This window comes from Bufo gargarizans, chromosome 3 (assembly GCF_014858855.1).
Source record: "Bufo gargarizans isolate SCDJY-AF-19 chromosome 3, ASM1485885v1, whole genome shotgun sequence".
Taxonomy (NCBI): Eukaryota; Metazoa; Chordata; class Amphibia; order Anura; family Bufonidae; genus Bufo; species Bufo gargarizans.
This window is the reverse complement of record NC_058082.1, coordinates 400,236,781-400,308,869: the sequence shown is the minus strand read 5'-3', so window position 1 is coordinate 400,308,869 and position 72,089 is coordinate 400,236,781. Positions and strand designations below refer to the sequence as shown.

The 72,089-nt window shown below is 44.9% G+C and overlaps 1 protein-coding gene across 1 annotated transcript; it reads left to right on the top strand.

The window, feature by feature from the left end:
• The first annotated feature begins 21,718 nt into the window (after positions 1-21,718).
• On the top strand, positions 21,719-68,139 carry LOC122933354 (glutathione S-transferase Mu 4-like). Its single transcript, XM_044288306.1, has 8 exons — positions 21,719-21,844; positions 21,927-22,002; positions 35,178-35,242; positions 45,609-45,690; positions 50,613-50,713; positions 52,134-52,229; positions 57,190-57,300; positions 67,903-68,139. The coding sequence occupies exons 1-8, from the start codon at positions 21,812-21,814 to the stop codon at positions 67,990-67,992; spliced, it is 654 nt and encodes a 217-aa protein (XP_044144241.1). The 5' UTR covers positions 21,719-21,811; the 3' UTR covers positions 67,993-68,139.
• Positions 68,140-72,089: the final 3,950 nt, after the last annotated feature.

Here is a 72,089-nt window from a genome sequence, read left to right as displayed (position 1 = left end):
CAATCAGCACCCTGGACAGCGGCGTTCAGCACCGGGGCCAGCACCGCCTCCTCAAATCCTCGGACTGCGATTGGTGGTGTAAAATTACGCCACCGATCGCAGTCTTTTTCCGGTTCATCGGGTCACAGGACACCCGAATGGACCGGAAACGCAGAAAACCGCAGGTCTGAATTGACCTGCGGTTTTCTGCGATCGCCGATACGGGGGGGTCCAATGACCCCCCCCTGCGTTGTTACGGGATGCCGGCTGAATGATTTCAGCCGAAATCCCGTTTCGATTAACCCCCGCGGCGCCGGAATTCAGATTTTAAGTCAGGACGTACCGGTACGTCCTCGGTCCTTATGGACTCGGGAAATAGGGCGTACCGGTACGTCCTCGGTCCTTAAGGGGTTAAATGACTTAGTGGCCTTAAAAATGGGAGAATCACCATATAACCCTCTAAAAGAACAGTTACTGGCTGAAAGGGTAAAAACTGACCAGTCCTCATGGTCTGACTAGGAAAAAACTGAAACAGCGGGCATAGAATATTGCATAATTTTTGGTAGATGTGCCAAGACAAAGGAAGATGACAGTGCCATAGTTTAAAAGACGTAATACAGAAGACTAAAGAAGACGTAGTGGCATTTGAGTCTGGACTACGGAGAGTGTGGACAGACATGGGTTGGGATACCACTGGACCTATGGGACAGAAGTTACTGACATCTGCTTTCATGGAGGGACTGAGATCTGCCCTCCAGACAAAACTGAAGGCATGTAAGCCTGAATGGAGGGTGACAGCACTACCTCAGTTAGTTGCTGCTGCTAAGGGTTTGGAACTAGACATGTCTACTACCAAATCCTCAAAAATCAATATGGTTCAGGAACAACCAAGACCATGGTCTGGTCAACAATGACAGACCAGACATCGGAGGGGTGACTTCAGATGCTACAATTGTGGCAAACCTGGTCACATACGCAGAAATTGCCGGTTAGCCCCTCAAGGACAACAGATGAACTCACAGAACCAGGGTTCAGTGCACACCCCCGGTCCGGTAACCTCAGAATAGGAAACCGGCAATCCTGTGTCCTTATCTGCCATGACTGCAGGAGCCGTGGGCTGCTAAATTGAGATATCAGTCCAGGTAGGCAACCAACAGGTTCCTTTCTTAATAGACACGGGGGCAGCCAAGACAATGATCAATCCTGATTATTTTAAGCCATGGCAGATAAGCACACAATGTGTCCCCGCATCAGGGTTCACAGGGGAAGTAGTCTTCATCCCAGAGACCATACCTTTGAAGTAAAAAATCAAAGACAGTTCAGTGGTGACTCAGTTGTTAGTAAAAGAAAATATCTCATTCAATTTGCTGGGTACTGACGTCCTGCAGGCACTGGGGGCTAATATTCACTTTAATGAGGATGGTACCACACATGTATATATTGACACCCCTGATGATGTTTTAACCCGGGTTCTAGCTTTACACCTGGAGCCGGACCAAACATCCTGTGTGGTACAATTGGAGCAGGACCTGCAGCCAGTCCCCGACAAATTGTGGGCAAAGGGTAAAACTGATATTGGCAGATTGGATGTCACCTCCTTTCATGGTACATTTAAAACCAGGATGTACACCACCCAGAGTCCGTCAGTATCCCTTGAGTCATGCACAAGAACAATCTGTGGTCACTCAGATTGACCAGTATGTTCAAATGGGGGTCCTGGTGGTGACTAATTCTCCCACAAACACCCCCCTGTTTCCGGTCAAAAAGAAAGCAGTAAAAGGCTAGCCTGTGACTTATAGGATGGTGCATGACTTACGGGAAGTCAATAAGGTTACGGTCCTGCAGACTCCAATTGTCCCGAACCCACACACCTTGTCGTCACAGGTCCCTCCGAGGGCATAGTGTTATACTATGATTGACCTTGCAAATGCATCTTTCAGTGTCCCGATGCATGTGACATGTCAATATCTTTTTGCCTTTACATTTAAGGGTAAACAGTATACATGGACGGTATTGCCGCAGGGACTTTAAAACTCACCCACCATGTATACTCAAGCTCTTCAATCAGTCCTGACAGGTTGGCAGGTTCCTGATGAGGTTGTTTTGTTACAATATGTTGATGATCTATTGTTATGTGCTCCTGACTATGACACTTGTACAAATGCATCTCTGTCACAGTTGATTTTTCTGGCAGAAAATGGGTGTAAGTCTTCCAAAGACAAGCTGCAGTTTTTGCCAATCCTGTGTTACTTTCCTCGGTCACTGTTTGTCAGACGGTGCCCGACACCTCACTGAGGAAAGAAAACAGGCTGTGAAGGACATCCTACTCCCTCAGGGGCCGAAGCCCCTTAGAATGTTTTTGGGACTGGTGTCCTATTGCAGACCTTGGATCTGGAATGCATCCATGTTGATGCAACCCCTTTATGACTGCTTGGCCTCTGACCCTTTTTCAATCAGCGGCCCTGCAGAGGATTTTTTTTACTCACTCAAATTAGCAAACCTGTCAGCACCGGCACTGGGCATACCAGACTATGACCAGCCTTTTAACCTGTTCTGTGCAGAACTGAGTGGCCATAGTACCTCAGTCCTGACCCAGAAACATGGGGACAGGCAAAGGCCGATTGCCTATTTTTCTGCCAGATTAGATCCAGTCTCACACGGCGCCCCCTTCTGCGTCAGGGCGGTCGCGGCAGTGCAGCTGATAGTGGAAAAAGCTTCTTGACTATCCCCTTGTAGTACAGACCCTTCATTACATCCAAGGTATCCTTAGTCAGGTGCAACCAAAGCACATATCCATGGCTTGCCAACTACGGTTGCAAAGTTCTTTACTCATGCCTGAGTCCATTACTTTCAAGAGATGTACTACTCTGAACCCTGCAACTCTCCTACCGATTTTGGATTCAGAAATGGTGGAAGGGGGTACAGGCCCTCTTTTACAAGAATTACACGATACTGATTAACATGATTGTGTCCAATTAATGTGACAAGAAACTTCTGGCTTTTCACATGTACATGATCAACCCATTCCTAATCCTGATTTTGAGTTTTTTGTAGATGGCAGCAGATACATGGGTGAGGATGGCCAATTTCATACTGGATATGTAGTGGTCACGCAACATGAGGTAGTAGTGGCTGAACCACTCCCTCAGCACAGAAGGCTAGGTTGAAGGCAATTTCTGAAGCATGTAAAATGGCACAAGGTAAGCAAGCAAATATTTTTACAGACTCCAGGTGCGGGTTTGGTATTGCACATGATTATGGCCTTATTTGGAGAGCCAGAGACTTCCTTACCTCTGCAGGTCAACCTATAAAGAACAAAGACTCAGTGTTTGAACTAATGCAGAAGTAGCCATGGTCAAGGTTAAGGCACATACCAGACAACAAACCCGTGAGGCTAGGGGCAACAACAGGGCAGATTGGGCTGCAAAAGAGGCAGCAGTGAAACCTTGGAAACCCAAAGTAATCCCTGTCGGAGTCCTGGAGCCTCACCACATGTCTGAAGACGTTTTAATTAAACTGTCTGCACAGGCAGATGAAGGAGAAAAGACCTCCTAGACTCAGAGATGAGCAGTGCCGAATGGGCAGGGACTCTGGGAAGTGTCAGGAAAAATATGCCTACCCAGAGCCCTCTATCCTATGATGGCACAGGAGGCCCACGGGCCCACACACTAAGCAAAGGGTCCTATGGTGAGCACGGTACTGAAGAAATGGGTCGCACCTGGTTCCTCCACTATTGCCAATAGATTTGTAAAAGGCGTTATGATCTGTGCTCTAAACAACCCCAGACAGGTAGTTAAGACACCTAAGAAACATACACCTAGGCCATTTTACCCATTCCAGAGACTGCAAATAGACTATATACAGTTACCAAAGGTAGGAACATACGAATATGTGCTTGTGTGCGTTGATCTCTTTTCAGGATGGCCGGAGGCTTACCCTGTATCTACTGCAAAGAAACTGGTCAGTGAACTTGTGTGCAGGTATGGAGTTGCTGAAGTGATAGAATCAGACAGAGGAAGCCATATCACAGGGGAGGTGATGGGAGCATTGGGGGTCACTCAGGCCTTTACACGGTCTATCACCCACAGTCCAGTGGCCGTGTGGCGAGACTGATTGGCACTATTAAATGAAAAATCCAGAAGGCTAGGAAGGAGACCGGAAAGACCTGGACTGAGTGCCTCCCCCTTGCCCTATATTCCATCCGCACCACCCCAGGAAAAAAGTCTGGTCTATCCCCATTTGAGATCTTGTTTGGTTCTGTACCCAAACTGGGGCTGTATTTTCCTCAAGAGTTGCAGCTCCAGACTGAAAACATGGTCAGTTACATGAAGGCCCTCACCTGCAGGTTGGAGCACAATCATAAACAAGTGTATGCTTCTATTCCAGATCCAGACTCAGTGGAAGGGGTGCACCCCCTGGTGCCTGGCGATTGGGTTGTCATAAAAAGGCACGTGAGAAAGACATTTTAGATTTGATGGTCCCTTCCAAGTTTTGTTAAAGACTGAGACTGATGTAAAAGTTGAAGGAAAACCCAACTGGATACACGCTTCTCATTGCAAGAAAGTCTTGGAACCACAGGATGAGGGTCCTTCTGTTGACAGTCTGACCTTAAGCGTGTCAGCAGGGTTTCATCCACTGAATGATGAATAGGACAATGCTTTGATACAGCACCATCAGTTGTGGTTTGAGGGGCTCATCGACACTGAAAAATTGAGAGACTGTTGGATCTGTACTCACAGTCCTGTGAGTTAAGCCAGTATGGCCTATTTCGCCGTGCCCCTCAGTTTTTCTGAATTAACTGAACTTGCCAACTCTACTATCTTTTTCACAGGCATGAAGCAGGTTAAGTCCAAAACTAAAAACAAGGAGGTACTCTTACCCATTTCAGGATGTGCCGAGCCCCCCTGGCTCATGGTAAACAGATCAGGGCCACCAATTGATTATAGCTCTACCCCCTGGAATGAGAACATGTGGTGCAATGTGTCATGTTTTCCAAGTTGGTTAGACCGTCATTGCTTGCAAATACAGTCGAAAGGTATGTCTTTTAGTCCTTCATGACAAATTCGTCTGCAATGACTGTAACCCGAACAGCCTGATGTGTTGGTATAGATCCTGTAAAGGCTAAGAATCTGGCCTGCAACAACCGTACTTTAGTTGATTTAATTGCTGGAATGACCTCTAGCTCCTCAGAAAGTCAGGAAAAGGGACAAAAACTGACAGAAGGTGTCCAGCTGGCCAAATTGATAACTCAGTTGTTTAATAGTACGGTAGTTGCAGTCCCAGAAAGTATATACCTAGTCTGTGGGCATAAGGCATACAAGTGGTAGCCCAGAAATGTCACTGGTTTATGCCCAACTTACCCCTGCAACCTTTATAGTACCCCATTCCGACATAGATATAACACTGTACCGAAACATACTGTAGTCTGTATCGAAGGGCTGAGGACGAGATACCCAGACCAAATGGTAAACACCATGTAGTAGAGATGAGCCTCACCAATAAGATTTTCAGTACCTTGTTCTTGTACCCCAGGGTAATGCAGATGTGGGACAAGCTAGTGGTGGCAACTGATTATTTGGATGATCAGATATGGGAGGTGTTAAAACTCCTGAACGCCTCTTAAATTGTACAGAATCTGATAATAATTGTCAACAATCAGCACACCTTGGTTTTAGACTATCTGACAGCAAAGGAAGGAGGTATTTGTCAAGTTGTGGGACCTGCTTGTTGCCATTATATACAAACTGGATTCCAAAAAAGTTGGGACACTATACAAATCGTGAATAAAAACTGAATGCAATGATGTGGAGGTGCCAACTTCTAATATTTTATTCAGAATAGAACATAAATCACAGAACAAAAGTTTAAACTGAGAAAATGTACCATTTTAAGGGAAAAATATGTTGAATCAGAATTTCATGGTGTCAACAAATCCCCAAAAAGTTGGGACAAGGCCATTTTCACCACTGTGTGGCATCTCCCCTTCTTCTTACAACACTCAACCAACGTCTGGGGACCGAGGAGACCAGTTTCTCAAGTTTAGAAATAGGAATGCTCTCCCATTCTTGTCTAATACAGGCCTCTAACTGTTCAATCGCCTTGGGCCTTCTTTGTTGCACCTTCCTCTTTATGATGCGCCAAATGTTCTCTATAGGTGAAAGATCTGGACTGCAGACTGGCAATTTCAGTACCCGGATCCTTCTCCTACGCAGCCATGATGTTGTGATTGATGCACAATGTGGTCTGGCATTATCTTGCTGAAAAATGCAGGGTCTTCCCTGAAAGAGATGACGTCTGGATGGGAGCATATGTTGTTCTAGAACCTGAATACATTTTTCTGCATTGATGGTGAAAAGACATGCAAGCTGCCCATGCCACACGCACTCATGCAACCCCATACCATCAGAGATGCAGGCTTCTGAACTGAGCGTTGATAACAACTTGGGTTGTCCTTGTCCTCTTTGGTCCGGATGACATGGCGTCCCAGATTTCCAAAAAGAACTTTGAATCGTGACTCGTCTGACCACAGAACAGTCTTCCATTTTGCCACACTCCATTTTAAATGATCCCTGGCCCAGTGAAAACGCCTGAGCTTGTGGATCTTGCTTAGAAATGGCTTCTTCTTTGCACTGTAGAGTTTCAGCTGGCAACGGTGGATGGCACGGTGGATTGTGTTCACTGACAATGGTTTCTGGAAGTATTCCTAAGCCCATTCTGTGATTTCCTTTACAGTAGCATTCCTGTTTGTGGTGCAGTGTCGTTTAAGGGCCTGGAGATCACGGGCATCCAGTATGGTTTTACGGCCTTGACCCTTACGCACAGAGATTGTTCCGGATTCTCTGAATCTTCGGATGATGTTATGCACAGTTGATGATGATAGATGCAAAGTCTTTGCAATTTTTTGCTGGGTAACAACTTTCTGATATTGCTCCACTATCTTTCTGCACAACATTGTGAGAATTGGTGATCCTCTACCCATCTTGGGTTCTGAGAGACACTGCCACTCTGAGAAGCTCTTTTTATACCCAATCATGTTGCCAATTTACCTAATTAGTGTTAATTGGTCTTCCAGCTCTTCGTTATGCTCAAATTTACCTTTTCCAGCCTCTTATTGCTACTTGTCCCAACTTTTTTGGAATTTGTTGACACCGTGAAAATTTGAATCAACGTATTTTTCCTTTAAAATGATACATTTACTTGGATTAAACGTTTGATCTGTCATCTACATTCTATTACAAATAAAATATTGACATTTGCCATCTCCACATCATTGCATTCAGTTTTTATTCACAATTTGCTTAGTGTCCCAACTTTTTGGGAATCCGGTTTGTAGATCCCCAAGGTAATCTTCAGGTAAAAATTGGATTAGAAAATATGAAAATCATGAGAGACAAATGGTTACAGGAAAATAGTGCAGACAAAGACTCATGGTGGGGAGACACCTTTTCCCTTCTCAATCCTGCCAACTTTTTCAAAGGGCTGGGTGGCTGGCTAATGGGGGTTATTCAAACAGTGGTACAAGTAGTGCTAATTATACTAGTCATTTACATTATAATCAAGCTTATGCTTATGTGTAAAGTTTATAAAAAGAAGAAGAAACAATATTGAGATTATTGAGAGTATCTGTGGTACTGTTCCCCACCCTAGAAGGGATCCCAAAGGACAGAATAGGATTAGCTTGTTCTGAAGTACTTCTGGGCGGTAACAGTCCACAGATGTCTCAAAGATGGAGGATCCATCTTGAATATCTGTATCACTGCTTGTTGTTCTAAAATTGCTATTAGACTGCAGGCAGAAGTAACTTTTTACCAATTCAGTAGTGACACAATGGATGAGCTTGGAACCCTGGTTCAACTGACCTTTGCACGGTTGCCAGCAGATGTACATTTCATCCATTTCCGGCCAGATCCTATGGGCTCACTGTGGCGAAACCAACCTCGCCACTGGGTTTTCGAGAGGCCTGTTTACCAGCCTCTTGCCTCAAGATTATGGGCCATACTAACTTTTAAACCCCTGAACCTATTCAAGTGAATTTTGGATAGGTTTGTCCCCAAGTTATACTGTTTAAATTGATGTAATTTATATGTATGGACAATGTAAACTCACAAAGTTGTAACAATTTATAATAAGTGTAACTTGTCAGCTTGGGAGATAGTTGAGTGGATAGACAGGAGGAATATGCTGGGTGTGTTTCTATTGTCCCATTGTTCTATTGTCCCATTGTGTGTTTAAATGGGGATGTCTGTCCTGTTGTCCCCACATGTGTATAAGGAGGTTAGCTGTCTCCCCCTGAGGCGACCAGAGGAACCCAAAGTAGGGGTCCTCATAGACTGGTCCTGTGAGGAACCACAACAGGCAGGTGGAGACGGGACCAAGGGCTCTCCACCGGGATGCTGGGCAGCTGGCCCAGACCCTCAGCAGCAGCCGGAGTTGCCAGGTGTGGACGCAGGTGGTCCTTACTCGCAAATGTTGAGGGACCTCACAGACTGGTCCTGGGAGGACCCACAGATGGCAGGTGGAGATGGGACCGAGGTCTATCTACCGGCCCTACAAGGATGCTGGGCCGCCTGCCCAGATCTCCAACGGCAGTGCATATCACAGGGAGAGGAGACGACCGGTCTCTCTCCCCAGCGGCAACCTGAGTTCCAGTTGGCCTCTGCCCTCCCCTATCCTCTTGTCCAGAGGTTGACTCCCCACAGGCTACCCCAGCAGAAGAGCTGGCATCAGGGCAGAGCGCAGTCGGCCTCTGCCCTCCTCTATCCTCTTGTCCAGAGACTGACTTCCCACAGGCATCCCCAGCGGAAGAGCTGGCATCTGGGCAGAGCGCAGTCGGCCTCTGCCCACCAAGTACCTACAGCTCCAAGCTGGAGAACCACAAGGAAGCAAGTAGTAGCAGATGCCCACTCAACAGCTGGGGACATACAGAACAGAGCCAGGCCCCAAGATTCAACAGGTCCAGTATTGGGTTGTGGTTGGACTGCCAGACTAACTCAGGTACTGACCGTGAGGTCAGGTATCCGGTTAGTCTTCCCTGGGAGGGGGAGATGTGTGGCGAAACCAACCTCGCCACTGGGTTTTGGAGAGGCCTGTTTACCAGCCTCTTGCCTCAGGATTATGGCCCATACTAACTTTTAAACCCCTGAACCTATTCAAGTGAATTTTGGATGGGTTTGTCCCCAAGTTATACTGGTTAAATTGATGTAAGTTATATGTATGGACAATGTAAACTCACAAAGTTGTAACAATTTATAATAAGTGTAACTTGTCAGCTTGGGAGATAGTTGAGTGGATAGACAGGAGGAATATGCTGGGTGTGTTTCTATTGTCCCATTGTTCTATTGTCCCATTGTGTGTTTAAATGGGGATGTCTGTCCTGCTGTCCCCACATGTGTATTGGCGATTTCCCTTTGTCCTGAGAGATAATTGGATTGCTCCTCGGTTGTCTCCAAGGCAGAGAGGAGAAAACCACGATGCATTGTGGGGATGTGTTGTGTCTGTATCCTGAATTGCTACATATCTGTCCTGAGTCGCAGTCTCCCTTCTGAGCCCCTAGGGGCGTGAACGATTGGTTGCTGTACTTACATTGTATGTGTTGTAATATATTGATTTGTTGTATTTCAAAACCCTGTGGGCAATACTATGTTTGTGGTTTGGGAATAAAAGAGGCTGTACGTGAAGTACAGTCAGTTCCTGTTTTAACCCTCAAGGTGAAGTGTCGTCTCATTCTTGGGGGAGGATTTATGGTATGCTGTTCCAGTTTGACTGCTAGGAGCGTAAACCTATTCGTATGGTTTCCTATTCAACTGTCTACAGCATTCATATGCTTGAGAGGATTTATATGCTTCTTCGGTTCGGTGATGGTGGTGTCTGCCAGAGTGCTTGGAGACCTCAGGAAACGCTAGGAGCATCCAGCAACAGAGGTACCCGGTCGGGGTGCTAGGCGTTCCGTTACACTCACCATGGTCTCAAATGGGTGAGATGTGAGGGATGCGACTCCATCTTGGTGTCTGCAGCAGCCATTTTACATCGTATGACCTTTTTGAAGTTAATAAATCAGGGACTTTATGCATGTCAAAGTTTCTGCAGGAAGTAACTTAGCCCCCACCTTTGCTATTTTCAATAGCTGTAAACTGCTAGCTGTAACAACTATTTCCTGTATTCTGAATTGAATGTGTCTGCGGTTAATTGACATTTATATTTTCTGTTTCTGTAAGCACATATATGTACAAATATGGTAATGACCTTCATGAGACGTGTGTGGGTGGCTTTTCCACCCCTTCCTCGCCAAGACAGTATAATATTATATGCATTTTGTTTGAATAAACAGAGACTTCAAATGTATTGCTCAATTAATGCTCCATGAGTACTAATTTATGGGCAATAATTATTTGGAATTCAGCATAAATTAGAGTAAGGGGTCTTTGCCCCACAAAGGGGCCAAAGTTTGGTGTGCCCTCAAAATAACTCAACACACAGCCATTGATGTCTAAACTGCTTGCAACAAATGTGAGTACACCCTTAAGTGAAAATGGCCAAATGGTGCCCAATTAGCCATTTTCCCTTCCCGGTGTAATGTGACTTGTTAGTGTTACAAGATCTCAGGTGTGAATGGGGTGCAGGTGTGTTACATTTGGTGTTATTTCTCTCACACTCTTTCATACTGGTCATTGGAAGTTCAACATGGCACTTCATGGCAAAGAATTCTCTGAGGATCTGAAAAAATGAATTTATGCTCTACATAAAGATGGCCTAGGCTTTTAAGGGACACTGACAGGCAAAATCAGCATATTTAGTTATATATATGACATTACAGGTCTTATACAGTCTATTAAAAGCATCTAAGTATCCCCCCTGTCCACCTTCTAAATACCGAAAAATAAAGTTTTATAACCTGCCTGTCTAGTCACCAATCTGCCCAAGGGGTGGCGTTTCATCTCAAAATGCGCCCAGCCAGCCGCTCCCAACTGCCGTTCTGAAGCCCCACCCAGCTCATCAATATTCACTTCGCTGGGCGGCGGCTACAACTCTCCCAAGTCACGATCCTGCGCATGGGCAATTGAATCCTCCTGGCATCGTTCACGACTAATCTTCTGCGCTTGCGCCCGGCCGTGGTTACATCGGTTTTACATGGGTCTGTACGCAGGCGCGATGTAACCACGGCCGGGCGCAAGCGCAGAAGATTAGACGTGAATGATGCCAGGAGGATTCAATTGCCCATGCGCAGGATCGTGACTGGGGAGAGTTGTAGCCGCCGCCCAGCAAAGTGAATATTGATGAGCTGGGCGGGGCTTCAGAACGGCAGTTGGGAGCGGCTGGCTGGGCGCATTTTGAGATGAAACGCCGCCCCTTGGGCAGATTGGTGACGAGACAGGCAGGTTATAAAACTTTATTTTTCGGTATTTAGAAGGTGGACAGGGGGGATACTTAGATGCTTTTAACCACCTCCGGACCGCCTAACGCAGATGTGCGGTCCGGAGGTGGCAGCCCTGCGCAGAGTCACGCATATATGCGTCATCTCGCGAGGGCCGGGATTTCCTGTGAACGCGCGCACACAGGCGCGCGCGCTCACAGGAACGGAAGGTAAGCGAGTGGATCTCCAGCCTGCCAGCGGCGATCGCTCGCTGGCAGGCTGAAGATCCGAATTTTTTAACCCCTAACAGGTATATTAGACGCTGTTTTGATAACAGCGTCTAATATACCTCCTACCTGGTCCTCTGGTGGTCCCTTTTGTTAGGATCGACCACCAGAGGACACAGGTGGGTCAGTAAAGTCGCACCAAACACTACACTACACTACACACCCCCCCCGTCACTTATTAACCCTTTATGAACCCCTGATCACCCATGATCACCCCATATAAACTCCCTGATCACCCCCCTGTCATTGATCACCCCCCTGTCATTGATCACCCCCCTGTCAGGCTCCGTTCAGACGTCCGTATGATTTTTACGGATCCACGGATACATGGATCGGATCCGCAAAACACATGCGGACGTCTGAATGGAGCCTTACAGGGGGGTGATCAATGACAGGCGGGTGATCACCCATATACACTCCCTGATCACCCCCTGTCATTGATCACCCCCCTGTCATTGATCACCCCCCTGTAAGGCTCCATTCAGACGTCCGCATGATTTTTACGGATCCATGGATACATGGATCGGATCCGCAAAACACATGCGGACGTCTGAATGGAGCCTTACAGGGGGGTGATCAATGACAGGCGGGTGATCACCCATATACACTCCCTGATCACCCCCTGTCATTGATCACCCCCCTGTCATTGATCACCCCCCTGTAAGGCTCCATTCAGACGTCCGCATGATTTTTACGGATCCATGGATACATGGATCGGATCCGCAAAACACATGCGGACATCTGAATGGAGCCTTACAGGGGGTGATCAATGACAGGCGGGTGATCACCCATATACACTCCCTGATCACCCCCTGTCATTGATCATCCCCCTGTAAGGCTCCATTCAGACGTCTGCATGTGTTTTGTGGATCCGATCCATGTATCCATGGATCCGTAAAAATCATGCGGACATCTGAATGCAGCCTTACAGGGGGGGTGATCAGTGACAGGGGGGTGATCACCCTGATCACCCCCTGTCATTGATAACCCCCCTGTAAGGCTCCATTCAGACGTCCGCATGTGTTTTGCGGATCCGATCCATGTATCCATGGATCCGTAAAAATCATACGGACGTCTGAATGGAGCCTTACAGGGGGGGTGATCAGTGACAGGGGGGTGATCACCCTGATCACCCCCTGTCATTGATCACCCCCCTGTAAGGCTCCATTCAGACGTCCGCATGTGTTTTGTGGATCCGATCCATGTATCCATGGATCCGTAAAAATCATGCGGACGTCTGAATGGAGCCTTACAGGGGGGGTGATCAGTGACAGGGGGGTGATCACCCTGATCACCCCCTGTCATTGATAACCCCCCTGTAAGGCTCCATTCAGACGTCCGCATGTGTTTTGCGGATCCGATCCATGTATCCATGGATCCGTAAAAATCATACGGACGTCTGAATGGAGCCTTACAGGGGGGTGATCAATGACAGGGGAGTGATCAGGGAGTCTATATGGGTGATCACCCCCCTGTCATTGATCACCCCCCTGTCATTGATCACCCCCCTGTAAGGCTCCATTCAGACGTCCGCATGTGTTTTGCGGATCCGATCCATGGATCCGTAAAAATTATACGGACGTCTGAATGGAGCCTTACCAGGGGGGTGATCAATGACAGGGGGGTGATCAGGGAGTATATGGGCGATCACCCCCCTGTCATTGATCACCCCCCTGTCATTGATCATCCCCCTGTCATTGATCACCCCCCTGGTAAGGCTCCATTCAGACATTTTTTTTTGGCACAAGTTAGCGGAAATTTTTTGTTTGTTTTTGTTTTTTCTTACTAAGTCTCATATTCCACTAACTTGTGTCAAAAAATAAAATCTCACATGATCTCACCATACCCCTCACGGAATCCAAATGCGTAAACATTTTTAGACATTTATATTCCAGACTTCTTCTCACGCTTTAGGGCCCCTAAAAAGCCAGGGCAGTATAAATACCCCACATGTGACCCCATTTCGGAAAGAAGACACCCCAAGGTATTCCGTGAGGGGCATATTGAGTCCATGAAAGATAGAAATTTTTGTCCTAAGTTAGCGGAAAGTGAGACTTTGTGAGAAAAAAACAAAAAAAATCAATATCCGCTAACTTATGCAAAAAATATAAAATTTCTAGGAACTCGCCAGGCCCCTCATTGAATACCTTGGGGTGTCTTCTTTCCAAAGTGGGGTCACATGTGGGGTATTTATACTGCCCTGGCTTTTTAGGGGCCCGAAAGTGTGAGAAGAAGTCTGGGATCCAAATGTCTAAAAATGCCCTCTTAAAAGGAATTTGGGCCCCTTTGCGCATCTAGGCTGCAAAAAAGTGTCACACATGTGGTATCGCCGTACTCAGGAGAAGTTGGGCAATGTGTTTTGGGGTGTCATTTTACATATACCCATGCTCGGTGAGAAAAATATCTTGGTCAAATGCCAACTTTGTATAAAAAAATGGGAAAAGTTGTCTTTTGCCAAGATATTTCTCCCACCCAGCATGGTTATATGTAAAATGGCACCCCAAAACACATTCCCCAACTTCTCCTGAGTACGGCGATACCAGATGTGTGACACTTTTTTGCAGCCAAGGTGGGCAAAGGGGCACATATTCCAAAGTGCACCTTTCTGATTTTACAGGCCATTTTTTACAGATTTTGATTGCAAGGTACTTCTTACACATTTGGGCCCCTAAATTGCCAGGGCAGTATAACTACGCCACAAGTGACCCCATTTTGGAAAGAAGACACCCCAAGGTATTCCGTGAGGGGCATGGCGAGTTCCTAGAATTTTTTATTTTTTGTCACAAGTTAGCGGAAAATGATGATTTTTCTTTTTTTTTCTTTTTTCCTTACAAAGTCTCATATTCCACTAACTTGCGACAAAAAATAAAAAATTCTAGGAACTCGCCGTGCCCCTCACGGAATACCTTGGGGTGTCTTCTTTCCAAAATGGGGTCACTTGTGGCGTAGTTATACTGCCCTGGCAATTTAGGGGCCCAAATGTGTAAGAAGTACCTTGCAATCAAAATGTGTAAAAAATGGCCTGCGAAATCCGAAAGGTGCACTTTGGAATATATGCCCCTTTGCCCACCTTGGCTGCAAAAAAGTGTCACACATCTGGTATCGCCGTACTCAGGAGAAGTTGGGGAATGTGTTTTGGGGTGTCATTTTACATATACCCATGCTGGGTGAGAAAAATATCTTGGTCAAATGCCAACTTTGTATAAAAAAATTGGAAAAGTTGTCTTTTGCCAAGATATTTCTCTCACCCAGCATGGGTATATGTAAAATGACACCCCAAAACACATTCCCCAACTTCTCCTGAGTACGGCGATACCAGATGTGTCACACTTTTTTGCAGCCAAGGTGGGCAAAGGGGCACATATTCCAAAGTGCACCTTTCGGATTTCACCGGTCATTTTTTACACATTTCGATTGCAAAGTTCTTCTCACACATTTGGGCCCCTAAATTGCCAGGGCAGTATAACTACGCCACAAGTGACCCCATTTTGGAAAGAAGACACCCCAAGGTATTCCGTGAGGGGCATGGTGAGTTCCTAGAATTTTTTATTTTTTGTCGCAAGTTAGTGGAATATGAGACTTTGTAAGAAAAAAATAAAAATAAAAAATCATCATCATTTTCCGCTAACTTGTGACAAAAAATAAAAAGTTCTATGAACTCACTATGCCCATCAGCGAATACCTTAGGGTGTCTACTTTCCGAAATGGGGTCATTTGTGGGGTTTTTCTACTGTCTGGGCATTGTAGAACCTCAGGAATCATGACAGGTGCTCAGAAAGTCAGAGCTGCTTCAAAAAGCGGAAATTCACATTTTTGTACCATAGTTTGTAAACGCTATAACTTTTACCCAAACCATTTTTTTTTGCCCAAACATTTTTTTTTTTATCAAAGACATGTAGAACTATAAATTTGGCGAAAAATTTATATATGGATGTCGTTTTTTTTGCAAAATTTTACAGCTGAAAGTGAAAAATGTCATTTTTTTGCAAAAAAATCGTTACATTTCGATTAATAACAAAAAAAGTAAAAATGTCAGCAGCAATGAAATACCACCAAATGAAAGCTCTATTAGTAAGAAGAAAAGGAGGTAAAATTCATTTGGGTGGTAAGTTGCATGACCGAGCGATAAACGGTGAAAGTAGTGTAGTGCCGAAGTGTAAAAAGTGCTCTGGTCATGAAGGGGGTTTCAGCTAGCGGGGTTGAAGTGGTTAATAGACTGTATAAGACCTGTAATGTCATCTATATAACTAAATATGCTGATTTTGCCTGTCAGTGTCCCTTTAAGAAGAATGCCAACACTCTGAGACTGAGCTGCAGCACGGTGGCCAAGACCATACAGTGGTTTAACAAGACAGGTTCCACTCAGAACAGGCCTCCCCATGAAGTTGACTGCTCGTGCTCAGCATTGGTGTTATTTCTCTCACACTCTTTCATGCTGGTCATTGGAAGTTCAACATGGCACTTCATGGCAAAGAACTCTCTGAGGATCTGAAAAAATGAATTTTTGCTCTACATAAAGATGGCCTAGGCTTTAAGAAGAATGCCAACACTCAGACTGAGCTGCACCATGGTGGCCAAGACCATACAGTGGTTTAACAAGACAGGTTCCACTCAGAACAGGCCTCCCCATGAAGTTGACTGCACGTGCTTAGCATCATATCCAGGGGTTGTCTTTTAAAAATAGACACGAGTGCTGTCAGCATTGCTGCAGAGGTTAAAGTGGTGGTGGGTCAGCCTGACAGTGCACATCCAATTGGTCTGCATGGCTGTCGTCGCAGAAGGAAGCCTCTTCTAAAGATGATGCACAAGAAAGCCCACAAACAGTTTAGACAAGCAGACTAAGGACATGAATTACTGGAAGCATGACCTGTGGTCTGATGAGACCAAGATAAACTTATTTCGTTCAGATGGTGTCAAACGTGTGTGGCAGCAACCAGGTGAGTAGTACAAAGTCAAGTGTGTCTTGTCTACAGTCAAGCATTATGGTGGGAGTGTCATGGTTTGGGGCTGCATGAGTGCTGCCGGCTGTGGTGAGCTACAGTTCATTGAGGGAACCATGAATGGCAACATGTACTGTTACATACTGATGCAGAGCATGATCCGTTCCCTTCGGAAACTGGGCCGCAGGGCTATTCCAACATGATAATGACCCTAAACACACCTCCAAGACGACCAATGCATTGCTAAAGAAACTGAGAGTAAAGGTTCTGGACTGGTGGCCAAGCATGTCTCCAGACCTAAACCCTATTGAGCATCTGTGGGGCAGCCTCAAACAGAAGGTGGAGGAGCTCACGCTCTCTAACATCCACCAGCTCTGTGATGTCGTCATGGAGGAGGAATGGAAGAGGATTCTAGAAAAAAGAAGAAAAAAAAAGAAGAAAAAATGTGGGGGGCACTCAATACCAGGACCACATACCAATCAATAAATAAATAAATATATATACCTTTATTTGATGGGATCTAAAAATAGCTAAAAGTTTCCAAAATGTATCAATATTCATAAAAGGTGCCACACAATAAAACCTCCTATTAGGATATTAATATCAGCAGCAGTAAAACTTTAGAAAATATATCGGCAACACTGTAAGCAGCACTAAAAATATAGCAGCAATAAAAAAAGGGTAAAATGTCCACATATGTTCAAACCATACACAATTGTTCAGCAGCTCTTGTAATCAATGTAACTCTTCATTAGGTATACCACTTCTTTATATATCGATATTTTGTCCAAAAATGATAATTCCTAGATTATATAATGCGCTTATCGGCTATATCACATAGAGCTTCGGTATACACTCACTAAAAGAATTATTAGGAACACCTGTTCTATTTCTCATTAATGCGATTATCTAGTCAACCAATCACATGGCAGTTGCTTCAATGCATGTAGGGTTGTGGTCCTGGTCAAGACAATCTCCTGAACTCCAAACTGAATGTCAGAATGGGAAAGAAAGGTGATTTAAGCAATTTTGAGCATGGCATGGTTGTTGGTGCCAGACGGGACGGTCTGAGTATTTCACAATCTGCTCAGTTACTGGGATTTTCACACACAACCATTTCTAGGGTTTACAAAGAATGGTGTGAAAAGGGAAAAACATCCAGTATGTGGCAGTCCTGTGGGTGAAAATGCCTTGTTGATGCTAGAGGTCAGAGGAGAATGGGCCGACTGATTCAAGCTGATAGAAGAGCAAGCCATCCCTCATGACCATCATGTACCCATACTCTGATGGCTACATCCAGCAGGATAATGCACCATGTCACAAAACTCAAATTATTTCAAATTGGTTTCTTGAACATGACAATGAGTTCACTGTACTAAAATGGCCCCCACAGTCACCAGATCTCAACCCAATAGAGTATCTTTGGGATGTGGTGGAACGGGAGCTTCGTGCCCTGTATGTGCATCCCTCAAATCTCCATCAACTGCAAGATGCTATCCTATCAATATGGGCCAACATTTCTAAAGAATGCCATCAGCACCTTGTTGAATCAATGCCACGTAGAATTAAGGCAGTTCTGAAGGCAAATGGGGGTCCAACACTGTATTAGTATGGTGTTCTTAATAATTCTTTAGGTCAGTGTATATGGTTGTACTTTACCGCTCTACGCCGTATTCGCGCTCGGTCTTGCAGCTTCTCCAGGGCGCTTCTTCCTCTTTAACCTGCCAGGACCTACAAGGCGTCCCACGTGATCCAGCCATCTTCTAGTGCCGTCCCACGTGACGGTGGCAGGAAGCAGGGTGTACGTTCTGGGTCCTAAAGTTCCTTTGCTCTGCGTATTTTAACGTCTTATCCACATCTCACAGACTCTCTTCTTTCCTGTAGCTGGTTCGGCTGGTGCAGTCTCTACTCCCAGACGTTATTTTCTGTAAACCCCAGATCCGGTGCTTGGCGTCCCACATGGTTTGCTTTGCCGGCACTTGGAGTCCCACATGTTCTAATGGAAGAAGATTCTAGTGGCAACCAGTGAAGCTCTAGTGAACTCCATGCCCAAGAGAGTAAAGGCAGTGCTGGAAAATAATGGTGGCCACACAAAATATTGACACTTTGGGCACAATTTGGCCATTTTCACTTAGGGGTGTACTTACTTTTGTTGCCAGTGGTTTAGACATTAATGGCTGTGTGTTGAGTTATTTTGAGGGCACACTAAATTTACACTTTTATACAAGTTGTACACTGACTACTTTACATTGTATCAAAGTACCATATCTATCAGTGTTGTCCCATGAAAATATATAATAAAATATTTACAAAAATGTGAGAGTGTACTCACTTTTGTGAGATACTGTAAATCATAATATTATAGATATGTTAAGGTCCAAATTGCACAAAATAGTAAAGTTATGGTCTAATATACAGGTAGAAATCATACAGATAGTTTAGTAAGGAGAAATTTAGTAAATATATTAATACACATTTATGCATTAATTCCCCAGGTCAAAAAGAAGAACATTTAAGGATCAAAGAGGGACAGCGGGACATGGGTCAAAAAGAGGGACACTGGGGAGGCATCGGTACACTACTGTACTTCTCTTCACATCTAAGGCTACTTTCACACTAGCGTTAATATTTTACAGTATTGAGATCCATAATAGGGTCTCAATACCATAAAAAAAGTTTCCGTTTTGTCCCTATTCATTGTCAATAGGGGACAAAACGTAACTGAACAGAACGGAAAGCTCCAAAATACATTCCGTTCTGTTCTCATACCGTAGACCGCAGAATGCTGTAGTTTTCTTTCTGTCATGGGATGTGGAGAAAAACCCACAATGCAAGTCAATGGGGACGGATCCATTTTCTCTGACACAATAGAAAACTGATCCATCCCCTATTGACTTTCAATGGAGTTCATGACGGATCCGTCTTGGGTATGTTACAGATAATATATTCAAGGGAAAATGTTGCACCAAAATGAGAAGGGGATCCAAGCAGAGGTGCACCCACTAACAGACAGCACCCAGTCTGATAGAGACAAATAGATAAAAAAGTAGAAGTGGGGCACTCACTTAAAAGTATAGGGATCTTGTGTTTATTGGGGTAATAATAGTAGTAGTACACCATCTTAAACCGCTTTGAAGACAGCCTTGAACACAGTTGGTATATTAGTGAGAAATAAGGGACCGACTCTGAGAAACCTGATATATAAAAAATCCTTTTATATAAAAATTCCCCTAATAAACTATAAACTAAAAATAAAAATAAAAAAGGCCATATTAAAAAACGCACCATAGACGCATTAAAACATCTGCAACGATTGGTGCGCCTTTTTGCAAAATTAACATTGGAACCATACATGACAGCTATGCATATATATGGAGACTGCTTATAATTATTCTGCTGTCTGTGTATATACATTCCACATGGCCCCCGGATGACCATATGTGTCCTCAATGAGAATCTTACTAAAAAGAGATTTAAACACAATGTAACCTTTGCAATTCGAGACTACCATATTTAGGTATTGCTTTCCTTTTCAACTAGATTAATAATGAATGTATCCAAACAAGCAACACATACTGAAAAGACTATCTTATTTCCCTACAGAACACCCGTAGTACATTAAAACGCAACAGAACCGCACAGATTTATTTGCAAGAATGATACTATTCTGATTTTATTCGATTTTATTCGTTGTGATTTAAAGAAACTGTCATAATATGTATAAGCTATGTAAGTTTTTATAGATGAAGATCCCGTAATTGTATATATGTTTATATGGATTTATATTGATATTCTATCTCGATATTCTTTATTTATATGAGGCACTAATATTATTCATCTGATTATGGGAATGACACATCTGACGATAAGCCGAAAATAAAGTAACAGCCGAACATATAGATAAGCCGAACATAAAGAAACAACCATTTCAAAATGACTCTAATCCTTAAAATTTCGGATTCCGAACCAGATCTTCCTTGTTTCTCATGCCTTATAAAAACGAAACAAGAACAGGGGGTCGTCAACCACTGAAGAAGGGGTCTGCCTTGTAAATCCCCGAAACGCGTTTGGTATCCCCCCCCCCTCCGGGACGAGTGGGTCCACAAGTCCGAGAAACCTGGAAATTATCCCCTGTGCGCCAGAAGTTATCACCGGAACTATCGGTGTTACATCACGCAGGTCACTCATACCGCGTGCAACAAACATTTCAACTGGCGCGAATTTTCGAAACAGGACACCTATCCTTGAGACCGGAGCAGCACACCAACGCACCGTGTCGAGGAATCGTTATCCAGGAGTCTCGGGTAAGGACTTGTATGCCCCACTCAAAAGCGATCGCAATTACAGCGGGACGCCGCTGTGCGTAGTAGCAGCCAAACTGACACACAGTAAAAATTCATTAGCTGCATACGCTGGGGACTTTGATATACTTCTTTGAGAATACCTTGAAAGACTGGTTGTCGGAACGAATCGCCCTATATGGAATTATCCCTCAGGATTCAATCAGTGAATGTCCCTATGGCCGACATATGAATTTACAATTTTATTCATATCTATTGGGATCTATATTTAATTACATATCATAGCACTTTTTAATGCTTTTTTATTGCGCTTTCTTATTGTACCTATTATAGCTACATTTATTGTCTATTGTCGATAGTACCACAATTTTATTCTGCTCCACTTTTATGAATATTCTGATACCTTGATGTAATATTAATATATGCCATTTTACTGAGTTATTGTGATATTTTACTGCTTTATTGCTACTACTATTATTACCCCAATAAACACAAGATCCCTATACTTTTAAGTGAGTGCCCCACTTCTACTTTTTTATGTTACAGATAATACAACCGGATCCGTTCATAACGGATGCAGACAGTTGTATTATCAGTAACGGAAGCGTTTTTGCTGAACCCTGCCGGATCCAGCAAAAATGCTAGTGTGAAAGTAGCCTTATGAAGCATTTTAATAGATTTGCAAGAGGGGTCAAAAAAGATAACATATTTGATAGCGTGCCATTAAGCAGCACCAAGCAATCTCCTCACTTTCAGTATGTCGCCCCCCCAAATAGCGCATTTTCCGGGTGACTGCGCCCTGGTTCTCCTCAGTTCTAGGGAGCTGTGAGAAAGTGGAATGTGATTGGCTGGGAGCCAGCCACGAGTCACGTGAGGAGACAGCTCTGTGGGCAGTGACGAACTTGTGAGCAGAGTGCAGTGAGCGGCGCTGGGGTTAGGACGTTACCGGTCAAGATGATGATTCTCGGCTACTGGGACATCCGCGGGGTGAGCGCTGTATACTTATGCTGTATGAGGTAATGAAGGCCGTCCGGCGCCATGATAATATGTGTTGTCTTTCCATCTGCAGCTCGGCCATGCAATCCGCCTGCTGCTGGAATACACCGGGACTCCCTATGAAGAGAAGCGCTATGTGGAAGGGGACGGTGAGTTCACGTCAGGGCCAGCAGAGTCCAGCTCTTGAAGGAGTTCTCTGCCTGTGAGGAGGACATGTTGCGGGAATTGGGTGTGGCCTGCTACATAAGTTGGTGGAAGTCCTACACTACATAATATAACCTCTCCATTACACTGTATGCAAGAAAACCTGCCTGGAACAGCCCTCAGGAGGAAGCCACCCCTCCAAAATGTGTTCTTCCACTGTAGTGACCCCACAGAACTGTGTCTGACAAAGCAGTATTAACCCCTGCAAGACTGAGACAGTTTTGACCTTCCTGACAGAGCCTATTTGTAGAAATCTGATGTGTCAATTTATACTTTCACATTAGCAGGGTCTGCCTTCCAGATCTGTACTAACGCTTGCCCATGTGTGCCGCCGGAAATCTGCTCTGGCCCTATTCACTATAATGGGGACCCGTCCGGCCGCAGCATGGCAAACATGCCGAGAGGCGGCTGGACAAAAACTGCAGCATGCATGCATTTAAAGAGGACTCTAAGGTACTGATCTTTAAGACCCCACAGGCATTTCATAGAATTTTATTCTTGGCTGTGAAAGATTACTTTTATTTTTTTTACAAGAGGTAACAGAAGAAATTAATCCCAAAATGTGCTGTCCATTTTCTCCTGAACATGGCAACACCCCATATGTGGTGGTAAACTGCTGTATGGGCACGCAGCAGGGTTCAGAAGGCAAGGAGTGCAGTATGGTTTTTGGGTGCTACTGTATGTCACATTTGAAGAGATCCTGATGTACATCTACAGTGGAAACCACTTTTGGAAAATTTATACCACTTAGTCACCTGACTTCCAGACGTCTAAAGACTCTTGCTGACTGATTAAGACGTAACTTTTATTGATATATATTCCTTTAAACTATAACTGACATACAATGTGAGACTGATTAAGGCTACTTTCACACTAGCGGCACGGACCTCCGGCAGGGTGTTCCGTCGGGTGAACAGCCTGTCGGATCCGTTCTACTGCTAGTGACCATGTGCCCCCGGACTGCTGCTCCATCCCCATTGACTATAATGGGGCTGGAGGCACGGCGAGAGGCTGCCGACATAAAACTACGACATATCCGACATTTATTCTGGCAGCCTCTCGCCGTGCCTCCGCCGGAACTTCGCACGGCCCCCATTATAGTCGATGAGGATGGAGCCGGGGGCACACGGTCACTAGCGGCAGGACGAATCCGACAGGCTGTTCACCCGACGGAACAGCCTGCCGGAGGTCTGTGCCGCTAGTGTGAAAGTAGCCTAAAACTCTCAGTAGTCGACTGCCTGCTTCCTCTGATTGTATCTATATGAATCTGTTACTGTTATGCTTCACCAGTAACATTGATGGTAGAGCAACAAAGAGGCCAGCACATTAGCATAGATCGCTCTTTCATCCCATTTCAATTCTCTGTTCTGAATAGGACTAGGCTAAGTCGACTGCTGCTCTAAAACACACAAACGTTCTCTGCCTCCGACATGTTTTGCCAGAAAACTGGCGTCCTCAGGGGATCGGGCAGATAAGTTTGTGGGGGGACCACTTTTTATTAGGTAAATTCGTGATGCTAGGAACCTATGAGGACCAATGCGATAAGTTATTTCTCTTAATCAAGCTAAGGTAAATGAACCACTACTAGTAATTGGCTTCCTCCTCCCTATCTTTCAAAGGAGTAGTTATTATTTCTTGATTTTATAATTATTATTATTAGGGTACAAATAACCGGTGTACCAAATTATATCTTTCTTTATGTTTCTTATTTTTCTTTACTTATTATAGAACTTTTGTAGCAGTAGGTTTATATGTAATTCGTATTGTCTGCACATCTCATTTCTACAAGTTTACTCCTATTGCCTAGTTCACCTTTCTGCCAACCAAAATAGTAGGCCATAGATATTGCATTTATTGACCTAATTTACAAAGCCCACCAGCAATGTTTATGCATTCTGTTCATTAATAATACTCTTGTTTTTGGTATTTCAAGCCATAGGGATAAACCAGTCCCAGTACTTATTTTATTTATTTATATATGTGCTGTTTGTGGGGCTTTTCATACTCATAGGTCGCTTGGATAACAATAACTTAAAGGTGGTATTATCTCACTCTATTGTATTTACAATGGTGCGCTACTGAATTCTCTTCCTTTTATTGTAACAGCTATATTTGGTGTCAATTCTCCAATAACTAAGAAGTAAAAATAATTGAACACAGGATATTATAAGAAGAACGAATATGTAAAACCTTTGTTGAGTCCTGACGGTGACAGGGATTGTAGGCGATAGGTCCATTTGGTTTCCTCAGTTAGGAAAGACAACTGTCTAAAATTAATGCAAATAAGTCACAGGGGCCTGATGGGATACACCCAAAGCTATTAAAAGAGCTCAGCGGCAAACTAGCAAAACCATTAACAGATTTATTTAACCAATCACTGGCAACAGGAGTCGTCCCAGAAGATTGGAAATTAGCAAATGTTGTGCCCATTCACAAGTAAGGTAGTAGGGAGGAATCGGACAACTATGGGCCAATAAGCCTGACATCAATAGTGGGGAAATTAATGGAAACTATACTTAAGGAGAGGATTGTGGAACATCCAAAATCCCATGGATTGAAAGATGAAAAACAGCATGGGTTTACTTCAGGGAGATCATGTCAAACTAATCTTATTGATTTTTTTGATTGGGTGACTAAAATAATAGATGGCGGAGGTGCAGTAGACATCGCTTATCTAGACTTTAGTAAGGCTTTTAATACTGTCCCACATAGAAGGCTTATCAATAAAGTGCAGTCTTTGAGCTTGGACTCCCATATTGTTGAATGGATTAGGCAGTGGCTGAGGGACAGGCAACAGTGGGTTGTAGTCAATGGAGTATATTCAGACCATAGTCTTGTTACCAGTGGGGTACCTCAGGGATCTGTTCTGGGACCCATATTGTTTAATATCTTTATCAGCGAAATTGCAGAAGGTATCGATGGTAAGGTGTGTCTTTTTGCTGATGACACAAAGATTTGTAACAGGGTTGATGTTCCTGGAGGGATACACAAAATGGAAAAGGACTTAGGCTGGTTTCACACGGGCGTTGCGGAAAAATGTGCGGGTGCGTTGCGGAAACACCCGCGATTTTTCCGCGCGAGTGCAAAACATTGTAATGCGTTTTGCACTCGCGTGAGAAAAAACGCGCATGTTTGGTACCCAAACCCGAACTTCTTCACAGAAGTTCGGGCTTGGGATTGATGTTCTGAAGATTGTATTATTTTCCCTTATAACATGGTTATAAGGGAAAATAATAGCATTCTGAATACAGAATGCTTAGTATAATAGCGCTGGAAGGGTTAAAAAAATAAAAAAGTTAACTCACCTTATCCCCATGATCGTGTAGATCCCGGTCTGTTCTTTAGCTGTCTGCTGAATGACCTTTGGTGATGTCAGATCACATGCTCCAATCACATGGTCCATCACCATGGTGATGGAGCATGTGATCTGACGTCATCAAAGGTCCTTTAGTCACAGCTAAAGAACAGACCGACCGGGAACTAGGCGATCATGGGGATAAGGTGAGTTAACTTTTTTTATTTTTTTTAACCCTCCCAGCACTATTATACTAAGCATTCTGTAGTCAGAATGCTATTATTTTCCCTTATAACCATGTTATAAGGGAAAAAAATTCAGTGAATAGACTGTCACCTAGAACCCATGCGTGGAAATCGCACCGCATCCGCACTTGCTTGCGGATGCTTGCGATTTTCACGCAACCCCATTCATTTCTATGGGGCCTGCGTTACGTGAAAAACGCTGAATATAGAACATGCTGCGATTTTCACGCAACGCATAAGTGATGCGTGAAAATCACCGCTCATGTGAACAGCCCCATAGAAATGAATGGGTCAGGATTCAGTGCGGGTGCAATGCGTTCAACTCACGCATCGCACCCGCGCGGAAATCTCGCCCGTGTGAAAGGGGCCTTAGGAAAACTAGAGGAATGGTCAAAAATCTGGCAACTAAAATTTTATGTTGATAAGTGCAAGATAATGCAGGGCTTGACAAATTTCCTTGGAATCTAGGAGCCAGCTAAAAAAGTTAGGAGCCGTTTTTTTTTACCTTTTTATAAAGCCGTTTTTTTTCAGCGACAAAAATAACACCTCTTAAATTAACATATAAAGAAGTCTAGACCCAAACAACATGGGCATTGTTTATTATCAGTGTGCTTTGACGTCACTGTGTGTGTAATCCCTGCGCTGTGACGTCGCTGTGTGTGTAATCCCTGCGCTGTGACGTCACTGTGTGTGTAATCCCTGCGCTGTGACGTCACTGTGTGTGTAATCCCTGCGCTGTGACGTCACTGTGTGTGTAATCCCTGCGCTGTGACGTCACTGTGTGTGTAATCCCTGCGCTGTGACGTCACTGTGTGTACAATCCCTGCGCTGTGACGTCACTGTGTGTACAATCCCTGCGCTGTGACGTCACTGTGTGTACAATCCCTGCGCTGTGACGTCACTGTGTGTACAATCCCTGCGCTGTGACGTCACTGCGTGTGTACAATCCCTGCGCTGTGACGTCACTGCGTGTGTACAATCCCTGCGCTGTGACGTCACTGCGTGTGTACAATCCCTGCGCTGTGACGTCACTGCGTGTGTACAATCCCTGCGCTGTGACGTCACTGCGTGTGTACAATCCCTGCGCTGTGACGTCACTGCGTGTGTACAATCCCTGCGCTGTGACGTCACTGCGTGTGTACAATCCCTGCGCTGTGACGTCACTGCGTGTGTACAATCCCTGCGCTGTGACGTCACTGCGTGTGTACAATCCCTGCGCTGTGACGTCACTGCGTGTGTACAATCCCTGCGCTGTGACGTCACTGCGTGTGTACAATCCCTGCGCTGTGACGTCACTGCGTGTGTACAATCCCTGCGCTGTGACGTCACTGCGTGTGTACAATCCCTGCGCTGTGACGTCACTGCGTGTGTAATCCCTGCGCTGCAGCTGACTGAACTGAGATCCCTTCCCCTTCCCTTACCCATTCAAGACTCCTGAATGGGTAAATCATATGATAGCGTATCTAAATGTTCCTATACGGAGATATATTCTCTTCAGGAGACCAGGAAAGCTGGGTGACAGACAGCCTGTATACCACACCGCTCTCCTAGGAGCTGCCACCCGGCTTTCTGTGTGGTATACAGGCTGTCACCCAGCTTTCCTAGAAAGGGACAGACCTAAGAAGTGGCCGAATAGTAACTGCAGGGATGGAGGACGGTGCAGGAATGGCCACCAGTTGTGGCTAGCAGGAGCTCCGGCCTATTGACGGCAGCAGGTGTGCAGCTCCCCCCTGGGATCATGGCCGTAGCAGGCAGACATTACAAACTTAGTGCAGAGCGCCTCATTTACAGCAGCAGAGCCGGCCGGATTGTCTTACCTCCACTTGTCCGCTAGTGCAGCTCCGCTAACTGGGCTCCCGCTCTGCCTCCCCTGCACTAACTCCTCTCTCCCCGCCGAGGCTCTCTGACCGGCACACGTGATGATAAGTATCGGCCGGGCTCCTGTAACTGCCCTGGAGATGACGCACGCTGCGACCGATAGATGGCGAGAGAGAGAGGCCAAACCACGATGGAGCCGAAAGCTAAGGGGTCCGGCCAGGGTGGCAGTCCGAGCCTGGGCGCGCCGCGCAAGTGATTAAAAAAAAAAAAAGGTTTCATTTTGCTAGCGGTCCTAACCCTCCAGTGTCTGCGCCCGGCTGCTGGGCCTATTTTCAAGCAGAGGCAAATACCCAGGCGCCAGGGCAAAATTCCTAGTCGCCATGGCGACCTGGCGCCTGGGATTTGTCGAGCCCTGAGATAATGCACCTGGGATGTAAAAACCCAAGAGCAGAATATAAAATCGGTGATACAGTCCAGTATCTGAGGAAAGGGATTTAGGGGTCATTATTTCAGAGGACTTAAAGGAAGGTCATAGAGCAGCAGGAAATGCTAGCAGAATGCTTGGGTGTATAGGGAGAGGCATTACCAGTAGAAAGAGGGAGGTGCTCATGCCACTCTACAGAGCACTAGTGAGACCTCATTTGGAGTAATGTGCGCAGTACTGGAGACCATATCTCCAGAAGGATATTGATACTTTGGAGAGAGTTCAGAGAGGAGCTACTAAACTGGTACATGGATTGCAGGATAAAACTTACCAGGAAAGATTAAAGGACCTTAACATGTAAAGCTTGGAAGAAAGATGAGACAGAGGGGATATGATAGAAACTTTTAAATTCATAAAGGGAATCAACAAGGTAAAGAGGAGAGAATATTTAAAAGAAGAAAAACTGCTACAAGAGGACATAGTTTTAAATTAGAGGGGCAAAGGTTTAAAAGTAATATCAGGAAGTATTACTTTACTGAGAGAGTAGTGGATGCATGGACTAGCCTTCCTGCAGAAGTGGTAGCTGCAAATACAGTGAAGGAGTTTAAGCATGCATGGGATAGGCATAAGGCCATCCTTCATATAAGATAGGGCCAGGGGCTATTCATAGTATTCAGTATATTGGGCAGACTAGATGGGCCAAATGGTTCTTATCTGCCGACACATTCTATGTTTCTATGTCAATGTCTCCTTGTCTTGGGCCTATTTTAACTTTCTGTATTCCCCATACTTTCTAACTAGAGGGGTTTTCTTAATGGTAGCTCCTTAACTGTCTTTCATTTTTGGTGTTTACTACTCAGATGTTTAGAGATACGTCTCCTGAGTTAACTGCCCTAAATTGTACCAGAATTTTGAGTTAGATTTTGATACTAAGAAAAGTATTGCAATACTTAATACCAATTCAATATCGCACAAAAAAACACACCCACACATTGAGAGGATAGCATGCTGTGTACGTGCTATGTTTTCTGATAGGAACTGATAGCACAGCTTAGTATTTGAAAAACACTTAATCCTAGTATCAAACCGAACTGGGTACCGAAAAAAGGATTGAATCTTCGATACCTAGTGCTTCCCTACACTGGCCTACAGTTTCCAGCCTCAGGGCATCAATAAGTTACCGTAAATGTACTTCAAAATTGTGTCATGCAAAAAAACAAGCTGTCATATGGCTGCAATGAGAGAGAAAAAAAAAAATGGTTTTTGAAATGCTGCGGCAGGACATGCTATTGTTGTGTAAAACAGGGTGGATAAAAATCAATGATTTAAAACAATAATAATGATTTGATTTACGTGTGTGTGAGTGTATGTCTAGCTAGATTTTTAGGGTGGAATTATAGTTGGGATTGTATAGTGTAATTAGGTTTATTATTGGTCTGTTAGTATATTACCTTGTGCGTCTATAAGTATATATATATTTATATAACCATTGAGATATATATATATATATATATATATATATATATATATATATATATATATATATATATATATATATTAGAAATAATTGACTGTAGACGTGTTATTGTTTTAATAAATATTTTATTAAAATACGGTATATAGTGTTTTGTTACTGCTGTAATTCGGCACATGCAGTTCAGGAAAAGTTAGAGTATCAGGTAGAATAAAGGAAATAAGCGGAGTCAGCAATAGATGACTACGCCTATTTATTATTAATCCAAAATATGAATAATATTTTCCTTTTACAGTATCCCAACTGATAACTTTAAAAATACAATTCATCCTGCCAAAAACTAGTTCTTATACGGCTATGTCAAATGCAAAACTGCATTTTACGGCTGTCTGAATGTGAAAAAACGAAAACCTTTCTGTGGCCTTAATGCAAACATAGTACTTTAGGGGTTAAAGTTATCCCCTATCTACAGGATAGGGTATAACTAACTGACCAGTGGGCGTCTGACTTCTGGAAACACCTTACTGAAGCCAATGGTTGGATGCAGAAGACCATGCCCATGCTTGGGAGAAAGTAAACAAGCCACAGACCGGATGATGGACACGCGGGAGCTGGCATGCAGGACCAGAGCAGCAGGAAGCGGGTGAGTTTGTTTCTTTCCACAAGAGAGGTGAGGCTGTGGACATCGGTTCAATATTCCCAGACAACCCCAGGAAAGCCTTTTGTGTGGCATCTTCTTTACCTTTTTACCTACAGTTCCCCTTTCTTTGCTTGCAGGTTTTCTGTGAATGGATATGAAATTACTTACTCTACAGCTAGAACATTAATAATAAAGGCTTTGCCTTTGATAACACTGGGGGAGATTTATCAAACTGATGTAAAGTAGAACTGGCTTAGTTGCCCATAACAACCAATCGGATTCCACCTTTCATTTTTTAGAGCTCCTTTGTTTTTTCCCTTTAAACATTTATATGAATTATTATTATTATATTTTTTTTTTAAGATGAACAAACTTTTATAACTCAAACTATAAAATGTGACCTAGGAAAAATATTCAAATCTGCAGTTTAATGGTGTTGGTATTAACCTCCTCAGGACCGCCGTACGCAGGATTGCGTCCTGCCGGCGGTCCTGCTCTTCTGGGTGGACGCATATACGCGTCCTCCCGCGAGAGCCGAGATTTCCTGTGAACGCGCGCGCTCACAGGAACGGAAGGTAAGCGAGTGGATCTCCAGCCTGCCAGCGGCGATCGCTCGCTGGCAGGCTGGGGATCCGAATTTTTTAACCCCTAACAGGTATATTAGACGCTGTTTTCATAACAGCGTCTAATATACCTCCTACCTGGTCCTCTGGTGGTCCCTTTTGTTAGGATCGACCACCAGAGGACTCAGGTAGGTCAGTACAGTAGCACCAAACACCACACTACACTACACTACACTACACCCCCCCCCCCCCCCCGTCACTTATTAACCCCTTATAAACCCCTGATCACCCATGATCACCCCATATAAACTCCCTGATCACCCCCCTGTCATTGATCACCGCCCTGTCATTGATCACCGCCCTGTCAGGCTCCGTTCAGACGTCCGTATGATTTTTACGGATCCACGGATACATGGATCGGATCCGCAACAAGCATACGGACGTCTGAATGGAGCCTTACAGGGGGGTGATCAATGACAGGCGGGTGATCACCCATATACACTCCCTGATCACCCCCTGTCATTGATCACCCCCCTGTCATTGATCACCCCCCTGTAAGGCTCCATTCAGACGTCCGCATGATTTTTACGGATCCATGGATACATGGATCGGATCCGCAAAACACATGCGGACGTCTGAATGGAGCCTTACAGGGGGTGATCAATGACAGGCAGGTGATCACCCATATACACTCCCTGATCACCCCCCTGTCATTGATAACCCCCCTGTAAGGCTCCATTCAGACGTCCGCATGTGTTTTGTGGATCCGATCCATGTATCCATGGATCCGTAAAAATCATGCGGACGTCTGAATGGAGCCTTACAGGGGGGTGATCAATGACAGGCGGGTGATCACCCATATACACTCCCTGATCACCCCCTGTCATTGATCACCCCCCTGTCATTGATCACCCCCCTGTAAGGCTCCATTCAGACGTCCGCATGATTTTTACGGATCCATGGATACATGGATCGGATCCGCAAAACACATGCGGACGTCTGAATGGAGCCTTACAGGGGGTGATCAATGACAGGCAGGTGATCACCCATATACACTCCCTGATCACCCCCCTGTCATTGATAACCCCCCTGTAAGGCTCCATTCAGACGTCCGCATGTGTTTTGTGGATCCGATCCATGTATCCATGGATCCGTAAAAATCATGCGGACGTCTGAATGGAGCCTTACAGGGGGGTGATCAATGACAGGCGGGTGATCACCCATATACACTCCCTGATCACCCCCTGTCATTGATCACCCCCCTGTCATTGATCACCCCCCTGTAAGGCTCCATTCAGACGTCCGCATGATTTTTACGGATCCATGGATACATGGATCGGATCCGCAAAACACATGCGGATGTCTGAATGGAGCCTTACAGGGGGGGTGATCATTGACAGGGGGGTGATCACCCTGATCACCCCCTGTCATTGATAACCCCCCTGTAAGGCTCCATTCAGACGTCCGCATGTGTTTTTGTGGATCCGATCCATGTATCCATGGATCCGTAAAAAATCATGCGGATGTCTGAATGGAGCCTTACAGGGGGGGTGATCAGTGACAGGGGGGTGATCACCCTGATCACCCCCTGTCATTGATAACCCCCCTGTAAGGCTCCAGTCAGACGTCCGCATGTGTTTTTGTGGATCCGATCCATGTATCCATGGATCCGTAAAAAATCATGCGGATGTCTGAATGGAGCCTTACAGGAGGGGTGATCACCCTGATCACCCCCTGTCATTGATAACCCCCCTGTAAGGCTCCATTCAGACGTCCGCATGTGTTTTGTGGATCCGATCCATGTATCCATGGATCCGTAAAAATCATGCGGATGTCTGAATGGAGCCTTACAGGGGGGGTGATCAGTGACAGGGGGGTGATCAGGGAGTCTATATGGGTGATCACCCCCCTGTCATTGATCACCCCCCCCGGTAAGGCTCCATTCAGACATTTTTTTTGGCACAAGTTAGCGGAAATTTTTTGTTTGTTTTTGTTTTTTCTTACAAAGTCTCATATTCTACTAACTTGTGTCAAAAAATAAAATCTCACATGAACTCACCATACCCCTCACGGAATCCAAATGTGTAAACATTTTTAGACATTTATATTCCAGACTTCTTCTCACGCTTTAGGGCCCCTAAAAAGCCAGGGCAGTATAAATACCCCACATGTGACCCCATTTCGGAAAGAAGACACCCCAAGGTATTTTGTGATGGGCATATTGAGTCCATGAAAGATTGAAATTTTTGTCCTAAGTTAGCGGAAAGTGAGACTTTGTGAGAAAAAAACAAAAAAATCAATATCCGCTAACTTATGCAAAAAAAAAAAAAAATTCTAGGAACTCGCCATGCCCCTCATTGAATACCTTGGGGTGTCTTCTTTCCAAAGTGGGGTCACATGTGGGGTATTTATACTGCCCTGGCTTTTTAGGGGCCCGAAAGTGTGAGAAGAAGTCTGGGATCCAAATGTCTTTTAGGCCCTCCTAAAAGGAATTTGGGCCCCTTTGCGCATCTAGGCTGCAAAAAAGTGTCACACATGTGGTATCGCCGTACTCAGGAGAAGTTGGGGAATGTGTTTTGGGGTGTCATTTTACATATACCCATGCTGGGTGAGAAAAATATCTTGGTCAAATGCCAACTTTGTATAAAAAAAATATGGGAAAAGTTGTCTTTTGCCAAGATATTTCTCTCACCCAGCATGGGTATATGTAAAATGACCCCCCAAAACACATTGCCCAACTTCTCCTGAGTACGGCGATACCAGATGTGTGACACTTTTTTGATGCCAAGGTGGGCAAAGGGGCACATATTCCAAAGTGCACCTTTCGGATTTCACCGGTCATTTTTTACACATTTTGATTGCAAAGTACTTCTCACACATTTGGGCCCCTAAATTGCCAGGGCAGTATAACTACGCCACAAGTGACCCCATTTTGGAAAGAAGACACCCCAAGGTATTCCGTGAGGGGCATGGCGAGTTCCTAGAATTTTTTATATTTTGTCGCAAGTTAGTGGAATATGAGACTTTGTAAGGAAAAAAGAGAAGAAAAAAAAAATCATCATTTTCCGCTAACTTGTGACAAAAAATAAAAAATTCTAGGAACTCGCCATGCCCCTCACGGAATACCTTGGGGTGTCTTCTTTCCAAAATGGGGTCACTTGTGGCATAGTTATACTGCCCTGGCAATTTAGGGGCCCAAATGTGTGAGAAGTACCTTGCAATCAAAATGTGTAAAAAATGGCCTGCAAAATCTGAAAGGTGCACTTTGGAATATGTGCCCCTTTGCCCACCTTGGCAGCAAAAAAGTGTGACACATCTGGTATCGCCGTACTCAGGAGAAGTTGGGGAATGTGTTTTGGGGTGTCATTTTACATATACCCATGCTGGATGAGAGAAATATCTTGGCAAAAGACAACTTTTCCCATTTTTTTATACAAAGTTGGCATTTGACCAAGATATTTTTCTCACCCAGCATGGGTATATGTAAAATGACACCCCAAAACACATTCCCCAACTTCTCCTGAGTACGGCGATACCAGATGTGTCACACTTTTTTGCTGCCAAGGTGGGCAAAGGGGCATATATTCCAAAGTGCACCTTTTGGATTTCACCGGTCATTTTTTACACATTTTGATTGCAAAGTTCTTCTCACACATTTGGGCCCCTAAATTGCCAGGGCAGTATAACTACCCCACAAGTGACCCCATTTTGGAAAGAAGACACCCCAAGGTATTCTGTGAGGGGCATGGTGAGTTCCTAGAATTTTTTATTTTTTGTCGCAAGTTAGTGGAATATAAGACTTTGTAAGAAAAAATAAAAAAAATAAAATCATCATCATTTTCCGCTAACTTGTGACAAAAAATAAAAAGTTCTATGAACTCACTATGCCCATCAGCGAATACCTTAGGGTGTCTATTTTCCGAAATGGGGTCATTTGTGGGGGTTTTCTACTGTTTGGGCATTGTAGAACCTCAGGAATCATGACAGGTGCTCAGAAAGTCAGAGCTGTTTCAAAAAGCGGAAATTCACATTTTTGTACCATAGTTTGTAAACGCTATAACTTTTACCCAAACCATTTTTTTTTTTTGCCCAAACATTTTTTTTTTATCAAAGACATGTAGAACAATAAATTTGGCGAAAAATGTATATATGGATGTCGTTTTTTTTGCAAAATTTTACAGCTGAAAGTGAAAAATGTCATTTTTTTGCAAAAAAATCGTTATATTTTGATTAATAACAAAAAAAGTAAAAATATCAGCAGCAATAAAATACCACCAAATGAAAGCTCCATTAGTGAGAAGAAAAGGAGGTCAAATTCATTTGGGTGGTAAGTTGCATGACCGAGCGATAAACGGTGAAAGGAGTGTAGTGCCGAAGTGTAAAAAGTGCTCTGGTCATGAAGGGGGTTTCACCTAGCGGAGCTGAAGTGGTTAAAGTGGTTTTCTCATCTGAGATATTGGTGGCATATTGGACTTCCTCAAATTTTTCCGGAACTCCCATAGAAATTAATAGATACCATGCCCCACATCCGCTGAGCGATCTCCTTCACATACCTGTTTTGGAGAGTCCCAGATGACACAACCCCTTTAAGCAGTTACTGAGATCCAGAAATCATATATGTCACCTTTCTCTGCCACTAATAATTCTGTATTTCCATGCAGGCCCAGAAAATGACAGGAGTCAGTGGTTGGAGGAGAAGGAGAAGCTGGGATTGGACTTTCCAAATGTATGTGAAAATGGAGAACTTATTAATGCAAAGGGCTTTCATAATCTTTAATTGTTGGTGTAAATTGTGTAAAAGCAGTACGATTTACAGTACCACTTACTAATGCACTGTTTTTAGCTGAAGGGCATCTGTAAGCCAGTCTGAGATGTATCGATATGAACATGCTCCTGGTTTTTATCCCCAGCTTGTGTGAATCCCACGTTTTTTGGTTTTCTACCATTCTATAAAGAACAGAATTTAACATATACAGTACAGACCAAAAGTTTGGACACACCTTCTCATTCAAAGAGTTTTCTTTATTTTCATAACTATGGAAATTGTAGATTCACACTGAAGGCATCAAAACTATGAATTAACACATGTGGAATTATATACATAACAAAATAGTGTGAAACAACTGAAAATATGTCATATTCTAGATTCTTCAAAGTAGCCACCTTTTGCTTTGATTACTGCTTTGCACACTCTTGGCATTCTCTTGATGAGCTTCAAGAGGTAGTCATCTGAAATGGTCTTCCAATAGTTTTGAAGGAGTTCCCAGAGATGCTTAGCACTTGTTGGTCCTTTTGCCTTCACTCTGCGGTCCAGCTGACCCCAAACCATCTCGATTGGGTTCAGGTCCTGTGACTGTGGAGGCCAGGTCATCTGGCGCAGCACCCCATCACTCTCCTTCATGGTCAAATAGCCCTTAAACAGCCTGGAGGTCTGTTTGGGGTCATTGTCCTATTGAAAAATAAATGATGGTCCAACTAAACGCAAACCGGATGGAATAGCATGCCGCTGCAAGATGCTGTGGTAGCCATGCTGGTTCAGTATGCCTTCAATTTTGAATAAATCCCCAACAGTGTCACCAGCAAAGCACCCCCACACCATCATACCTCCTCCTCCATGCTTCACGGTGGGAACCAGGCATGTAGAGTCCATCCGTTCACCTTTTCTGCGTCGCACAAAGACACGGTGGTTGGAACCAAAGATCTAAAATTTGGACTCATCAGACCAAAGCACAGATTTCCACTAGTTTAATGTCCATTCCTTGTGTTCTTTAGCCCAAACATGTCTCTTCTGTTTGTTGCCTGTCCTTAGCAGTGGTTTCCTAGTAGATATTCTACCATGAAGGCCTGATTCACACAGTCTCCTCTTAACAGTTGTTCTAGAGATGTGTCTGCTGCTAGAACTCTGTGTGGCATTGACCTGGTCTCTAATCTGAGCTGCTGTTAACCTGCGATTTCTGAGGCTGGTGACTCGGATGAACTTATCCTCTGCAGCAGAGCTGACTCTTGGTCTTCCTTTCCTGGGGCGGTCCGCATGTGAGCCAGTTTCTTTGTAGCGCTTGATGGTTTTTGTGACTGCACTTGGGGACACTTTCAAAGTTTTCCCAATTTTTCGGACTGACTGACCTTCATTTCTTAAAGTAATGATGGCCACTCGTTTTTCTTTACTTAGCTGCTTTTTTATTGGCATAATACAAATTCTAACAGTCTATTCAGTAGGACTATCAGCTGTGTATCCACCTGACTTCTCCACAACGCAACTGATGGTCCCAACCCCATTTATAAGGCAAGAAATCCCACTTATTAAACCTGACAGGGCACACCTGTGAAGTGAAAACCATTTCAGGTGACTACCTCTTGAAGCTCATCAAGAGAATGCCAAGAGTGTGCAAAGCAGTAATCAAAGTAAAATGAAGAACCTAGAATATTACATATTTTCAGTTGTTTCACACTTATGTATATAATTCCACATGTGTTAATTTATAGTTTTGATGCCTTCAGTGTGAATCTACAATTTTCATAGTCATGAAAATAAAGAAAACTCTTTGAATGAGAAGGTGTGTCCAAACCTTTGGTCTGTACTGTATGTGTTTCTACATAATTCATTAATAGGCATTATTCTAGGGGTTGTCTGGGTTCAGAGCTGAACCCGGACATAAGCTCACTCATTTGCCATGTATGGAGCCATTTCTTGCTCAGATGCAGCCCCTGCCTAGCGCAGGACAAGGACTACTTCTTCTGTACTGGTGATGTATTAGACTTCTTATGGGCATGCTAGGTCACTGGCACAAGTGTGTGGACTTAAGTGCTGCTTTAGGCTGTTTTACAGACTAGGGCAGCTCTAAAGACTGACCTCACCAAAGTTTATTGCTAGACAGAAGCCTCCGTCTAAAATACTGAAAAAAAGCCGGGTACGTCAATGGCAGTAAACAAACAGCCCTTGTCCTGTGCTATGCAGGGCAAGGGGGAGCATCACAGCAAGAAATGCGTATGAGGGCTTGTTTTTTGCTGGATAAGTTGTACTTTTCAATGCCTCCATTTAATATTGCCAATGATGTAGTTAGAAGCAGGAAAAAAAAATCTAAATGGGGTGTAATTGGAATAAAGTAATTCCGCTACATTTGATAAATACTATGTGGCTACGAAGGACCTTCAGGGTAGATTTTCAAGAAGAGGTTATCCATCGAAAAAATAAACAAAAAAAGCCACGTGCATTCCGCGTTTAAAAAAAAAAGGCAAATCGTGCAGTTTTATTTTTTATTTTTTCTGTTCCGGCGTTCACCGCATAGATTTTTTTTTATATTTTAATAGTTTGGACTTTTCTGACGTGGTGATATGTGATATGTTTTTTTATTTACTGTTTATATATTTTATATGTGAAATTGGGAAAGGGGGTGATTTATACTTATTTTGGTGTTTTTTTTTTTCTTTTTTTAAATTTATATTATACTATTTATTTAATAACTATTTCCCCCCTTAGGGGCTAGAATCTGGGATCTTTTAATCCCTTGTCCTATTCACCCTGATAGAGCTCTATTAGGGTGAATAGGATCTTACACTCTCCCTGCTGCTCTGTGCTTTGTGCACACAGCAGCAAGGAGCTGACTATGGCAGCCAGGGCTTCAGTAGCATCCTGGCTGCCATGGTAACTGATCGGAGCCCCAGGATTACACAGCAGGGGCTCAGATCAGAAGCTGCCACTGCCACCAATGAAGAGGAGGGGAGGGGTCCCTGTGGCCACTGCCACCAATGAGAAGGGGAGGGGACCCTGTGGCCACTGCCACCAATGATTTTAATACTGGGGGGTTTAGAGGGGCGGGCGCACTGTGCCACCAATTATTTTAATGGTGTGGGGGGGGAAGCAGTCGCCACCAATGATTTTAATGGGGGGGGGGGAGCACTGCACCACCAATGATAATTTACCCTTAATACAGGAGGCAGGTACTGGCAGCAGATCAGCGGCAGTTAACCCCTCAGTTGCCGCACCTGAGGGGTTAACTGCCGCTGATCGCAGCTCCCTGTCAGAGGCAGGGTGCCGGCTATGTGATTCTGCTGCCGGCACCTGCCTCCTGTATTATGTGTTAAAGACCACCTTATATGGGTCCGGACTTTAAGTAGCAGGCTACACAGAGCGGTGCCCAGAGATGTCCCTATGGGTGTAACTAAAGGGCCCTGGTGCAAGACTTCAGCTTGGGCCCCCTTTCCCTCAGTGCTTTGTGGCCAGGGGCTGGGAAGTACATAGCCTTCGAACTGCCTCATGCAAAAATTGAAGCAGCACCCCCCCCCCCCTCCCCACCACCATGTCAAATTCTTGACCTAACCGCTTTCCTCCAGCCAGAGGTGTAACTTCACCAGCATGCCCTTTCTATAATGCCAGTGTCTTCTTATGTGGCACAAGAGTCTTTTGGCCCCCTAAGGCTCTTGGGCCCGGTAGCGACTGCTACCTCTGCACCCCCTAAAGCTATGCCCCTGGATGTCCCAGCACTTACTATTATTTCTGGGCACCGCTCCGTTCGCCCGCTGTGCCCCATTACTGTCTACTGCTCCATATGCTAATTACTATTGGAGCAATGGGGAGGAGACATCAGCTTCTCTAGTGGGCGTTCCTTCTCCCGGACTGTAGCGCTGTCCAATGGCAGCGCAGGGAGAAGGAACATCAGACAAGCTGATGTCTCCTTCCCATTGGTCCGATAGTAATTGGCATATGGAGCAGGAGACCATAATGGGGCACGGCGGGTGAACGGAGCGGCGCCCAGGAATAATAGTAAGTGCTGGGACATCTCTGCGCGCCGCTCTGTGTAGCCTGCTACTTAAAGTCTGGACCCAGGAAAAGTCCTATCATTTGTGGCGCAGTGCGCCTGCCCCCCCTCTGCCCCTCTCTTCGTCCATTGGTGGCAGTGGCAGCAGCAGCACAGGGGGAGGGAGAGACTGCTTCCTTCTCCCCCTGTGCTGCTGAGGGAACAGGAGCGCGCTGAAAGCAGCGCCCTCATGTTCAGAGATACTAGACTGCGCAGCAGCGCAGCCCAGTATCAAATTTTTTTTAATCTACCGGGACAAAAGTATCGATTGGGTATCGAAATTTTTATACCCACAACAACCCTACCTGACATAGATCAATATATTGGCAATGCTCCCACCATTACGTACCGTTGTGGCCGCAATCTAAAGGATCGCCTAGTCCACAGCTTTTTTCAAACACAGAGAACAGGGACGTGGTTAAGAAATATCACCATGGGGACATATAAATGTGGCACATGTGTAGCATGTAATTTTGTTTTACAAGGTAAACAATTTACATCCACACAAACTGGTAAGATTTTTTCATCTTTTATCAACTGTAAAGATCTTTTATCAACTGTAAGACCTGGACTTATTTCCCTTATCACCTGCAGCTGTGGAATCCAATATGTGGGCAAAACCATCAGAGAGTTTAGAAGATGTATTGGGGAGCATGTGGGTGATGTGAGGAATGACAATGATACCCCTGTTACAAAACATGTGAAGCAATTTCACAACGCCAACCCTAGAGCCCTAAAATTTCAGGGCATTGAAGTAATCAAACATTCACCACGAGGAGGCGATTTTGATAAATTAGTTCTGAAAAAAGAGGGAGGTTGGATGTTTAGATTGGGTACAGTCAAACCTACCGGTTTGAATGACCAGATATAATTCGCCTTTTTCATTGATTGAGGCGGTACTTATGTATATTTTATATATCTCAATACCAAATTGGAGGTTGGTATAGGGTTGGACGATATCAAAAATATTCAGACGATAACGATATCAAAAATATTCAGACGATAACGATATAAAAAATTTATCACGATAACGATATATAATTTATCGCAATAAATACCAGTTTTAAAGAAAAAAAACACAAGGAGACGTTATACTGTATGGGGGGCCACAAGGAGACGTTATACTGTATGGGGGGCCACAAGGAGACATTATACTGTATGGGGGCAGCCACAGGGAGACATTATGCTGTATGGGGGCAGCCACAAGGAGACATTATGCTGTATGGGGGCAGCCTCAAGGAGACGTTACACTGTATGGGGGACCACAAGGAGATGTTATACTGTATGGGGGGCCACAAGGAGATGTTATACTGTATGGGGGGCTACAAGGAGACGTTATATTGTATGGGGGGGACACAAGGGGACGTTATACTGTATGGGGGGACACAAGGGGACGTTATACTGTATGGGGGGACACAAGGGGACGTTATACTGTATGGGGGACACACAAGGGGACGTTATACTGTATGGGGGACACAAGGGGACGTTATACTGTATGGGGGACACACAAGGGGACGTTATACTGTATGGGGGGACACACAAGGGGACGTTATACTGTATGGGGGGACACAAGGGGACGTTATACTGTATGGGGGGACACAAGGGGACGTTATACTGTATGGGGGGACACAAGGGGACGTTATAATGGACTATGGGGCAGCAGCCAGCAGGAGACATGATGATGAAAGCAGCAGCCACAAGGAGACATTACAGTATGGGGGCAGCAGCGCAGCCACAAGGAGACATTACATACAGTATGTGGCTTGTGGGGGGCACCCCCCCATGTCTTATGGACACCTGTGTGACTGTGACTTGCCACCTGCCTGCCAGGCTGCCACCACCATTATTCCTCCTTGTTCATCATGTCATGGGGGAGGTACTGGAGGGACTCATGGTGGCTCACTGCGATTTGCATAGAAGCAGCAGCAGGCAGTGTAATAGGAGCCTGCAGTGGAAGCTAGCCCCGCCCCCCAACCAATCAGAGGCAACCAGCAGTCCAGCACCAACTCACAGCACAGGGGGAGTCGTGCAGGGACTCAGAGAATCGTGTAAGAGTTTATTAGTTAAAAGAATCGAATGAGTCAGACACGTGTCACCGAGTCCCTGCCAGGCTTCCTGCTCTGCGGCTCCTTATCTCCCGACAAGTCCGTCCGGGGGAGTGTGTACAGGGTGCATGTAGCAGTGTAGCATGTAGCAGAGCAGGAAGTCTGGCAGGGACTCGGTGACACGTGTCTGACTAATTCGATTCTTTTAACTAATAAACTCTCAGACGATTATCTGAGTCCCTGCAATAACTATACATTTTAAGTCCCTCCTGACCTTCGGTTCACTGGAGACTGAGCCGACTCAGCAGTCGCTGCTGTACTGCGCTGCTCAACTCAGCCTGGGGGCGTCACCTGATTCCGACGTGAGACGTAGGTCGGTGGGCGGAGACAGCACATTCGGAGCAAGCAGGAGGAGCCGCTGCTGAAAAAAACTGGTAGATGATGATGGGGAGGGCAGCCACGGACGCAGTTTTTAAAGCGATGACGTCACGAAATATACAGCGGTATTTAGGAAACAGCCATATCGCCGTTTTTTTAATACTGCGGTATATCGTGATACCAGTATATTGCCCAACCCTAGGTTGGTAATGGTAGGTATGGAGTATCCCTACAAATGCATCAGGGGGTTTAGAGGTATGGACTTGCCTCCCCTCCACCACTCCCCCAAAATTATTTTTTTTCAATTATCTTTCTTTTTTGTCTGAAGTTAATAGATGTGCTTGAGCTCCCCTATTGGATAGTAATAATTAAATATGTATATTCCCTGGAATTATCTTTCTTCCCAACACTGGATTGGTCGACAATAAATTATGCCATAGTACCCAGATACCCATTTAGGTAATGTTTATTTACTAATAATGATGGGTGGGTAACTAGCAGTTTATGAGATGCGTGTCAGGAGATATGATGTTCTACATGATAATCCTAAATGTGGCATTCATAATAATTATGATCTCCACTCTACTCCCATGCTTCGTCCCTAAATATTTATGTACATCTTCCCCTTGTCATTCCTTTGATAAGGACCTATCCACATGGCTGCAGGCCGTCGGGGAACGGACTACACATTCCAACTCTGCCTCCCCTGACCGTCCCCTGCAGCCTGACTGGTCCGGTCATCTTCAATGGGCGGGGTAAAAGCCTTTTAAGACACACGTGGTAGTGCGTGCGCCACGGCCATACCAGAGCCGGACACGCGGCCTCCCATCATCAGAGGGGGCTGCTTTAGCACGTGTGACTTTTTGTTTAACCGAACGCGCAGCCTCCCAGTATCAGAGGGGGTTGCGTTTGTTCGTCATATGTTTTCTTCAATCTGAGTGCGACTTCATAACAGTAGATGAACTCGCAGCCTCCCATCATCAGAGGGGCTGCACTCGTTCGCCATAACTTTAAGTGCCACTCCACACCATCAGCGGAGCCGCAATTGATTTGTGTCAGAGACAGCTGGGTGGCTAATAATTTGATACATATTGTATCGATAGCCACAATGCATCAACTGTGTCATAATTGACACAGATTTACAGCTGGGTCACTGCGACTGTTATTTTGTTGCGGCTGATACTTTGTTGCTGTTCATATTAACAGTAACCACAATAACATGATACAAATAGATATGGAATTTGACCAACCATTACATCAGTTGTAAGGGGTCGTTTAATACATCTAGACTCCTGATGATCCAACAAACAGTTGGGGAAGCACTTTGAGTATGAGTACAACAGATAGGACAGACCCGGCAACATTTGGGTCCATATAGGAATGGTGCACTAGGTCAATAACCCCTACAAGACCTATGCACAATAGTCCTGATAACCTTAGGCATTCATTATATACTATAATCCTATCTGGTGTGGTGCCCGATTTATTTTTGATCCCGTGGGTATTGAATCAAATGGTTGATAAATTGATTCACAAGTGGACATCTCCGACAATACAATATAAATCACCGGAGATTGTCTAGTATTTTCTATGCCTCAAATATAGTAACACCCTAATCAGGGTTACTATACACAAGTAGTGTCTGTCCAGGAAATACTGTGAGACACAATTTTGTGAGAGGCTAGTGCTTGGGATACAAGGGGTGTTCAGCCCATGTGAAGGTTTTAATAATTGACTAATAAAGATTTATTTATTTTAGTATCCACACAAGCAGTGAATTCTTCTTATTTAATTTGGGTACACTATCGATTATTATTTTTCTTGTTCAGGGAAATGAAGCGACCAAAAACTTTTAATCGGCCCTGTTGACTGTTTTTTCCATTCCGCTGTTTCTCATATAGGGAAAATCTTTTTGTACTATGGGCGTTTTTGCACGTGGCGATACCCATGATGTGTATTATTTTTTTTTGGGGGGGGGGGGGGGGGGAGGGGGATGATTAGAATCCCATAGGGAATTATAACAAGCAATCATTAGATTGCTATTCTCATAGATTCCAATTAGAAATATACTTGTTTTCTGTGGAGCCCTGCTACATTCTCTATGACAGGGGCTGCTGCATGCAAGCTCCAGCTACTGTCGCCACTTCCGGGTTTGCACGGCATCTGAAGTGTTAAATGTCTGTCACCTGTAATATCACCTGGTCTCAGACATGAGCCGCAGGTGTCTGCTGTATGAAACAGCAGGCACCCCGCGGCTATGGTGCCTTCTCCGCTCAGGAGTGGGTGCCATCTTTAAAGACCCGGCCAAGGTCGGGAAGGGGTTAAGCAGTACAATGTACTGTATTATAGAAACTTTTAGAAGATCGCTTGTCAAAGTCCCCTTGTGGTACTAATAAATTGTAAAAATAATACATGAAATAACGTTTTGGGTTAAAAAAAACAAAAATAACTTCAAATTAAGAAAATGCACCATTTTCCATAAAAAAAAATATATATGTTCAATGGAACAAATTGCAAAACTAAAATTCCCTTCACATATTTGGTTTTGCCACATCTGTAAGGATCCGGACTATACAGTTATCATATCATTTATCCTGCCCAGTCCTTCATGTGATTTGTCCCGCATGCCTTAGGCCTCTTTCACACGGGCATTGCGGGAAAATGTGCTGGTGCGTTGCGGGAAGACGCACAAGTGCAAAACATTGTAATGCGTTTTGCACTCGCGTGAGAAAAATCGTGCATGTTTGGTACCCAAACCCAAACTTCTTCACACCCGATCGGTGTTCTGTAGATTCTGAATACAGAATGCATAGTAAAATAGCGCTGGAGGGGTTAAAAAAATAATAATAATTTAATGATCCATCACATGATCTTTTACCATGGTGATGGATCATATGATGACCGGAGTGACGTCACCACAGGTCCTGTTCCTCCACACAGCTAAGATGAAGACAGAAGGAGATGCCGGCTTCGCGATCAAGTGGACTAAGGTGAGTTAAATTATTTTTTATTAACCCCTCCAGCGCTATTTTACTATGCATTCTGTATTCAGAATGCTATTATTTTCCCTTATAGCTATGTTATAAGTGAAAATAATAATAATCGGGTCTCCATCCCGATCGTCTCCTAGCAACCATACGTGAAAATCGCACCGCATCCGCACTTGCTTGCGGATGCTTGCGATTTTCACGCAACCCCATTCATTTCTATGGGGCCTGCGTTACATGAAAAACGCACATAATAGAGCATGCTGCGATTTTCACGCAACGCATAAGTGATGCGTGAAAACCACCGCTCATGTGAACAGCCCCATAGAAATGAATGGGTCGGGATTCAGTGCGGGTGCAATGCGTTCAACTCACGCATTGCATCCGCATGGAATACTCACCCGTGTGAAAGGGGCCTTAAAGGCTGTCAGCAGATTTGTACCTATGAAACTGGCTGATCTGTTGGATGTGCCCTTGGCAGCTGAACGTATGTGTGTTGGTTCCATGTTCATATCTGCCTGCATTCCTGAGAAAAATTATGTTTTAATAAATGGGAATGAGCCGCTAGGAGAAATAGGGGCATTTCCATTACTCCTAGAGGCTCTGCTCTCTGCAACTCGCGCACTCTCTCAACTTTGATTGGCCAGGCAGTGAAAACGTCATTATGCCTGGACCTGTCAAAATGGAGAGGGCACGGCAGTTGCAGGGAGAGCTGAGCCTCTAGGGGTAACGACAATGCCGTTGTTGATCCGAGAGACTCATAATAAACTTACTATTTTTAGCTGATGTTTCATGGGAATACTGGAGAAGGGCTTATGTATTTTAATCGTGATAATTGTTTAAGGATTGAGCCAAATTGGTAATAATGCAGATTTTGTGTTACACAGTTGCCCTACCTTTTGGATGGAGATGTTAAGTTGACGCAGAGTAACACTATTCTGCACTACATTGCCAGCAAACATGACTTGTGTGAGTATGAACTTTAAGTTTATTTAAAGGGTTTGTATCACTTCAGCAAATAGCATTTATTATGTGGAGAAAATTAATACAAGGCACTTACTAATGTATTGTTATTGTCCATATTGCTTCCTTTGCTGGCTGGTTTAATTTTCCCATCACATTATACACTGCTCGTTTCCATGGTTACGACCACCCTGCAATCCTGCAGTGGTGGTCGTGCTTTCACACTCTAGGAAAATGCACTAGCCTATGTGCAATCCTAGGGACCCGGCCACCAGAGAGGCCTCTGCTTTTTCCTATAATGTGCAAGCACGACCACCGCATCTGGATTGCACATTATATAATGTGATGAAAAAATGAATGAAGCCAGCAAAGGAAGCAATATGGACAATCACATTACATTAGAAAGTGGCTTGTATTAACTTTCTCTAAATGATAAATGCCGCTTGCTGAAGTGAGACAACCCCATTAATGCAAATTTGGGGACTTTAATAGTTGTGCCTTTTTATTTTAGGCTACTTTCACACCTGCGTTTGGTGCGGATCCGTCTTGTATCTGCACAGACGGATCCGCACTGATAATGCAAACGCTTGTATCCGTTCAGAACGGATCCGTTTGAATTATACTATAAAAAGTCTAAGTCAAAACGTCCTGACTTACATTGAAAGTCAATGGGGAACGGATCCGTTTTCAATTGCACCATATTGTGTCAGTGAAAACGGATCCCCCATTGACTTACATTGTAAGTCAGGACGGATCCGTTTGGCTCTGCATCGTCAGGCGCACACCAAAACGCTGCAAGCAGCCTCCAGAGCGAAATAGAGGCGGAACGGAGCCAACCTGATGCATTCTGAATGGATCCTTATCCATTCAGAATGCATTGGGGCTGAACTGATCCGTTTTGGGCCGCTATTGAGAGCCCTGAAATGGATCTCACAAGCGGACCCAAAAACGCCAGTGTGAAAGTAGCCTTAAATGGATTGTCTGAGATAAAATTCTCGAACAAGCCCTCCAAGTGCCTAAAATTTAAAAATCATGTTATTCTCACTCCTTTCTCCCATGCGGCCTTTCATTGTTCCCTCTAAGCCTTGGCAACTGCTGAACAGGGTTGGGGTAGGTGGGCAGTATGAAAACCTAATATAAGATAACCTCTATCAAAGAGAAAATTAATACTAAATAATAATATTTAGTAATAATAATAAAAAAAGTTTGCATAACGGCTGTACTTCTTTGTACCATCATAACCGTGAAGTAACGGTTATGTTTGGGCTTCCCTAATGCTTTTTTCCAACATATTATTCTCTGTTCCAGCTGCACAGCTAGATTCATTTCACTCAGAAGCAGGGGCGTTTACTTTCTGTACACTGTACTGCTGTCACCCTTTCCCTTACTTCCAAGTATGTTTGTTTACTTCTAGGATGCTCAGAAAGCTGATAAGGAGGGAGAAATCACACTTAGGCTGAGTTCACACGAGCGTGACAGATTTGGTCCGGATGCGTTCAGGGTGCGTTCAGTTAAACTCGCGGATGCAATGCGTTTTGATGCATTTTTCACACGCGTGATAAAAAACTGAATGTTTACAAACAACATCTCCTAGCAACCATCAGTGAAAAACGCATTGCATCCGCACTTGCTTGCAGATGCAATGCGTTATTAACGCAGCCCCATTCACTTCTATGGAGCCAGGGCTGTGTTAAAAACGCAGAATATAGAACATGCTGCGATTTTAAAGCATTGCAGAAGTGATGCATGAAAAAAAATGCTCATGTGCACAGCCCCATTGAAATGAATGGGTCAGGATTCAGTGCAGGTGCAATGCGTTCACCTACTGCATTGCACCCGCGCGGAAATCTCGCCCGTGTGAACTCAGCCTTACAGGCACACAGGAGCTTCTCAGTTCTTTTTATCAGACTCACAATCTCGGCTAGCTTTGATACGTCTGCACTTCCTCTCAGCTGTCTTCTGAGTCTCTGTTACTGGGGATGTATCTTGCCTGACAACAGGCAGTGAACTGCAACTTAGTGGCCCTGACCATGAATATACTGGCATATTCTTAAAATAAAGTAATTTAGAAATTTGCGAGTTACAGCGGCAGAAGTGCCTTTCCGGGCCTGTTAACCCCTTACCTGCTGCATGCCATAGCACCTCCCGCATGTAAGTGGTTACAGAGGGAGTGTACTCCCTCTGTCTCCCATCGGGAACCTTGCAAATTAGATTGTGGTATGTCAGTACTGGAAGGGCAGGGCCTAGTGAAGGCCCCAAGCCTGCCTCCAGTGTTTCCTAGTAGGCTGGTGGTGAATGTCAGTATAGCACATTATAATACATTGCACTACAGGCAGAGATCGCATAAACACCTATAACACCGGCACTGTAATGGAAGCCCTGTGTATTGCTCTGTTATAGCAGTGTTTTTATGAAAGCCCCGTGTGTGGCTCATTTTTCTAATGGTGTTGTTATGGAAGCCCTGTGTAAGCCGGCACTGTTATTGAAGCCCTGTTTATGGCGGCACTGTTATGGAAGCCCTGTGTATGGCGGCACTGTTATGGAAGCCCTGTGTATGGCGGCACTGTTATGGAAGCCCTGTGTATGGCGGCACTGTTATGGAAGCCCAGTGTATGGCGAGACTGTTATGGAAGCCCTGTGTATGGCGGCACTGTTATGGAAGCCCTGTGTATGGCGGCACTGTTATGGAAGCCCTGTGTGTGGCTGCACTGTTATGGAAGCCCTGTGTATGGCTGCACTGTTATGGAAGCCCTGTGTATGGCTGCACTGTTATGGAAGCCCTGTGTATGGCGGCACTGTTATGGAAGCCCTGTGTGTGGCTGCACTGTTATGGAAGCCCTGTGTATGGCTGCACTGTTATGGAAGCCCTGTGTATGGCTGCACTGTTATGGAAGCCCAGTGTATGGCGGCACTGTTATGGAAGCCCTGTGCATGACGGCACTGTTATGGAAGCCCTGTGTATGGCGGCACTGTTATGGAAGCCCTGTGTATGGCGGCACTGTTATGGAAGCCCTGTTTATGGCGGCACTGTTATGGAAGCCCTGTGTATGGCGGCACTGTTATGGAAGCCCTGTGTATGGCGGCACTGTTATGGAAGCCCTGTGTATGGCGGCACTGTTATGGAAGCCCTGTGTATGGCGGCACTGTTATGGAAGCCCTGTGTATGGCGGCACTGTTATGGAAGCCCTGTGTATGGCGGCACTGTTATGGCAGCAGTGGTCTTATGTTTAATGTATGATGGCAGATAAATTTATGCATGGAAGACAGTTATAGGGTAGACTAGTAATGGTTTCCCTGCATAAATAGCAAGGTTATATAGCTCTACGTATTATATATAAATTACTGCAACTTTTGTACTCTTCCCCGACTAAAAATGCTTCTCAAAAATTGTAAGAGGAGTATTTTTACTTTTCCGGAAAAAATGTAGTGCGACCTCTGACCACAGGAATAATGCAATGTATTTTAGAAGCGATTAAAGCGATCGCCTATTATCGAGTCCTTGTGAGACTATGAAATGGTTTTAAAAATGTATTAAAATAATACCAAGTACGAAAGAATACACCCTTTTTTTCTTTGAAAAATTAGTTTTCAATGGAAAAAATTTCAAATATACAAATATCCACATATTTTGTATTGCCATGTCCATAATGTCCTGCACTCTGAAATTATCATGGAATTTATCCTGCATGGTGAATGCAAAAAAAGAAAAAACTGAATTGCTGCTTTCTGCTTATTCACTACAAAACAAATTAAGAAAAAGCCAGCAAAAAGTGTTATGTACCCCAAAATGATACAATTGAAAACTACAAGTCATCCCGCACAAATCAAGCCCTCACACAGCTTTGTAGATTTTTTTTTTTTTAAGTTATGGGCCTTTCTTCTTTTAGAAAAAAAAGGGCTTTTATTGTAGAAACATAGTAAAACATAAAAAAAAATGTATAATGTAATTTATAATGTAAAACCTTTTTCCCATCTACCTCCCAGAAAGAGCTAATAAAAGTTAATCATGCCCAAATTGCATGATTAAAAACTACTACTTGTTCCGCAAAACACAAGCCATCATACGGCTACATAGACATAAAAATAAAAATGTTATAGCTCTTGGAAGGCGGCGATGGAAAAAAATCACCTGGTCTTTAACCACTTAAATACCTTCTTGGTTTTGCATTTTCATTTTTTCCTCCCCACGTTTCCAATGGCTTTTTAAATTTTACGTTCATATAGCCATATGAGGGCTTATTTTTTCCCGGGATAAGTTGTATTTTTTAAGGGCACCATTTAATTTAACTTGTCTGTAGCAGGGCTCCATAGGAAACTAGTAAATTTCTCCTAGACTCCAGTGCGCCTATGTGCTCTAAATTTCTTCACCAAGTTTTCTGTCTTAAAAGAAGATTATAATTTGTGCCGACTAGGGGCTGGCATATATTTCCGCATAGGTGCACAAAATGCCAGAGCTGCGCTTAATTTATGACGAGGCGTAGCCTCCGGCAGCATGTGGCGGTGTAGACCGGCATAAAATGCTGGTCTATGATACATTTCCCCTACTGTGTTTGTTCGATTTGTTTATTTGTTTTTATTTTTTTTATTTTCCATGAGGACGTTTTCTATTCAACTTTATTTACACAAAAACAGGCAAGCCTTAAAAAGTTGTGCTCTTATTGGTGATCATATTATGGAAGGATATGTAGAGACTGATATAAACCAGATCCTACACAATTCTTTTTTTTTTGGGGGTGGGGGAAATCTGCATTGGGACTGTCATGTTTGGCCATACCCTGTGGTGCAAGACTTTGGTTAACCAATCTTTTTCCTCCTGCTAAGAAGGCTGCTATCAGGTGTAGGCAAGCCTCTGCTTGCTGCCTGCACCATGGAAATGTGGGCTGTTAGGCAACTTCGGAAACTATTTGTGCTTTTGCTGTCTTTTACAGGTGGCAGCACTGAAAATGAAAAAACCTTTGTATCACTGTTTGAAAATGAAACCATGGATTTTCGCATGCAGATTGCTTTTCTTTCATATGACCCTCAGTTTGTAAGTAAAGCCTAGCTTTAGTGTTATGCAGAGAAATATTGCACAGGTTGTTTTGTTTTATAGACATAATTGTTGTGATTTATTTCAATAATATTAAGTAATGGTTGTAATGTACACTGTCATCAGAATCCATATGGTAAGTGCAACACCTAAATGTCTGATTTTAGAAGCACAGCAGCTTTGCTGCTCTGTTAAACAACATTTCACTGTTGGGGATTCTTTTCACTGGAAATCTAAGACAATGCTTGTGATGGAGCACCAGTAATTTTCCAAATCTTGTTTAATAGACGTTCCACAATACAATATAGGGACAAATGTATTGGGAGTCTGGACCTAATCTTAATCATTGAATTCAGGTGTTTCACTCAGTTCTATTGCCACAGGTGTATAACATTCTGCAAAATATACGGACAGCACACCGTGTGCGATCCACATCCATTGTTCCGTTGTCCTATTCCTGTCCGTTTTGCGGACAAGAATAGGCATTTCTCTAATGGGAGAATGCAATCCCTAATTGCAGAACGCATACGGGTGGCATCCGTGTTTTGCGGAACCACAATTTGCATACAGCAAAATATGACGTGGTAGTATGAATGAACCCTAACCAAAAAAAAACATGTGGAAAAAAATAATGGCACACCCCAGAAATTACACAATTACAGTATTTTTGGACTATGAGATGAACAGAATTTAGAGAACGAAAAATAAATATATATATATTTTTCATCAGACCTCCACGCTAGATCAGACCTGCCAATCCCTATCAGCCCTCGGCTTCTTATGTGTGAACAGGAAGTCAGTTTCTCCATGTATTCCTATGGCAGCTTCACTCTCAGTCTCATAGGAAGGACTAGAGAAGTAACTGACTGGAGTTGGAGATCAGAGTGCTGGTCCCATGACACTTCTAAACATTAGAAGCGAGGAGATAGCTCACAAATGCAGTCACGGATGAGAGGATTACATTCTCTACAGATTACATCATGCACTTTTCTAACAGGTCAGAGAATCTAATTTTTTTGTGGGAGTTGTAAAAAGTTTTCCCAGAAAAGTGGAAGCTGCTTTAGCTGCAAAGGGCAGGGACCAACTGCATATCAATGCCTATAGATTTAGAATGAGATGTCCTAAAAGCTCCTTTAGGTGTAATGCAGGCATCAAACTGCGGCCCTCCATGTATTGTAAAACTACAACTCCCACAATGCCCTGCTGTAGGTTGATACCTGTAGGCTGTTCGGGCATGCTGGGAGTTGTAGTTTTGCAACAGCTGGAGGGCTGCAGTTTGAGGATACCTGGTGTAATGTGTAGGTGTTCCAATTCTTTTGTACATTGGACATTTTATATGACCCCAATGTGTTTTTTCTTTTTATTGATTTCACTGCGTCATAAAATATGTAAAAATCATCCTTGAAATTTAATTTTTCAGGAACAGCTGAAGGGACCATACCTTAAAAAACTACAGAATATATTGGCAAGATACTCTCGGTATTTGGGAGAAAGACATTGGTTTGTTGGGGACAAGGTAAATATATTGCAGTAGGGCATGTTTATATACTACGGATGCTAGCATGTCTGTATGATGTATAGTTTTGCATTTCTATTTAGTTTTCTCGCCCATTTCCTTAGGGGAACCAGGAGACCTTGGGGTACAGCTCAGCTCCCTAGGAGGTGTGACACTAAGTGAAAACTGTTAAGCCCCTCCTCCAGCAGCTATACCCTCAGCCTGGAGAGAGAGACTACCAGTTTTTGCTTAGTGTCCAAGGAGGCAAGACACTCCCTGCTTTGCAGGGCTGTTTTTTCTCCTTAATTTTTATCTCTTATTTTTTATTTGATTTTTAATACAGATTTTTTTTATTTTTCTCAGGGACAACAGAGACGACTGGGCCTCTCTGTTTCTCCGGGGTCGATTTGCGCCAGTGCTGGTCATCCGCACTGCTGCCTCCACCACAGAAGACAAGGTGGACCAGGGCAGCCTAGCTCCCCTGCATCCCGTCAGCGTAAGGGTCGCCCGCACGCCAAGTCCCTCTTCCAGCGTACTGCCAGTCGCTGAAGATCCCTGTCCCAGGCCGTGGAAAGTCTCACCCACGTAGTAGGCCACCTGGTAGACAAACTGCCTACCCTGCAGGCTGCCACACCTCATGTCGCACCCTCTGGCTCTACCGCTTCTGCCCCCCCCACTGATTCACTCGCACACAGTGAATCCTCCAGGGCTCGGCACTCTCAGAAGCGCTCAAGGACAGAGTGTGCATCCTCCTCAGATGCGTCTCTCTCCCCGCCACGCGTGCGGGCTCAGTCGGGCCACTCCTCCCATCTGGACACGCCTTCTGAGAGAGATCCGGCGGATTCGGATTGGGACATGGACTCGCCAATACCGTCCAAACTAGCCTCCGCAGTGGGTCACCTCATCACCAACATTCGTGATACCTTTAAGATACACGATGAACCTCCCAGCACTGATCAGGCCGGCGTGTCTTTTTTCCAAGGTTTTTCAGCTCCACTCTGATCTTTCTTCAGTGGTCTCTAAAGCTTTGACTTACCCTGATGCCCGCTTTACCTCCCCCAAAAAGCTGGACATATGTTATCCATTTCCAGCAGATTGTGTTGCCACATGGGCGTCCCCGCCTAAGGTTGACCCTCCTGTGGCCCGTCTGTCTAAGAGCACGGCCATTTCTGTAGCAGACTGTTCCTCACTTCATTCCACCGAGAACCGTCGTATGGAGTCCCTCTCCAAGGCCATCTTTGCTTCCTCGGGTTCTGCCCTCAGACCGTTCTTTGCCTCCGCCTGGGTGGGGAAAGCGGTCTCCAAATGGGGCTTCCAGCTTGAACAGGATTTTGGATCTGACGTCCCCATTCAGGACCTCCAATCCTTGGCCCAGCTAATAGTTCAGGCAGGAAAATTTATCTGTGAGGCTTCTCTCGATGCGGGTGCCCTCATAGCACGCTCATCTGCCTTAGCGGTTTCCGTCAGAAGGGAACTTCGGCCAAACGTTCCCTATCTAGGCTACCAATCACGGGCTCTCGTTTATTCGGGACCCGTTTGGACGAAATTATTTCAGAAGCCACGGGTGGTAAGAGCACCCATCTTCCCCAGTCCAGAACCAAAGGCACTCCTCCCTCAGGGTTGTGCTGGCTCGTCTCGTTTTCAGTCCTCCCGTAGGTCCCCTCTCAGGATAGGCGCAAGAAGCCCTTTTTTCGGGCTCAGCCCACCTGTCTCACGTCACAGGCTGCCCGTCCCTCCACGGCAAAGCAGCCCCCCACCTGAAGGTGTGCGGATTTTGTATCCTCCGTATACAAAATTGAGTTTGCTTCTCTCCCTCCGGATTGTTTCTTTCTGTCCCGTTCTCCGCGGGACCCCGTGGGTGCAGCTGCCTTCTCCGCAGCCATTCACACCCTGCTGGACAAGGGAGTCATCGTCCTTGTGCCTCAGGTGGACAGATTCAAGAGGTTCCACTCAAACCTCTTTGTGGTCCCCAAAAAAGAATGTTTGTGCGGCCGATCCTAGACTTAAAACGGCTAAACCATTTCTTCGCCTTCGGCGATTCCGGATGGAGTCGCTCCGATCCGTTGTGGCCTCCCTGGAGAAGGGGGACTTTATCTCATCAATCGTCATTCCGGATGCCTACCTCCATGTTCCGGTTGCTCGGTGTAACCATTGTTTACTTCGCTTTGCAGTCTGTCTTCCCTTCGGCCTGGCGACAGCTCCTCGGGTGTTCACCGAGGTCCTGCCCCCTGTCCTAGCTTTGCTCCACTCCAGGGGTGTTTTCCTGCTGCCTTACTTGGACGACATCCTCATCAAGGCGCCCTCCTTTCCTCAGACGTCCGCCAGCGTGGACCTCACTCTGGAGACCCTGGGACGGCTTCTCAACCTTCCCAAGTCTTCCCTGATTCCCTCCAGACGGTTGATCTTCCTGGAGATGATGCTGGATATGGTGGCGGCGGAGGTCCGTCTTCCGACGGACAAGCGTCTGGCCCTCCACCGGTCGGTTTGCAATTTTCTTAACCACCACCGTCCATCCTTCCGATCCAGCATGCGGGTGTTGGGACAAATTGTTGCCTGCTTCGAGGCGATTCCTTTCGCACAGTTTCATTCCCGTGCCTTTCAAAGGGCGATCCTCTCTGCCTGGGACAAGTCACCTGAGAGTCTGGACCGGCCTCTCCTTCTAACTCCCAAAGTTCGGGCCTCCCTCCGCTGGTGGTTGCGGACCCCTCTCCAGGGGAAATCCTTCCTTCCAATGACATGGCAGGTGGTTACCACTGACACCAGTCTGCAGGGTTGGAGGGGGGTGTTTCCTCCCCGGTCTGTCCAGGGCACTTGCTCTCCATCGGAGTCCAAGCTTCAGATCAACGTCCTGGAATTGAGGACGATCTTCTTGTTGCTCCGACACTGGGCTCCCCTACTAAAAGGCCGCCCCGTCCGTGTCCAATCGGACAATGCCATGGCCGTGGCATACATAAACCACCAGGGGGCACTCGCAGTGCCGCGGCAATGGGAGAGGTTACCCGCATTCTCCTCTGGGCGGAAGCTCACGTTCCGGTCCTGTCAGCAATTTATATTCCAGGAGTGGATAACTGGACGGCGGACTTCCTCAGCTGGACCACCATCGACCCGGGCGAGTGGTCGCTACACCCGGACGTGTTTGAGTCCATTTGCCTTCATTGGGGTCGTCCGGATGTGGACCTCATGGCCTCCAGGTTCAACTATAAGCTTCCCACCTTCCTGGACAGGGCAAGGGACCCGAGGGCATACGGCGCCGCCCTCGTTCTTCCGTGGCAAGAATTTTCCCTTCTGTATGTGTTTCCTCCCATTCCCCTACTGCCTCGGCTTCTCCGGAAGATCGCGGCAGAAGGCATTCCCACGATTATAGTTGCTACAGATTGGCCTCGCCGGTCTTGGTATGCCGATCTGATGCTGCTCCTGGGAGACGCGCCGTGGCCGTTACCTCTCAGAGAAGATCTCCTCTCTCAAGAGCCGATCTTCCACCAGCATTTCAGGTCGCTACGTTTGACGGCGTGGCTGTTGAGACCGCAGTTTTGACGCAACGGGGGTTTTCCGCGGATGTGGTTCGCACCATGATCCGCGCCCGGAAGCCTGCCTCGTCTATTATCGGACTTGGAGGTCTTATTTTGGATTCTGTGAGAATCTGGGTGTTCCCCCTCTCTGTTTCTCTCTCCCCACGGTTCTGTCCTTCCTCTAGTCCGGCCTGGACCTGGGTCTCAGTTCCTTGAAGTGTCAGGTATCGGCTCCTCTCGGACCTGTCAAGACCTTCATCCAAGGAGTGGCTCACTCGGTTCCTCCATACCGTTCCCCTATTCCGCCCTGGGACCTGAATATTGTGCTCTTGGCGCTACAAGCTTCTCCCTTCGAACTGTTACGGAAGATCTCACTACGACTTTTGTCTTGTAAGGTTGTGTTCCTTGTGGCCGTCACAGCTCTCAGACGGGTGTCCGAATTGGCGGCCCTTTCTTGTTCCGAGCCTTTTCTGGTCTTTCACCAAGATAAGGCTGTTCTCCGTCCCTTCCTTCCGTCCGAAGGTGGTCTCCGCCTTTCATCTCAATGAGGACATCATCCTCCCCTCTCTGTGCCCATCCCCTTCCCACCCCCGGGAACGGAAACTTCACCGTTTGGACGTCGTTAGGGCCTTGAAGATTTACTTGGAGATCACTGGCCCCTTTCGTCGCACGGACTCTCTTTTTGTAGTTCCGGAGGGTCCGAGCAAGGGGTTGGCGGCCTGCAAGGCGGCTATCGTCCGTTTCATCAAATTAGCTATTGCTGAGGCTTACCGCGCCAAGGACAGGGTTCCGCCTTTCGGTGTCACCGTTCATTCCACCAGAGTGGTCGGTGCCTCTTCGGCACAGAGACATCGGGCTTCGGCTGAACAATTGTGCAAGGCGGCCTCTTGGTCTTCCTTGCACACCTTTACCAAGTTTTACAGGGTGCACACTCATGCATCAGCGGATGCTGCTTTGGGCCGTCTGGTCTTGCAGGTGGCGGTTTCATCATGCCTGCGGTGGCTTCGCCTTGGACTGTAGTCCCTCCCTTCTTGGACTGCTTTCGGATGTCCCAAGGTCTCCTGTGTCCCCCAAGGAAATGAGCGAGAAAACGTTTTGTATAACTTACCAGTAAAATCTCTTTCTCGCTCTTCCTTGGGGGCACAGCACCCACCCATCATTATTTTTTCTACAGGTTACGGTTTGGTTGCCCCCTGTCGGTTAGTTGACTTGTTTGGTTTCCACTTTGTTGCCTTTTATCTCACTACTTGGACACGCAACTGGTAGTCTCTCTCTCCAGGCTGAGGGTATAGCTGCTGGAGGAGGGGCTTAACAGTTTTCACTTAGTCTCACGCCTCCTAGGGAGCTGAGCTATACCCCAAGGTCTCCTGTGTCCCCCAAGGAAGAGCGAGAAAGAGATTTTACTGGTAAGTTATACAAAAATCTTGTTTTTGCAACATTTCAATAAACTGCGTTTGTCCTCCATCTCAAAGATTACACTTGCAGATTTTCTAATATATGATGCACTGGATCAGCACAACATTTTGGATCCTACCTGCTTGCAAAATTTCAAGAACTTGCAGGACTTCCTTGCAAGATTTGAGGTAAATGTTTTACTGAAAGGTAACTTTTTTTCATGGACATTCATGCAACTGTTGATTTGAAGTTTTAAAGAAGACCTTTCACTAGTTTAAAAACTAAAAACTCACTATATCTGTGGGCAGAGCGGCGCCCAGGGGTCCCCCTGCACTTACTAGTATGTCTAGGCGCCGCTCCGTTCGCCCAGTATTCAGCTCCCTCTGTTGTACTGGGTGGAGTTTTTGTATTAGGCGTGTCCCTTGCTGCAGCGCTGGCCAATCGCAGCGCACAGCTCATAGCCTGGGACCCTTAGCATTGGAGTCTGAGGATTACATTATGTTCCTATGGACCCCTGCTACAGTCAGGGACTCCATAGGGACTTTTGTCTGACAGCCACGGATCATTCAGGAGGACCAAGCCCCGGGTGTTTAAAACGGCAGGCATCCGGTGGATATGTTTGAAAGTGGAGCATGTGCCATAGCTTGCGAGTTCCTGCTGTTTCATACAGCAAATACTGGTGGCTGTTGTCCACAATCAGCGCTAATGCCGACAGCGGACATTTAATCTCTCAGATGCCGAAGTCAAACGTGATCATTGAGTCTGAGAGGGCTAAAACCCGGACGCACTCGCTTCCGAGAAAGGAACGCCTACCCCTGGCAGAGATCGGGGAAAGTGTTCAATGCATGTAATGAGTCTGAGCCAGTGGCAGCACTGACTTGTAATATAGCAATTTCTGTATAGGATAATGGAGCAAATTCCATTATTCTATACAAATTACAATCTGATGATTGCAAGTTGGGTTTCACTTGGGGACCTAAAAAAATAAAAAAGTAAAAATAAAAGTTTTGAAAAATACTAAATTAAAGGGTTTCTGTCACCCCACTAAAGTCATTTTGGGGGGGGGGGGTAGTTAAATTCCTTATACTGCGATATAATATGAAAATATAATGCTCTTACTTACCTTCCTTCAGCAGTTTCTTCTAAAAACAAACGTTTATAATATGTAAATGAGGTCTCTACCATCAAGTAGGGCGTCAAAATCGCGCTCCTGTGTTCATTCGGCACAGGCGCTCTAGCATGAGGAGGCTTGCCTCCTCAGAACTCCCTCAGTGTGCCTGCGCCGATGACATCACCGAAAGAGAAGACGTCATCGGCGCAGGCGCACTGAGGGAGTGCTGAGAAGGCGAGCCTCCTCATCTCAGAGCGCCTGCGCCGAATGAACACAGGCGCGCGATTTTTAAAATGCTGACAGGGCCGGCCGGAGGAGGAGATCGCGGCTGGTCCTGTCAATCAACAGGACGAGGGGGCAGTTTTTTGTGGCGGCTACCAGCAAGTAGACACCCTACTTGCTGGTAGAGACCTAATTTACATATTATAAAAGTTTGTTTTTAGAAGAAACTGCTGAAGGAAAGTAAGTAAGAGCATTATATTTTCATATATCGCAGCATAAGGAATTTAACTAGCCCCCCCCAAAAAAAAAGACTTTAGTGGGGTGACAGAAGCCCTTTAAAATCACCCCCCTTTTCCCAAAATAAAAATAAGTAAACTATTTAAAAAAAAATAATCATGTTCATTGCCAGCTGTACTATTAAAATCTAAAAAAACTTATCCCATATGGCAAATGTTATAATGTGGGGGAAAATGGTTGATTCGCCATTTTTTTCAGCACTTTACTTCCCAAAAAATGAATAAAGTTATCAAAAAGTCATACACACCCCAAAATGGTATTAGCAAAAACTACAGATCGTCCCACAAAAAAATAAGGCCTTACACATCTCCGTACACATAAGTATAAACAGTTATGAGGGTCAGAATACAGCAATAATAAAAAATAAAAAATATACAAGTGTGGTATTGCCGTAATCGTACTGACCTGGAGAATCAAGAGCACAAGTCAGTTTTACTGCATAATAAATGCCGTCAAAACAAAACCCATAAAACTTGTGGAATTGTTTTTTTCCAATACCACCCCATTTGCATTTTTTTTCAGCTTCCTCTGCATTGTATGCCATATAAAATGTTTGCATTAGAAAGTGCAACTTGTTTTTAAAAAAAAAAAACAACCTTATACGGCTATATGAACGGAAAACATTTTCTGGCTGTTGAAAGGTGGGAAGGGCAAAACAAAAAAACGGAAAATCGTACAGCGCTGGTCAGTAATAGTTAAACGTGTATTGTCCAATCACAAATGTGTATTGATCATCCAATCACATCAAATTCATTATTATTCACTGGTTTACAAATATTACAGGACATATGATCAACGGAATGCAATGACCTTCCATTTTTCAGTTTAAAGGGTTTCTGACACCAGAAATACCTAAATTAAACTAGCTGACATTAGTAAAGGCACTTTTTTTATTTATTTTTTATTTTTTTCTTCAGGATTTTTTTCTTCTGCTGAGTTGAACTATAATGTTTAGAATCATGAGTTAGCTATAAATTGGAATTTCACATGTAGAAATAATCTGCCAAAAGATGTTTTGGTTCAACGTTGCTTCATTGCAAACTGATGGTACACATTAGATATGCATGGGGATCCTTAAAGGGAATTTGTCACTTCAGTTTTTTTTACCACTATCTACAGTAATACACAAGTAGTACTCCAGATATGGAGTCCAAATCACAGTTTTTTTATTTTCCTACTGCTTCCTCTTTCCCCGCTGTCAGCTTGCAAAGCTGCATTGAAATACAGTCAGGACTCCCATGCATACGAACATGAGTCTTCTTCATTATGTTAGAACAGCACAGCAGTCCAGACTGTGTATTTCAATGCAACTTTGAATGCTGACAGTAGAGGAACAGTAGGAAAATAAAAAAAATTGTGATCTGTCGTGAAAGGCAGCAGCACTCGCAGTAGCGTCATAGTCTTCTCGCTGCTTTCCCTAGGCCGAGTGAAGAAACATTTATCGGTCACATGGTGTAGATGCAGCTCAGTCCAATAGAAGTGAATGGTGCTCAGCTGCGATACCAAGCGGAGCCTCTATACAATGTACGGAGCTGTGCTTGGTGAGCACTGAGAATAGTGTGGTGCTCAAAGGAGAGCCAGTGCCTTCTCAAACAGCTGATCGGTGGGGTTCCCGGGTGTTGGACTCCCACTGATCAGATACTGATGACCTAGAGGATAGGTTAACAGTATTTAAATCTCAGAAAAGCCTTTTAAGTGAACACAGTAGCGAACAACTAGCAAGTAAGAACAGGGTCCAAGAATTGAAAATTCCGAGAAGACCCACTTGAAGTAGCTAAAAAGGAATAGTGCAGTGGATGACACTTGAAGTAGCAGCTATGAGCATAGTCCAAGAATCAATACCAAGTACAGAGGAGAAACTTGAAGTAGCTGAGCAATAATAGTGTTGTAAAATCCTGAGCTGTGGACATGCCACAATGAAACACACTATGGGGTACAGTGCTCCAAATGGTGACCAAAATGGTTGCCAATGCACCTTAACATTTGCAGATGGCGACAAGACTTTTTAGCCTTGTCGTCATTTGCGTCAGGGCTGCCGCGCTGTAGCTGAATATTGAGGCGGGGCATGGGAGCCAATAATTCCTTGCCCCACTGCCGATCACTTATGCTACAGGCTACACACCTCATTGCTGTGTGTCCCTGCATAGGCGGGCATGATGATGTCATCACGACCGCCTGTGCTGGGATTTCACTACCAAATTTGGTAGTAAAATCCCAGCACAGGCGGGCGTAATGACATCATCACGCCCACCTGTGCCGGACGCACAGCAGTGAGGTATGCGCATCTGTGTCGCACCATCCTGGGCCGTTCCAGCAGCTAGTGAGCGCCAGCGAAAGGACACAGGTGAGAAACAATATATTAAAATATTATACTCGCCTGTATCCTTTCACTGGCTCTCACTAGCTGCTGGTACGGCCCGGGATGGTGCGACGCAGACGAGCACACCTCACTGCTGTGCATCCCGACACAAGCGTGATGATGTCATCACACCCGCCTGTGCTGGGATTTCACTACCAAATAGACCTATTTGGTAGTGAAATCCCAGCTCAGGCAGGAGTGATGACATCATCACTCCCGCCTGTACCGGGACGCACAGCAGTGAGGTGTGCTCGTCTGCAACACACCATCCCAGACCGTACCAGCTAGTGAGCGCCAGTGAAAGGTGAGTATAATATTTTAGCTTTTTTTTTTTTTTTTTTTAAAGTGCCAACATTACTGGCCGTAAGGGGGCACTGAGGGGACATTACTGGCCATAAGGGGGGAACTGAGGGGACTTTACTGGCCATAAGGGGGGAACTGAGGGGACTTTACTGGCCATAAGGGGGGAACTGAGGGGACTTTACTGGCCATAAAGGGGGCACTAGGGGGACATTACTTGCTGTAAGTGGGGCAGTGGGAGACATTACTGGCCGTAAGGGGGACACTGGGGGGACATTAATGGCCATAACAAGTGCACTGGGGGACATTACTGGCTGGAACTGGGGGACATTACTTTCCGGAAGGGGGACACTGGGAGAGACATTACTAGCCATAAGGGTGGCACTAGAGGACATGGGGGGAAATTACTACTGTGGAACATATTTCTACTGTGGGGGAGTAATTGCTATGTGTGGAGAAATTACTATATGGGGGTAGTATGGGAGAAAATTACTATGCGAGGGCAGTGGGGGGGGGGGGGGGGAATTACTATGTGTGGACAGTGTGTGTGAGGGGGAAATTACTATGTGAGGGCAGTGTGGAGGGGGAATTAATGTAAGGTTTTATTGTTATTACTGGGGGCATTTATAATTGCTGTAGACACTATAGGGACAATATTTCTAGTGGGGTCACTATTTTTTCAGCAGTATAGTACCTGGGGCATTGGGGAGCACCACGGGCGCAGTATTGGGAATGGCAGCAGGATGACATTGTTGGGACTAGGGCTGAAACGACTCATCGATTTAATCGATGTAACAGAGGCAAAAAAATCCTCGATGCAGTTTTTCTGCATTAAGGATTCGTTTAAATCACACGACCATGGAGCATGAGTGAAATGAAGCTTCTCACTCACCGCTCTGTGAGAAGGACTCTCTTTTTTGTAATAAAAGCTAACGATTACCCCCCGTCTCGGCATAGGGACATGATCTATGACTTGAAACTGCAACTGACTGACCCTATGTTGCATCTGCAAAAAATGGTGAGGAATTGGAAGTTCTGCTTTTTTACATCTATTATCAGACTTGTGCTTACTAATCCTATCACGAATACATTGAGAAGTTTCACCGATGTAGGCCTGGCCACAAGGGCATTTAATCATATAAACTACGTAAGATGATGCGCAGGTATAGTATCCCTTAATGTTATAAATTTTCCCAGAATGAGGATGTGAAAAGGTATTACTTTTTTTTAACATGAGTACATTGGGCACAGTTTAAACAAGGAAACATGCCATTTTTAGAGGGGGCCAATGTGGGCTGAATAAATTTAGGTTTATATGGGCCTATATCGGCATGTACCAGAGAGTCCCTCAGATTACATGGTCGCTTATAGCACATTCTCATAGGGTGTAAAAATTCCGGAATCTCGGAATGAAATTTATTTAAAAGAGGCCAGTGTTTTCGAATAATTTGATGTATCTTAGGTACAAACGAATGATAAGTAGTAATAAATGGTATATGTGGGGGAGAGGCAGGCTTAGTCAATATCTCAGTATTATCGACAATTTTATTAAGCTTTGTGTCTAGGAGTGATTGTGGATAACCACGTTCAAGAAATCTTTGAGACATTTCCTGTAGACGAATCTTCCTGATGTGGGGCTCACTCACGATTTGCATGACCCTCATGAACTGAGATTTTGGTAACGATTTTTTTTGTATTCCGAGGATGATTACTCGAAAAAAGAAGAAGAGTATTTCTATCGGTAGATTTTTTATAAAGATCTACCGTGAGTCTACCATCCGGATTTTTTGTTATTGACGTATCAAAAAAGTGAACAGTAAGTTCACTGATAGTCACAGTGAACTTTAAATCTGGTATAAATATTATTCAAATATTGAAAAAATTGGTCAAACGAATGGCAAGTGCCCACCCACACTAGGAAGATATTGTCGATAAAACTACGCCATATCTTACAATGCTGTTGGAAAGATGGATTAGAGTATATATGCAATGTCTCAAAATTTGCCATATAGGCATTAGCATGGGGGGGGGGGGGGGGCTACATTAGCCCCCATTGCTGTGCCCTTCCGCTGAATATAATAATTATCTCCGAACATGAAATAATTACATCGTAACACTAATTTTAATAAATCAATGCAAAAGTTCTGTTGTTCCATGGACAATGACGAAGATTGAAGGATGTTAGATACAGCCTGCACACCCCCATCATGAGATATGGAGGTGTACAGGCTGCACACATCTAGCGTCACCAAGAGAGCCTCCTCAGACAGTGGGCCGATATTAGAAACAATATTTAAAAAATGACTCGTATCTAGTAAGAATGAGTCTGTTTTCTGAATCAATGGAGTTAAAAAAAAAATCCAGGTAAATAGACAGAGGTGATAATAATGAGTTAGTGGAGGCTACAATGGGCCGGCCCGGTGGTTTTTCCAGATTTTTATGTATTTTTGGCAGTGTATACAGTACTGGCATCGTAGGGTGTTCATTATGTAGGTTATTAAATGTGACTTTATCAATAGTGCCCTGCTGTAATGCTGAGTCTAAAAGTGAATTAATTTCTTTTTGAATTTTATAGGTAGGGTTAGAAGAAATCAGCTCATAGGTTTCTGTGTCTGAGAGTTGGGTCTCTATTTCATGAATGTAGTATTTAGTGTCCATGACAACTATAGCCCCGCCCTTATCGGCGGGTTTAATTGTGATATTAGCATTCTGCATCAAAGTTCTAAGGGCTGTAGTTTCTATGTTAGACAAATTACCTGTTATTGGATATCTACCTCTTTTTTGTGCGTCTAAAGCCTGACGTATTTCCCTATCCACCAAGTCAATAAATGCTTGTGGTTATGTTTGGGAGGCATAAAGTTACTTCTGGATCTAAGGCCCAAATATGTAATGGATAGTCTATCTTGACTAATTGCTCTATCAGTGGGAGCGGATGAAACAAAGTGGGCTTTTAATCGTAATGAACAATAAAATCTATGTAGATCTTGCATTAAATCAAAGTGATGTAGAGGTGCCATAGGGCAATAAGACAGTCCTTTGGAAAGAACCATTGTTTCAGCTGGTGACAAAGTTCTAGACGAAATATTAATTACAAGATCCCTACCTGGGACCTGGTCTGCATAGGAAGTATCTCTGATCCGGTTGGAATGTCCTCCCCTGCGTATCCTCTTTGCTTTCGCCGGGGGCAGTTGCCTCGCCGATTGAAAAAACGTTGCGGTCTGCGATAGGTCGGTTTCTCACTCCCAGAAGAAGAGGACGCATAATCCACATAGGAATACTGCCCATAGGTATTCGGTTCTTGCCAATGCCACCTATACACCTGATTCAACTGATAGTCCTCTGTGTCACAAATATATTTAGATCTTTTGGTTTGTTCAATGTATTTCCGATGATCTTCCAAAATTTTATCAGTTTTATTTTTGAGGTCAGTAAGGTCCTGGGGAGAGATGGTTGCTGCGAGCTGAGTTTCAATTGCCAAAATCTTCTCTTTTGACTCAAGAATAGATCTCTGTAAAAAATCTATACTGAGGACAATTATGTCCATAGAGCATTTGTTCAATATTGTTTCAAATTGATCACAATAATCTTTATTAGTGGAGAAGAGGTTGGGTCTTAAATGAACCCTCAGGCCACGTGGTATCAGTCCATTTTTATAATATTCGGCTAAAGTAGCATCTCCATGACAGCACACTCAGAGATTGACTTCCTCTGATAGGACAGGAAAAAACACAGAGAGGTTAAAAACCCCACCCCTTCCCCTCATTGCCAGTGTTTTTTCTTGTCTTGACAGGGAAGGAAGATCCAGAGATGTGCTAGGAGCTCTATGGGGTTCCTGGCAGTATTGTTCTTCAGGATGTATTCTTTACAGACTGGAGGTCGGTTCTGGCAGTTTTGGCTCTCCCTCCTCCAGGAGGACTAGATGCGGAATGATAATGGCAGCTGGATCGACGCTAGGACGCGCTTCCCTCCAGCCGCCAGGTGATTACATCAGACATATGGGAGGCGTGGCTTGCATCGTGACGTCACGCAGGTGCTCGTCCGGCGCATGCCCAGTGGATAAAAAGAGGGCAATGCCGGCTGTAAGATGGCGCCCAGCGGATCTTAACCCCCTGTTGTGCCTCTGGTGGACGGGACCTGTTCAGCATGAGTGCCCCTACCACACCTGGCTCAGGATCGGAGCCCCCCACTACCCAGGGTCCAGTGAGTAGCCTGTGTCAGGCACCCTTCATGTGATATCTTACCCTGTAGTGGTTGACCCTTCTCTCCCTTATATATTTTCAGGGAGAAAAGGAGTCTTCCTCCTCTGTTAAAGTTAAGGCTAGGAAGTGCAGCTTTTGTTTAAAGAGTCTGCCCTCTTCTAGGTCTAACCCACTGTACAAGGAGTGTACTGCATCAGTTGTGAAATCTGAGTCCTCTAGCCTGTTGAAAGACATCAAGTCTATGGTTAGGGAGGAGGTTCAATCTGCCCTGGCCTCACAAAGTAGGGATGCTTCCCCCGGACCCAGGCCCCCTCCCCTAGACCGGGAAGCTCTAGAGATCTTATTAGTGTGGTAAGTGATTCCGATTCAGTAAATCCTGATCTTTCGGATCCTGAGATTTTGGATATGACCCAGGAGTCCGATGAAGATAATAAATACAGGAGGTTTTTGTTAAACCCTGCAGATATCGAAGCGTTAATAAGAGCTATAAGGGCCACGATCAGGATGGAAATTCCCAAGAAGCCTAGAACAGTTCAGGAGGAGATAGTCTGGGGTCTGGGGGAGACAGAGGTTTGTGTTTTCGGTGCCGGATAACGTACAGAAGCTGATTAAAGCAGAATTGGATAAACCTGAAAAGGGTTCCTTCATTCCCCGGGGCATTAAGAGGCGGTATCCATTTGACGAAGCAGATAGCGCAAACTGGGAGTCCATCCCTAGAGTCGATGCTCCTGTGGCCAAGGTCGCGAAACACACGGTCCTTCCTTTTGAGGAGGCTGCACAGCTGAAAGACCCTATGGACATTAAGGCGAAGAGCCTTCTTAAGAAGACATGGGAAGCCATGGCAACCCTTTTAAAACCGGGGGTAGCCTCGACATGTGGCCCGTGCCCTAAAGGTATGGCTGGAGCAGTTAGAGTTACACTTAGTTAATAAAACTCTGAGGGAACAGATCTTGCACAGACTTCCCCTACTAAAGATGGCCACTAGCTTCCTAGAAGATGCCTCAGCGGAGTCCGTAAGCCTATCTGGCCATATGGTAGTTCTGTCTAATACAATCAGAAGAGTCCTTTGGCTGAAGGCCTGGTCGGGGGATATGATGTCCAAGAACAAGTTGATCTCTCTTCTGTTCTATGGCCTTTATGTATTCGGTCCCGACTTGGATAGAATCCTACAAAACGCCACTGACTGCAAAAAAGATTTTCACTCGGACAACTCCACAGCAGTGGCTTTCATCTGTCATCAAGGGGGAAACAAGGCACAGTCATCTAAAGAGTCTCTCAAGACAGATATTCTCGTGGGCAAAATATAATCTAAAATCCCTCACAGCGGTACACCTAAAGGGCTCCCTCAATCTAAGGGCAGATTTTCTCAGTCAGCAGAAATTAGATCCAGGCGCATGGTCTCTTTCTCAGACAGCCTTTCGGACGGAAGATCCAGGTTCAGTGGGGCAGTCCGAGTCTAGATCGGGGGGGGGGGGGGGGGCAGGTTTAACCAGTCCACTTCCAATATCCCTCTCATTCTGGATTTACTCCAGGATGGGTTGGATATGGGTCTTTCCCCAAACATTCTAAGGGTGCAGGTGCCCGCCCTAGGTCCCCTTTACAACACTAAGTTATTACCACCTAAAGTGACACATGTCAGATTTGCAAAATTAGCTTCAATCCGCAAGGTGGAAACTGACTGAAGGGGATGTTTTTATTTTATGATTGCAGATTTATTTTATTTCCTGAACATTACTGAGCTGTTCTTAACAGCATTTAGAGAAATGCTGTACAGCAGCCACTAGGGTTGAGCGAATCGCGCCTCGGATCATATATCTGAAATCGATTTGTTAAAAAACTTATGGGGTCATTTATCAAACTGTTGTAATGGAGAACTGGCTTAGTTGCTCATAGCAACCAATCAGATTCCACCTTTCATTTTCCAAAGGAGCTATGAAGAATGAAAGGTGGAATCTGATTGGTTGCTATGGGCAACTAAGCCAGTTCTCCATTACACCAGTTTGCGCGAGACTTAGGAATACTGAATTCCTTTCCCGATCTGGTATTTAAAAAAAAAAAGTTAAATAACCCACCAGTACCGAAGCCGACTTTGGATTCCAATTCCATTTTTATTATAGATATTGACAAGGAAAATTAAAAACAACCGCCAAAAATTCTTTAAATTGTGTTTTTATGTTAACCATATTTTCAAACACTATGGCATTTTCTGATGATACATTTTTGAATAGTGGTTTGAGTCAGTTAATTTTATTTTAGGAGGTTTTTTTATTACTTTAAATAACATTTTTCATTTTTCTTTTAGGCTCTCCCCGCTATAGCTGCATACTTGAAAACACCCAGCTGTAAGAAAACGCCTATTAATGGGAAAACTGCATTTTGGTCAAACAAATAATAATCTTGGACAACATCTGTCTATTTTTTGCTTTATAAGATGCAACTGATTATAAGACTCTCCTAGGTTTTAGAGGAGGAAAGTCATAAAAAAATCATAAAAAATATTTTGCATCAGGTCTCAGATCAGACCCCTAATCTTCATCAGACCTCAGATCAGACCCAAAACCTCATTAAAACCCTAATCTTTATCAGACCTCAGAACAGACCCCCAATCTGTATCAGCCCCCCAATCTTTTAGACCTCAGATCAGACCCCCAATCCTCATCAGACCTAAGATCGGACATAAATAAATTTACTTACTCTCCTGCTATGGATGGCATGTTTTTCCTGTACTCACAACTCCCTAATCTTATCCCTGAGTGTGTCTTATAAAGCAAATAATTTGGTGCTTAAAGATTTAATTTCTCATCTTGGAGGGCTAACTATGGTTTTATTCCATTTATTGTCACTGATTGCATTATGCCCTGTGAACCTATTCAGAATAAATAAACTTTATGTTTTATGGCATTAAGTGTTAAATATAAAATGGTGCCTGGATCACAGTTTTCAACTTTTTTGTTCCTAATGAATGTATAAATAAATAACAAATGTTTCATGTGGTCTTATTGAAGATCAAGAATTAGTCCATCTGCTTTCTATAACAACATTCCAACACTGGAGTTAAAAGGCTATGAACACCTTTGGAGACAATGTTTTCTAATTTCGGGCTAAAATTTATTTTTTCAATGGGTCTTTATTAAAGGGGTTATACCATGACTAATATAAAAAATGAAAATCGGAGATCATGTAGTACATGACAGTCTCTAACACAGCTAGAACCAGCCCTGTACCTCACATGGATCCAGATATCTCCCCATTAATTGCTCTGCTAGATTTAGATCACGCTGACAGCTCAAGGGGTGTGTCTTTTCCGCTGGAGTTCAAGGGCCATGCTCTCCGTATCACAACTCAGGAGGCAGTTGAGGGATGAAACTAAGCATGTGTGGCCATTTTAGTGAGCAGGAAAAAAAAAAAAAAAAAAAAAATGCAGGTGGTGCTATAAAAATGCTAATTATTGAATAATTTAGTGGCTATGCTAAATTTTTTAAGTGTAACAGCCATGTTTTCATAAAAAAAAATTAGCATATGTTACTACTGCTGCAGCATTATGCATAAAACAGTCTTTAGTTTCTTCACATACCACTGTTTTATTTGAGTTTCTTTCCCTTAGTGACAGATGTTTTAACCTCTACAATATTAGGACCTTCTCAAGATGGCTCCTCTGCCAGTTCTCTGAGGCAAAACTGCTTTCCCTCACTTCACATACACACTTGCTGTAGCCAGCAGCTCCCTGCCAGCCAATCAGATTAGATTACTGAGAGACACGCCTCCTCACTCTGAAGCCTAATGCAGCCATGCAGTGTGAAGGACCACCCCTCCGTCTAACTGTCTTCTTAGCTGGAGACAGACAAGCCATAGCAACTGTCTTTTAAGGGAGCAGTGGAAAGGGACAGGGTACATTAATGAAAGCTGTTATTTGTGGGGATTCGCTCTGGTAGGCAGGGTAAGCGGATGCAGTACAGAGGCAAGAACACGGTAGTAAAGCAAAAGTCAGTGTTTATTCACACAACAAGGGAAAAAAATAACACAAACACTTGGCAGAGTCCTGGTGTTAATTCACACCACAGAAATTCCCCATGTTATTTCACATGGCCAAAGTCCACAGAACTCAAAACGAACACGTCACCTGAATATCCACAGCAGGCTTTTAGGGTGCCTGGCTTCCAGCTGGTGGCTCTCATGCAGCTCCCCAAGACACAGAGCCTTCACAGCACCACTTTTACTTGGAGGAACATACCACACCCAGCTGAGCTGCTGGCTGGGTTTTTAAACCCCAGCCCAAAACCTGGCCTGGACGTGGGGAACAGCCACCCACCCTGCTCTTTGGCTGCTCCCAATAAGAACCGGCCCGGATCGGCTTTTCAGCCACACTAAGAATAAACAGTGTCAGTGACCACTAGCTGCGGCTGACACATAAAATAACCGGTTCTTATCTCACCGAGGCCAGGAACCTCGGTGACACGTACCTTCCGTCAATGACGGACCCTTGCACCTTCCTACATACCTCCCCCCTTTGTTCAACCCTGAGGGGGTGAACACACGCCAGACAGTGTACTCGGGACAGGGCATCCGCGTTTCCCTGTAACCGGCCTGCCCTGTGTTCTACTGTGAATTTAAAGTTTTGCAGCGATAAGAACCACCTGGTGACCCGAGCATTCCGCTCCTTGGCCTGGCTCATCCACTTGAGAGGGGAGTGATCGGTCACCAGACGGAATTTCCTCCCCAACAGATAATAGCGGAGAGACTCGAGTGCCCACTTGATGGCCAGGCACTCTCTCTCCACTATACTGTACCGGGTCTCCGCTGGAGTGAGCTTACGGCTGAGGAAGACAACGGGATGCTCCTCCCCGTTGACTTCCTGAGACAGTACCGCACCGAGGCCTACTTCGGAGGCATCAGTCTGGACCACAAATTCCCTCTTGAAGTCGGGCGTCACCAAAACTGGGGACCCACACAGGGCCGACTTCAAAGCGGAGAAAGCCTCTTCCGCCTGGTCATTCCAGCGGACTATCACGGACTTCCGTCCCTTTAAAAGCCCTGTCAATGGAGCCGCTAAAGTGGCAAAATGGGGAACGAACCTCATGTAATAGCCCACCATTCCCAGGAATGACCTTACTTGTCTAGAGGTGGCAGGTCGGGGCCAATTCCGTATCGCCTCTATTTTGCTCACTTGGGGTTTAATGACTCCACGTCCAATGACATACCCAAGGTATTTAGTCTCCTCTAACCCTATTGCACATTTCTTTGGGTTAGCTGTTAGTCCCGCCTTTCTAAGGGAGTCCACTACAGCCTGTACTTTAGGTAGGTGACTTTCCCAGTCGGTGCTATGGACAACGATATCGTCCAGGTACGCCGAAGCGTATCGACGATGTGGACGGAGTATAATATCCATTAGCCTTTGAAACGTGGCGGGAGCGCCATGTAGACCAAAGGGTAGTACCTTGTACTGATAAAGCCCCTCTGGCGTGACAAAAGCCGTTTTTTCTTTGGCAGCCTCTGTCAAGGGTACCTGCCAGTACCCTTTGGTGAGGTCTAACACAGAAAAATACCGGGCTTGGCCCAACTTTTCAATAAGCTCATCCACTCGGGGCATGGGATACGCGTCAAATTTGGACACCTCATTAAGTTTGCGGAAGTCATTACAGAACCTCAACGTCCCATCTGGCTTGGGTATTAATACTATCGGACTGGCCCACTCACTTTTAGACTCCTCGATGACATCCAGCCGCAACATAAGTTGCACTTCCTCCGAGATGGCTTTTCGCCGAGCCTCAGGTACTCGGTATGCTTTTAACCGGACTTTTGCCTGAGGCTCGGTGACAATGTCATGTTGGATTACGGAAGTGCGTCCAGGGAGGTCTGAGAACACATCCGTGTTCCGACTAACAAACTCCCTGGTTTCCTGAGCCTGTTTAGAGGAGAGGCTGTCAGCAATTTTATTGTGGCAACCGCTTCCCTTGCATCAGACTTAGGAGCCGGAACCTCTTGTCCAAGAAAGCCCGGTCGCGGGCTGTCTTCCGTACAGGTTTCCCTATCCTTCCAAGGTTTTAGCAAATTAACATGGTAAACCTGCTCCGGCTTTCGCCTCCCCGGCTGGTGTACTTTGTAATTTACCTCTCCTATTTTTTCACGTACCTCGTAGGGCCCCTGCCACCTGGCTAGGAACTTACTGTCCACTGTCGGCACCAGAACCAAAACCCGATCACCCGGGTTAAAGTTCCGGACCCGAGCCTGCCGATTATAGATCCGACTCTGGGCTCGCTGAGCGGCCTCCATATGTTCCCTGACAAGAGGCAAAACGGTCTCTATCCGCTGTTGCATCTTGGTAACATATTCCAGGACGCTTTTATGCGGAGTGGGTTGTTCTTCCCATGCCTCTTTGGCTACGTCCAACAAGCCACGAGGATGTCTGCCATATAGCAATTCGAAGGGCGAGAACCCAGTAGAGGCCTGGGGCACCTCTCGCACTGCGAACATGAGATAAGGCAGAAGAAG

Bases quoted from the DNA above. Each gene is read 5' to 3' on its own strand.
- LOC122933354 (XM_044288306.1), top strand. From the start codon at position 21,812: ATGATGATTCTCGGCTACTGGGACATCCGCGGG. The intron at 52,230-57,189 runs GTAAATATATTG...TCCATCTCAAAG, and splicing joins ATTGGTTTGTTGGGGACAAG to ATTACACTTGCAGATTTTCT. The intron at 57,301-67,902 runs GTAAATGTTTTA...TTTTTCTTTTAG, and splicing joins ACTTCCTTGCAAGATTTGAG to GCTCTCCCCGCTATAGCTGC.